The sequence below is a fragment of the Lissotriton helveticus genome, chromosome 8 (assembly GCF_964261635.1).
Source record: "Lissotriton helveticus chromosome 8, aLisHel1.1, whole genome shotgun sequence".
Taxonomy (NCBI): Eukaryota; Metazoa; Chordata; class Amphibia; order Caudata; family Salamandridae; genus Lissotriton; species Lissotriton helveticus.
This window is the reverse complement of record NC_136069.1, coordinates 474134058-474206146: the sequence shown is the minus strand read 5'-3', so window position 1 is coordinate 474206146 and position 72089 is coordinate 474134058.

Genomic DNA, 72089 nt, shown 5'->3' with positions numbered 1-72089 from the left:
GCTAATCGCACCGTTTGCGATCGCAAAAAGCTTTGATGCATGTGCCAGTTAGTTGTTAAACATGGCAAGCGAACTGCAAATCAATTCCTTACCTTTCCTTTCAAAATGTGCACTTTATAGATGTTCTGTTCTCTTACACTTTGAGACACCATACATTGTTTGATCCTGATTTCATCATCCATTGTTCGACAAACCCCCTGGCTATACCCAAACCCATTTCCAACTTTGAAGAATTTACACATATGGTATGACAATATGGGGAGTTCTAAGCATTTAGTTTACAAATCACCATCAATATCACTGAATTGACATGAAGAGCCAAAGTCGAAACCTGTGAAATCTCCTGCTGAGTCAGATGCCTGGGAGAAGCAGGAGAAAATCAGCACCTGGAAGCCAAAGTTCATGACTTGCTGGACTGGGAGAGTCTGACGAACCATAATCCAGTTAGATCCTTTTTTAAGTCACTGAATACTACATAAACATTGTGGCGAACTATGAGTCCATACTGGCCCCTTAATAGCCCTGACCCCCAAGAAGCAGTACGTAAAGGTTATCTGGATTTGCTAGTGTTAAAAAACCTATGGCAATGTTAAACAGGAATTGCACAAAGCCCCTGTGCAGAAGGCCCCTGACAAGAGACAGCATTTCATAGTACAGATTAATGCTTCTTACAAGGGAATTGGAGCTGTCCACTGCATAATTTAAAAAAATGAGTGCCAGGGTCCAAAGCGTTGCTGAGAAGCCTGCTGCTGGCGCTATTGAAGATAAGGGTGCTGAAAGCCAATGCAGTGTGGTTTGATTTTACCTCATGGCCCTTTCATACATTTCCACACACCCCCTTGCCTCATTATATCCCTCTTACAGGTTCTGTTTAATCTTTGCTTTCTCCCATTGTCCGTATTTTTCTGTCTTTCTCTTCCTGCTTCGTTTCCCATTCTTGGTTTCTCTTTTTTGCTCTGGATCAAAGTCTGTTGAGGTGCCCGGTCCCCAAAAAACGATTCTGGTGACCCCAGCTACAAGCACTGGCGCTGTCTTGCTCTGACTCAGCGAGAAAGACAATGACTGTGCAGTTGCATTTATTAGTCACAGGTTAAGATCAAAACTAGGATGAAACTGAAAAAGATGGCATTGCCGTCATGCGGGCGTATAGTTACTCCAGGCCACGCATGTTTGGAACTGAGCTTGTGGTCCATATGGAGCTCAAATGCCTCAGTGGCTGATTTCGATGAACGGTGAAAACGCGAAGCAGCTGCAGTAATCCATTGGAGAATATGGCTTTACTGTCGCGTGCTAAGCAGACATGTTGCATTGGAAGGAAGATGCCTTCTTAGAAAGTTGTTTTGTTGCAAACAGACAGCCGAGTGTCTCCAGACCTGGAATAACCATTGGTGCACAGGAAACTTTCACCTGCAGCTGCGTGTGGCCGGGCTTGGCTCCGCTGTGCGTTGTTGGCCGGGCTTGGCTCCGCCATTCGTCTTCTCCTTGCGGTGGGTGCTCCCGGCCGGGCTTGGCTCCGCCGGGGGCGCTTGTGATTGACTACAACCCCCAGCAGCCCCAGCGCGGCAAGGACGCCGCCGCCCTCACAACCAGGGAGCGCCGGACGGCGCATAAAGGAGAGTGCGCCTTCGAGTTCTGTGGGGGGCACAGGAAACTTTCACCTGCAGCTGCGTGTGGCCGGGCTTGGCTCCGCTGTGCATTGTTGGCCGGGCTTGGCTTCGCCATTCGTCTTCTCCTTGCGGTGGGTGCTCCCGGCCGGGCTTGGCTCCGCCGGGGGCGCTTGTGATTGACTACAACCCCCAGCAGCCCCAGCGCGGCAAGGACGCCGCCGCCCTCACAACCAGGGAGCGCCGGACGGCGCATAAAGGAGAGTGCGCCTTCGAGTTCTGTGGGGGGCACAGGAAACTTTCACCTGCAGCTGCGTGTGGCCGGGCTTGGCTCCGCTGTGCGTTGTTGGCCGGGCTTGGCTCCGCCATTCGTCTTCTCCTTGCGGTGGGTGCTCCCGGCCGGGCTTGGCTCCGCCGGGGGCGCTTGTGATTGACTACAACCCCCAGCAGCCCCAGCGCGGCAAGGACGCCGCCGCCCTCACAACCAGGGAGCGCCGGACGGCGCATAAAGGAGAGTGCGCCTTCGAGTTCTGTGGGGGGCACAGGAAACTTTCACCTGCAGCTGCGTGTGGCCGGGCTTGGCTCCGCTGTGCGTTGTTGGCCGGGCTTGGCTCCGCCATTCGTCTTCTCCTTGCGGTGGGTGCTCCCGGCCGGGCTTGGCTCCGCCGGGGGCGCTTGTGATTGACTACAACCCCCAGCAGCCCCAGCGCGGCAAGGACGCCGCCGCCCTCACAACCAGGGAGCGCTGGGCGGCGCATAAAGGAGAGTACGCCTCCTCGTCCCGCGGGACGCGCGCGGGCTTGCGCCGGGCTAAGCCCGGGCAAAGGGCGGGCCCTCTGTGGCCCTCAGGGGACTGAAGGAGACTGGACTGGGCCTGGACCCTTATATTTCCCCTTTGGACCAATTTCGCGCCTGGGGAGCGTAAGATATTCGATTTACTTTTAATTGTGTGTTGTATAGGTTGTTTTAGTATTAAGTGCTTAGATTGACGGGTATCTGTTTACAAGTATTAGTTCCATTTATATTCACTATGTCAAAAACTAAAAATGATAAGGTACAGGTGGGCCCTGCTACTCTTGATAATTTTCTGGTAAGGAAAGTAAGTCAGATAAATAACAACAGACGTGCATCATTGGGGAAAAGCACTGTGGTAGGGGAAATGTCATTGGAAAATTCCCCTATCAGTTTGTTACAAGGATGTGTAACTAACTCGACTGATGTCATCTCTATTGACCCTCCTGTGTCCATCTTAGTTAACGTGGAGGCTCATTCTGACCCTCAGGTGCTGTCATGTCCTGATACTAGCCCTGATACTAGCCCTGATACTATTGTGTTACCTGAGCCCCAACCAGAAACTAGGGCCATAAGAACTTGTAGAACACTGTCTCAAAATGTAATTGGGAAGCAAGATAAATCAAAAAAGAAAAAGGATGGTAAGGATATTTTTAGCCCTGTAATACCTACCCCTTTTGTTTTTACGGGCACTAACAATGATGGTAATGATAATGGTGTAAGCATAACCCCTGATATTTTAGCTTCACTTATAAAAAATCTAGAAGCTTCTTTGACAACTAAATTGGAGGAGCTTATCAAACCATTAACGAGTAAGATAGATAACCTAGCAAAGGAAGTGACAAGGCTGGGTGGTCTGTTATCAGTAAAGAATGGTGTTTCCTCTAGTGGAAGTGTACACTCTGGGGGGAATGGCAGAGAACCTGCGAAAATTAATGATATATGTAATAAGGCAAGGGGGAATGCTGCTGTTGCAGTGGTTACTGGTTCTGAAACTTCGATTCGCCCAGACACCCCTGCGGCAGCGGCTCCTTTAATATCATCTACAAAGCAAACAAATAGTAGAGCGCCTAGACCCCCGAGGTACAATCGCTATCTTAATCTACCTCCAGATTGTGCTCCGTTTGTTGCTGTATTAACTAATGTGCCTCCTTGCGGGACACACCCGGCATCACCTTTTGATGAATCCCAATCCTCTTTGAAAAATAAGACTGTGTCTTGGCTCAACAAAAATTGTGGGTTCCCTGTGTCTTACTCGGAACAAATTATGACAGTAAGACGTGTAAATTGGGTAGGGCCATCAAAAAAGACTGGGGTAGGGGACTGTATAGTCGTAAATTTTAAACACCCCCAGCACGTGGCAACTATCCTTTTGAGAGCTTCTGCATTGGTATATAACACGAATAGTATTTGTGTACGTCCCTTGGGATATTTTTATGCCCATCTGTGTAAACCTACATCACAACAGAACTTAACCAGGCGGGGGCTTGAACCTTACACTCCTGTGCAGGAGTCTCAGTTCCTTTATAATGTTACTAATGTTACTAATCCCTGTGGATCTGGTGGGCCCATTAGAACTCATAATAGGAGTTCAAGTAACGGCCACTATCATCATGGGTTGAATATAAATACACAGAATAGATTCGAAATGTTATCTGGTCTTGAGCAGTGTGACTGACTGGGGGCACCTGCGGCTCAGATTATTAGGGCTTCAGGTGATCCTACAAATTTTTTGAATCCGGTGGGTAGAACTTCAGGAATCCTTGTTGTCTCCTGGAATATTGCTGGTCTTGCGGCCAAAATGTCTGATGCAAACTGGGTCACTTACATCAAGCAGTTTTCTATCATCTGTCTTCAAGAGACCTGGGAGCTGGGCTGTAATCTGTTTTTAGAAGGGTATAGGGCCTTCTTTGTGCCGGCCCTGCCTTCTGTGCGGGGTAGGCCCAAGGGGGGACTTGTAGTCTTTGTCTCCATACTGATTCCGTGTGCAGTACGGAGATTGGTAGCCCAGCATACAGGGGTCATGGGACTAATTCTTTCTGGTGGCAATGTTCTTGTGGGACTGGTGAATTTTTACAATGCTGCTCTTGATAGTGCAGGTCCGAAGCATATCCATGTTCTTAATTCCTTTGTCTCTAGTTTTATGGAAAAAATGGGCCATAACCTCTTGATTATGGGGGATTTTAATCTGCATCCATGTGTCGATCCATTGCACAAATGTTTACCGGAAATGATCTGTGCGCGCGCAGATTGTCTGCATATGGAGCATACCTTAGAGGGGGAAATGTGTAATGACCTAATGAATGACCTTGACCTCTCTTTGGCTATGTCTCTAAAAGATCCTGCATACTGTTTTGATATCCCTACTTTTAAGGGACATGGTAGGGGCACCTTCATTGACCATATTCTTGTCTCGAGAACTATGCAAACTTTTGTAGACTCTTTTTATATCCTCCCTAGTGAATTTAGTGACCATAATCCTGTCACAATCTGTCTGAACTGTCCATGGGGGAAAAGTGGTCCCAAAAACACTGTTCAAGGAAGTCTGGGCACAACAGATGGGAGGAGGCGGCTAAAATGGTCAATTGACTCAGCGGATGCACTCTATAAAAACATCTCTGAAGGGTGTGCAGAGTACATTGACGTTTGTATTAACGGGGGAGTTGAACCTAATTTGGTTCTAGAGGCTTATCAAAATATAGCGGAGAAGGTGTCAGTGTTCCTATCTGTTCCTAATAAAACTTACACAAAAGTCGGGCCGAGATGGTTTAGCCATGATTGCACTGTAGCTGCTCGCAAGCTGAGGCTTGCTTTGTCAGCTTCCCCGAGGGATCGGGAGGTTGTAAAACTCTGTAGAAAGGAATATAAGGCTATTACCATCTCCCGTAAGGAGCTATTGAAGAAAGAGGCGTGGGAGGAATTGCTTGACCCCTCTACTTTGAATAGCAGTACTAAATTCTGGGCTTTGGTTAAAAAACCTTTCTTGACCGAGGACCCCGGTGACGGAATTACTTGCTGTATAACCAAAGAGGAATGGGAAGGCCATTTTAAAAGTCTGTATTACTCTGAAAACGCTAGATCTATGATAGATGCCCCCTGTGACAGGGTTAGCCCTATTATTTTTTACGAAAGCGAGGTTTTGGCAGCCATAATGGGCCTCACTGCCAATAAAGCGCCAGGGCCTGATGGAATACCCCCTGATCTTTACAGGTCTGATCCAGCTTTCTGGGCTCCCATTCTGGTCGCCGTATTTAATGCAGCGGCCACTGTGGGATGTCCAGATTCTTGGGGACTATCAACTATAGTTCCTGTATTCAAGAAGGGAGATAGGGGAAGTCCACTTTGCTATCGTCCCATATCCCTAATTGATTCATTGGTAAAGATCATGGGGAGAGTTATACTCCAACGCTTAATAAGTTGGTCGAATGAGAATCACATTCTGACAATCTCTCAATATGGCTTTTGTGAGGGACGCTCAACCATAACGCAGTGTCTCAATCTGTTCCTTATTCTGAATAAATATACTGTCGTTCAGAAGGGAGTAATTCATCTTGCCTTCATGGATCTCTCCTCAGCCTTTGACTGTGTCAACAGGGGGAGGCTGTGGAGGACCATGAAGGAGAAGGGAATAGATGGGGGAATTGTGGAGTTCCTTGCGGATCTGCACAATGAAACAAGAGCCAATGTGAGGTATTCTTCGACTGGGGAAACCACGGGTTGTTTTCCAATTAATAAAGGTGTACGTCAGGGGTGCATTATGGCCCCATATCTTTTTAATTTTTATATAAATGACCTGGAGGCTGAACTACAGGAGATAAAATCTGATTGTCCAAGGGCTGGTGCGAGGGGTATTCCTCTGCTTTTATATGCCGATGATGCGGTCTTAATCTCACGAACAGAATTAGGTCTTCAGGCACTTTTGAATGGTTTTAATAAATTTTTTTCTGATAGGGACCTCACGGTCAACAATACAAAATCTTTCATAATGCATGTTGGCCGTCAACCAAAGAAGAAGTTCAATTTTAAATTGAATGATGTTTCGATACCCATCACCCAGTCGTTTTCCTACCTGGGGGTCTTATTTGATACGAAGATGTGTTGGGCCCCACATTTGGCCAAGAAAAAGGGGGATATGTCCAGGGTAAATGCTTCTATCTTCAACTTTGCTTCTAAATTGGGCAAAAAGCCAATTGTGGCCATGATGAAATTATATAACGCTAAATCCATAGCCACTGCAGTATACGGAAGTGAGATATGGGGCTACACAAATTGTGACCAACTTCAAATAGTAGAAAATAAAATTTTAAAGCGTCTGTTGTGTGTCCCTGGGAGCACACCGAATTTAGCTGTTCATGAAGAACTTGGCTGCTTGCATTTATCGGACATAGTTGGACTAAAACCGTTGTTGTGCTGGGTAAAGCTGTGGTTAAGTGATGCAATCCCTCTGACCCACTTGATAGTGGAGGATCTCTTATCGCTTGACCACGCAATGCGAGTGCCCTGGCTTAAATATCTGAAATCTCAATTTTTGAAGCTTGGCCGAGTGAACTTGTTTGATAACCCGGGGGATATAGTTAAGGGTGATGTTGCTGCAATTAAGAGTGCTTTTTTCCTGAACCGTAATGCTGTAAGAGATGAAGTTGAGCTCTTGAAACCTAATGTTAGAACGTACATCATGTTGAGTACTTGTAATTCAATGGAATTGTATCTAACTTGCTCCTTCACCACCCATGAAAATTTTTTGCTGACCCGTTTCAGGTTTAACATCTTTCATCAGCTTTTAATTAGACCCAAGACGGACATTTTTAAGAAACCAGCAGCACCCTGTGGCTGCGACGGGAAGTTTCCACAGGATATGCTGCATTTTATATTTTTATGTACATTTTATGAATATCCCCGAAAGCGGTATTTGGTTACCCTTTTAAAGAAATTAAATTTTAACCAAATTAGACCCGCCCTTATGTATTTACAGTTGTTGCATCCTGATAGTGTTCTTCAGGTGTTAGAATTTTTAAAACTGACCATGAGACTAAGAAATTGTTTGGATGAGTAAATGTGCATTAACTGCAGTTTATGGCACTATCGCACTTTATTTCGTATATTCTGTATTTGGACATTACTTGCACTTTTTATTCTGATTCTGTCAATGCACTTGTTTTTATGATATATTTGAGTTGTATTAATTTAAGATTGACTTTGTGATTATTGTGATGTTTTAATATGTTTTGTCTATTGTGTGTACTTTTATGGATTGCAATATATCCGAAATAAAGTCATTTTGAAATTGAAATTGAAACCATTGGTTGTTCTAAGTCTGGAGGAGTGTTCTTTTAGGTGAAATGCGCCTTCGTGGCTTGAAAAAGCGGTGCAGTCCCGTCAATCTTTATAGCGCTGCGAAATGCGAAATGAGTGTAGCAAGAGCCATAGCAAGGACGAGCTATCAAGAGGTAAGTGATCGGGGTATATCTGTCACCTCAGATACTATAACCGGGGCAGTGCTTGTAATGGAAAAATAGAAGTGCATGTGTACTTGCTTGTTTTTGAGAAGTGCCGGTACTCTCCAATCAAAAGCATTAAGTCACTCTTGAGAAGTACCGGTACTCTCCCTCTCAAAATAAAAAAGAGCCAGTACTACCAACCAGACAGTACCGGCCCATTTAAAGCACCGAGCCGGGGCAATAAAAGTGCGCCACAGCCGATGGTGCTTCAGGGCGCTTCCCCTTGCAGGAGCAGAAAGAGGTGCGAACCCAGGCCGAGCAGACAGCGGCAGCAACTCAGCATCTGTAAGTTCAGCAGAATCGAAAACCGACAAGTGCAAGCAAGGCCGCATCCCTCCCTCCCCCCGGCGAACAAACCGATGCTGGAAAAGCTATAAATGCACGTCAGTGTAGCCGGTTTCAGCTGCCTCAGCTGTTTTAAGAAGCTTATCGTGATTTTCTGAAAGTCTGGCCTCAAGGCTTGGGACACCCTTCCAAATAACATTTAATGCTACCATTGTGTAACTCAATGCGAGCCGTTAGTGAAGTGGGAATATTATGAAACACTAATTCATTTCACTGTCTTCTTGCTTTTAGACCTGTAAGTCCCTGCTGGGAGTGTTATACGTGCATTTTGAAAAGTATCCCTAATCCTTCCAAACACCTCTCTCAGCCAGATATTTTTCCACCAACTGGAATTAACAGTTCCTTTATCACTCTTGTTCTGATATTCCCTAATTTCAAGTGTGGAGGGCCTCGCGCATTTGAAGATTTCAACTCCCCCCTGACAAACACGCAGCTTTTTTTCATAGTCCCACTGTCCCTCCCCCAGAGCCCGGTCTTAACCCGGCATTTATGAAAAGATAATTGCCGTTTGTCATGCATTTTATATTTTTACATCGTTTTCCCATTGCATGAAGGAAATGGCGGGGCGCCAGCGCCTGGCGCCCTGCCAGCAATCTGAATAGTAGCCATGTTATTATTGAAACCACATGTTCATTAGCAGAGCTGGCACGGGGCCAGCAACCACTGTCCGGAGCTAACATTATATTCCATTAAGTTCCAGACAACACGACAGCGTAAGACACAGCTCAGGCACCAGAACAAACAGAGCCGTTTCACAAAATCGGAGCCTTAAACTGCTGGAACAGACACCAGTCCGTATCTGCTGCCTGCGCATGACGCAACACTTTGCTTTCAAGGTTATGTTCAAAGGATGGATGTTTGGGAAGAAAATATAATGACTTAATTGCATCTATTGGCTCACGGTTTGGGGGAGACATCAGCCATTTTTAGTAATAAGTGGGCCTAGGAGTTTTTCTTTACTCAGGATGTCTTTCATTGAAAATAAGGTACTGACTCAAGGCGATTGTTTCCAATTACAGATGTCTCGAGAGAGTGGTGGGAACGTGGTCCTTTCCATGTGAGGCTGGAGGAAAAGAGGGCCCTTGACCGGAGGTCAGGAAGAGGAAGTCTTCTGTACTGAAAGGTTCCCAGGACTGTACACGCTCTCCTTAAGTTTCCTGACCCTCACAAGTCAGTTGCCTCATCAGTAGCACATGTGTGTTACTTTAATTGGAGGTGTTGTGAAGAGAGAATATACAATCCAGAAGATAGTTGTAAAACAAGTTTTGTAAAATCGAACAGGTATTGCTTACATGTGCTTAAATCATGCAAAGTGCAATGCTACTATGTAACCTGCTGCTTGGAGAATAAAAAAAAAGTGCACAGACAGAGGCACAGAAAGTCCGTTGCATATGCCTGTGTTTACAGATATTAGAAAATTGAAACAAGACAGATTGGCATTGTTAATGTTTGTTTTTCTCAGGGACATATCATAAATACAAGGGTGTACACAGACATGGGACCTTTTCTCGTTGAGAATTAGATCCAATCTGCTGTTGTGCATGATGGTGCAGTAGCTCTTGTTGATCTGTGGGCCATTCTGTGCCTGCCTTTGCTGCTGTGGTAAAAGCTGTTGTGACTGCTTTTGTAGTACATGCCACTTAAGATCTTTTGTATCTGCAGAGCTTATAGTTGTGGTCTCTGTTCTTGTATCTGTCATAGTGGCAGCTGCTCGCGTTGCTGCTCTCATTACTCTTTACCCTGCTGGAGTTTTATTAATTTATGTTCTATTTTTATGAATTGCACTAAACCTACATGGTATCACCATCCATTAAAAGGAGCCAGAACATGAAGATAACAATATGGAGCCATTTCATGTGGCCATATTAAATTTGACAACTGAGGTCACTGCCGTTGTCCATGCCTTGCTAGCAGCTGCTGTTGCTGCAGTTGTTGCTGCTGTTGTCCTTTTCACTTTGGCTCTTGTGATCTCTGCTATTGTCCCTGCTGTTACAACAGTGGTTGATGCCATGGACAGTTCTATATTGGCAGTTGTTGTCGATCCCATCATGGGTGCGTTTGTTGCTGAAGTCATGAAAGCTGTTATTTTGATAACCCATTTCTATGGGGGTCGATGTGGTTGCTATTGTAGTTCACTCTCTGGTTAGAGTTGTCGTTGCTGCTGCAATCCCTTCTGTAGTAGTTTCGGTTGTCTTTGCAGTGCTGGCACATGTGCCCTTTGCTGTGGTTGCTAAAGTCTCCATCACCAAGGTGGCAGCTATGGTTTGTATTGTGACCTCTGCTAACTGGGAACAGGGAAGTTGCTATTACTACTTTGACAGTGGCTGTTGTCACAGCAGTTTAACCAAATGTTGATGTTCTATCCGTTGCTGCGGTTGAAACTATTGCTGATACCGCTGTTGCTGCCATTGTGCTGTTCCTATTGCAGCCTTGGCAGCTTTTTTCACAGTTGTGGGTCCTGCGGCAATCTTTGTGTTGCTTTTATCCCTGCTATGTTGACAACTGTGGTCAATGCTGTTGTTCCCGCCTTTCTGGCAACTGTTACTGCTGTTGTACCCGCCATGGTTCTAGCTTTAGTTGCTTCAGAAATTATTGCAGTTGCAGCAACGCTAGTCATTGCTACCATTACAACTATTGTTGCTGCTGAGGTCTGTGCTATGGTAGGTGTAAGAAAACGAAGAATTAATGGAGGGGGCAAGAACCCACCTTGAATAATAATCACAATCCCTGTCAGGGTGAACGACTAAAGTCTCTTCTGTCGTCTCTTCCCGCATCCTCCTCTATTTATGTCTCTCCGTCTCTCCTCTCTCAATGTATTGAGACTGAACTATTTTGTCTGATGCCCGATGGAGCTACCTGGTTTAGCTATAGGGGAGATGGGCCGTAGATTCCCTCCTTGGTCGTCACCTACCCAGTCGGTCTCTAGACACACTTCCTTTCGTCTCTCCTTGTTGTCTCGTCCCTTATCCTCCCTTTCTCACCTCCCTTGCCCCCTCCACTACTTTTCTATCTCCTTTCTCTCCTCTCCTAATGTATTGCCTATTTTTGGATGTATTGTGTAATTGTTGATGTTTTTCTGTTACATTGTTGATTCTCATGTAAAGCACTATGATACCTTCGGGTCTAGCCAGCGCTATATAAAACTCTTTAAATAAAATAAAATAAAATAAACTTGTGGTCACCCTCTGGGAGCGTGGCACAAAGCGATCAGGCTTAACTTTAGAGAAAATGCATAAAGTATTTATGCAGTACTCAAACAGAACACCACACAGGACAATTCCCAAACAAATAGAAAAAAATGGAGAAGATTTTGATAAATAAAATGACATCACAACAACAAAATCCAATAAAAAGGAACTGAAGATGGGAATTTTAAAATCTTGAGGTAAAAATAGTGCCAAAAAGCACAAAGCATTGAACGCAGGTATCATGAGTTGCTAGGCTAGGTCAGAGGAAGGCTAAACACGATGGATCGCAGCTTCGATACAGAGACCTGATTCATCATGATGTAAAGTTACTTTCAGACTTAAATATTTTTTAGAAGTCAAAAGACTTAAATGGAGCCAGGTAGCAGGCTGGATCTTATGAATGGTTTGACGATGATGAGGAGCCACTGTGTAAAGTCTTGGAGTTGATTGGAGGCTACTCGCCATCCACTCCGGTAAAAACCATGGACAGGTTATTAGCATCGCTCAGATGCTGCTCAGGTTTGAGTCAAGTGAAGCAGTTGATCGAGTGCTGCTCGGTGTCAATTCTGATGATGCCATCAACAAAGGGTGTCAGCATCGATGCTCAGCGTCCAGTCCAGAGAAACTTTCATTTAGGCATGGATGAGTACACTCTCACCATAGTCGAGGGACAATGAACTTGGGTCAGTACTTAGAGGTCAGAACTCATTACCACAGAGGCCAGCAGAGGGCACCAGGTCAGATCCTGTTGGAACTGTTCAGCTGGAAAGCAGGAAACGGCCCTGGAAGCTTATTGTAGCCTGTACCTCAAACAGGTGATTCGTCAACTAACTCTTGGAGCCACTTATGGAGTCCTGGGTTCAAGGCAAGCAGGTCCAATGTTTCTTCATGTTCTGTAGGCAGAAGAGTATTCTTTCTTCTGATTCTCCTCATGTGTAGGAGTGCTCTGACGAGAGTTCTTGGGATGACACTGTTACGTCTAGTGCCAGCCTTTTTGTAGGGGACAAGCTTTTGTCCATTCTCTAAACCAGTCCTGGACGGCTCCACCCCGCCCTCTGGATTCAGAGCCAGCATAATTAGAAAGACAAAATGGAGGCAGGCCTAGGTGTAAGCTTCATATTCCAGTGATATGGTAGGCATCCTTTGAAGTTCAGGAAGAGGTGTTTGCCGAGTACCCAGGCCATCCTGCCAAGGAGGAAAACTCTCTTCCCACACCCAGAGTATTTTGTGTCCTGTCTGGGATGCAACACACATCTCACCACAGGGGAGCCATCTGTACTCATGTGTTAGTTGAACACTGGCAGAAAGTGTTTAGGCTTTAGGCAGGAAAAAGACAACTTTCTTAAAGTGTTTTTTCTTCTTGCAGTTCCCAATGTGAATTTAGCACTGATAAGTGCAATAGTGTAAATCAGTGTTAGCCAGAGTGAGCTGGACTTGCCACAGTGAAAATGGTGTTGGGGGTTATTGACCAGCCAGGACATGTAAAACATTAAATATCCAAGTCTTACTTTTAAACACCATGCAGTGTTCCCTATGGGCCTTTAAGGCCTAACTTAGGGGTGACTTATAACTATTAAATAGTAAGAATTAGGTCAGTTAAAAGGTTTAAAACTGCACACCATGACTAAGTTTCAGGACTGGATACAGGTATTTACAGTGATACTTTAGTGGGTGGCACAATGAGTGCTGCAGGCATATTGGTAGTGTTTAATTTACAACCCCTGGGTACATGTAGTACCATATACTATGGATTTAAAAGAAAATTAAATGTGCCAATCAGGTGTATAGCAATTTTATCATGCTTGAAAGGAAGAGCACATGCACTTTACCACAGGTTAGCAGAGGTAAAGTTTGTAGAGTCCTATGGCCAACAAAAAAGGGTTCAGCAAAAGAAGGCAACAATCTGGTGAATACCATTCAATAGATGGCGATTTCCAACAGTAGGGGATGTGGTTGTTGCCCTAGTCTCTGTTGTGGATGTGCACCCTCATCATAGGGAGTGCTGGAGGCTCTACGTTTTACCCCCTCACCAAAGCAGAAACCCAATAAAATTGTATAACTGTTCAAATCAACACTGAAAGCCCCTCTATGATTTCAATTATTTTTTTGCGTATTTCTGCTATCACATGAGCTTAGTAGACAGCTAAAGCTGTCTGTCTCCAGACCTAAAAATAGAGGGTGGAGATATGCTATGCAAAATGCAATAATTGAATTAATTCTAAAATTAAACAAGTCCTTAGCATGACTGGCGTAACCTATTGGTTTTGGGTTCGCAATACCAGAAAAAAGGATCCAAATCTGCAATTGCTTTCTGTATAACACCAAATAAATAAAAGTTGGACTTTTTATGCTTGCCAATTGAAAGTTGTGATGTTGTTTCAGGCAAAATTATTTTCGGCACGACTAGCAAACACATTTAGTGCCACAGAAGTAAAGCTTAGTTGACTTATAACTATTAAATAGTAATAACTAGGTCAGTTAAAAGGTTTAAAACTGCACACCCATACTCAGTTTCAGGACTGGAGACAGGTATTTACAGTGATACTTTAGTGGGTGGCACAATGAGTGCTGAGGGCATATTGGTAGTGTTTAATTTACAACCCCTGGGTACATGTAGTACCATATACTATGGATTTAAAAGAAAATTAAATGTCCCAATCAGGTGTATAGCAATGTTATCATGCTTGAAAGGAAGAGCACATGCACTTTACCACAGGTTAGCAGAGGTAAAGTTTGTAGAGTCCTATGGCCAACAAAAACGGGTTCAGCAAAAGAAGGCAACCATCTGGTGAATATCATTCAAGAGACGGTGATTTCCAACAGTAGGGGATCTGGTTGTTGCCCTAGTCTCTGTTGTGGATGTGCACCTCATCACAGGGAGCGCTGGAGGCACTACATTTTACCCCCTCACCAAAGCAGAAACCCAATAAAAAATGTATAACTGTTCAAATCAACACTGAAAGCCCCTCTATGATTTCAAATTTTTTTTGTTTATTTCTGCTATCACATGAGCTTGGTAGACATCTAAAGCTGTCTGTCTCCAGACCTAAAAATAAAGGGTGGTGATATGCTATGCAAAATGCAATAATTAAATGAATTCTAAAATTAAACAAGTCCATAGCTTAGCCTATTGGTTTTGGGTTCGCGATACCAGAAAAAAGGATCCAAATCTGCAATTGCTTTCTGTATAACACCAAATAAATAAAAGATGCACTTTTTATGCTTGCCAATTGAAAGTTGTGATGTTGTTTTAGGCAAAATTATTTTCGGCACGACTAGCAAACACATTTAGTGACACATAAGTAAAGCTTAGGTGTGCAAATACAGGTATTTATGAAAAACTGTACACCCTGGTTCAAAGAATCAAGAATGCTTCAATTTGTTTCTCACTGAGTCCCGCTTGTGATTGGAGAAATTCTCTATTTAGGCAAAAATGTCATATTCTCAAATTTAGGAGAGAGGGCGTGCATGTGTGCATTTGTGAATGAGAGGGGGCTAACGGGTTTGTTGGAATTCGTACATCTTTAGGAGTTTACTTTCTACCCTGTAAACGAAGCAAAATCCTGCCTTTCTAGGATTTCATTAAATGTGTTTTTCAGGTACAGATGGGCAGAGGAACCTATTTTATTGAATATGTGTTTAAGAAAATGGGTTTCTCCATGGGTAAAGATTGTTCTCATGGAGACACGAAATAAAAAGAGTAAATGTGTAAATGCATCGATGCTTTTGAACTGCACTTCTCTTTTTGCATTGTATTCTATTTTAGCATGCTACTCAAATATACATTACCTATTCATGCTTGCAGATTTGTATGTTTGGAATTCCAAAAGTATCCAGGCTCGTACCTATTGTTCTCAATGTGTTCTTCGAGCCTCTTGACTCCCTTCCCTCTACAAACAATTTAACGTTTCATATCATTTTTATGCTAACTTTACACTGTCACATGGCTCATGGGGACATTGTCGTCTCCACTAAGTTAGCATGCTTCCGGTCCAGGGAAGACATGGCTTGGCAGTTCGGGCTGGACTGTTCCCATGAGGCACAGGGTAAGACTGATTTGCATATGGCCATGTCTGAACTGGGGTGGTGGAGTGAGCTAAAGAATAATTATGGATTAAACCCAGATCAGTTGACTGGATATGAGTGTTTGATTTCCTCAAGCGCTCCGTCCATTATCCCCTTTGGTATCGCTTTGTTCGCCCTAATTTGGCAGGGTGCCCACAGTGGGTCCCATGCTCACTTTGCCACTGGATTCAAGATAGCCTGGCTGATGAGGGTTATGAACCCGAAACCGGTCCCAGGATGCTTGTTTCCGGTCCAGGGAAGACATGGCTTGGCAGTTCGGGCTGGACTGTTCCCATGAGGCACATGGTCAGACTGATTTGCATATGGCCATGTCTGAACTGGGGTGGTGGAGTGAGCTAAAGAATAATGATGGATTAAACCCAGATCAGTTGACTGGGTGTGAGTGTTTGATTTGCTTAAGCGCTGCATCCATCATCCCTTTGGTATAGCTTTGTTCGACCTAAGTTGGCAGGGCATGCCCAGACGTGGTTCCCTTGCTCCCTTTTCCACTGGATTCAATATAGAATGGCTGATGAGGGTTATGAACCCGAAACCGGTCCCAGGATGCTTGTTTCCAGGCCAGGGAAGACATGGCTTGGCAGTTTGGGGTTGACTGTTCCCATGAGGCACATTGTCAGACTGATTTGCATATGGCCATGTCTGAACTGGAGTGGTGGAGTGAGCTAAAGAATAATGATGGATTAAACCCAGATCAGTTGACTGGGGTGAGTGTTTGATTTGTTCAAGCGCTCCGTCCATCATCCCCTTTAGTAAAAGAAAACCTTGGCCGGACAATATTCAAAGAAAAAAACAATGAAGGATTAATCAAAATTGAATCATTACAGAAAGCAAAAAGTAGTAAATTAGTCAGATTTCAAATCGGCATCAATATATTCATACATTAAGGGAGAAATATTTGTATAACATCATATACCAGTCAAATATGAATTGTCCCTATTAAGGATCATCAGCCAGCTATAGAATGGGGAAATGGGTCTTGGGTTTCTTGTGTTTCAGTTCACAGAGGGTATAGCCTGACAGTTTTGGATTGACATTTGCTATTTGAGCTGGGTCAAAACTAATTTGCATTTGGCTGGGTCCAAACTAAGGTGGCATGGTGTGCAAAATAATGGTGGACTGGGATGTGGCTGAGAATAATTCAAGCTTTCCATCCATCAATTCTTTTGTATATTTCAGTGAGACACCCTCAGTGCAGCAGGTATGCCCAGACATTGGTGCTGCACTCACTGTGCCACTGGACCCAATCTGCACCCAACTGACAAGCTCCAATCAGAGCAAAACCGGTTTTAGGTTACTTGTCTTCTAGTTAAAGGAGGACCTGGCCTGGCAGTTAAAACTGGACTGTTCCTATTGGAGTAAGGACAATTTGCATTTGCCTGGGTCCAAACTGAGATGGCATGGTATGCAAAATAATGATGACATAGGATATGGCTCACAGTAATTACCAGAGTGTGATATTAATTCCAGTATCCCAGTAAGGACATCAATGGCACTCCAAGGTAGGAATTCAGAAAAATGTATTTTACATTTTTACATATTTGGAGATATATATAGTTAGGACCTAGTTTCCATAGGAAATCCGCAACATTCTATTGGGAATACCTTTGGCGTCGGTTGAGGAATTTGCGTGTAATTTTCCAAAATTTAGGCCAGCTCCGCTCCGCCCCTTCCCTGGAAGTTTCGGGGGGATTCGTCATGTGGGGGCCGAGAAAAAAGGGGGGTCCCAAAACGTATTTTCCCCATGTTAATTTCCATAGGACGTTCAGACACGGCTACAGCCCGAACCGCTGAATGGAATTACACCAAACTTTGCAAATTTGTAGGGACTGGTACGCAGAAGTTTCTTTTCTATATTTGGTTAAAATCGCTCCAGTGGTTTTTATGAAAAATAACTTCAAAAACACATATATATCTATCGATATTTACAATTCCCGCCCACGAGAACCCGGACCCTCTGCTCCTGGAGACATGGGCAGCACACACCGCCAAATCCTGCGAAGGGATGGTAGAAATCCTGGTACAATTTGCTTGGAGTGACAGGGACATGGTCCTCCAGGAAATTGAAACCTTGGAGACGGAACTAGCACTCAATGAAGACAAAGAACAGCAGGAACAGCTGAGGTCCCAGATGAAGAAACGACTGGAAAAATACGAGGTGAAAATCCGTACACGAAAACAAGAACAATTTGACAGGGACGAAAGAGACTACGCCATGGGGCGAGTCCTTACGGTCGCCAAAAAGTATGATCAAACGCGGAAGGATTTGATTAGCAAGAACAAAGCGGCTGGTGCGGCTGCACCAACAAATGTGGAAACATCTGAGTCTGATGTTACAGAGGGAGAACAATCAGAAGACGAAACCAGACGTACCCCGAAACACACCAAAAGTACCCCTTTTCAACAAGAGTTCCAACTGATCCGAATGAACTGGTTGAGGGGAGGGAAGAACAAACCCCCGGAAAACGAAGGAAAACCAGAAGAGGTGGTCGGAAAAGCAAGGGGAAGAGGGAAAGCGGTGGTTGTGGAGGCTCCAGCACGCAAATCGAGGGGCAAAAGGGGAGCGAGATGGTAGGATCTGAGGGACATACAGATCATCTTACCATCATCAACTTATCTGCAAGAACTCTTTCGTCCGAAGAAGAATCAGTACTCAAACTGGGATTAACCTTCTGCCCTAACAACAATCTCGAGTACACTCAGACCAGAATCGATCTATTTCAGTTCATTAGAAGGCTCCGTCTACACAAGTACTTTAAAACTAAACCAACTTCAGATGAAGCGAAAATGATCCGATCTCGTTTTAAAGACACAGATCTCCTGAAGGTCAGTGATCTGACATCCCTGGAACTTGTGGAAGAACTACGACATGAAAGTGCGGCAGCGGTGATGTCAACACCGACAGAAGCCTTGACTCAGAGATTGAGGGCAGTCGAGATGGAACAGGAGGCTCCGAATAGTGGTCTCAAACTCAAATCAAAGTTTGTACCTCCAACACAAACGGATATGATAGACACTTTATCGGAACTGGTGATCAAGGATCTAAGGAATATGCGCATGCATAAAAAAACATCTGGACGAAGAAACAATCTGACCGAAAAACAACAGACAGCATTGAAAACATTGGCCGCGGATACTTCCATAGTCTGCAAACCCTCAGACAAGGGTGGTAACGTGGTCATATTGTCACGGGAGGAGTACATCCAGGAAGCCATGCGCCAATTGCAAGACGAGACCTGCTATGAACTAACCACCAAACAACGATACCAATCAAGTATTGATGAGTTACACGAATTACTTAAAAAATGGCGTGATAAACAGATGCTTGAGACTGAAGAATACTTTTTCTTAAAACAACACATCCAATTACCCCCACCTTCTATTACTTACCCAAAGTGCATAAGAGGATGGACAAGCCACCGGGGCGCCCTATTATTTCATCTATGGGCAGCCTCACCGAGAATCTCTCTAAATTCTTAGACCATTTTTTGTTTGAAATGGTTTTGGGACTAAAATCATACATTCGTGACACTGCCGATTTCATTGAAAAAATCGAATCTATTGACTGGCACCCAGGGTATTGCCTACTGACACTTGATATCACGAGCCTCTACACGAGCATTGAGCATGCACAAGGGATGAAGGCTATTGATTTCTTTTTGGGGAAGAGATCTTTGAAATACGCCAAACACAATAGCATGCGGATGGAGTTAATTGCATTCTGTCTCCATAATAACATCTTTTTGTTTCAGGATGTCCTATTTAGACAGCTCTCCGGCACAGCCATGGGTTCCTGCTTCGCCCCCAGCTACGCGAATTTATTCGTCGGCTGGTGGGAGGAGCAGGAGGCCTGGGCCCCGGGGAAGGAGAAATGGTCTTACTCTATCGTCTCATGGTATCGTTACATCGACGATCTTTGCATAGTGTGGAATGGCTCGGTTGAAACAGCTCAACAATACATTGCAGTGTTGAATGAGAATGACTGTAACCTGATCTTCACTGGCCAGGTTAGCACGAGTGAGGCAGTGTACCTGGATTTAAAAGTGGAGGTAACAGATAATAAGATCAAAACCTCCCTTTATAGAAAACCTACGGCAGGGAATAGCACGCTACATGCGTCAAGCAATCATCCCCAAAAACGTATCAAAAGCATACCCTATGGCGAGCTATTAAGGCTGAAGCGCAATTGTTCAACCAATGAAGATTTTGAGCTTGCTGCAAAGGAGAGTAATGAGAGATTTGAGGCCAGGGGGTACAGTAAAAAATTGCTACAGAACACTCTAGAAAGGGTTAGGATACCATCGAGAAACACCCTCTTCATTAAAAAGTTCAAACCCACGACTGACACAGGGAAATTCAGAATGATCACCCCCTACTCCCAAGATTGCCAACAACTCAGAGCAATTCTGAAGAGACACTGGCACATTCTGAAAAGTGATAATATCATAGGGAGTGATGTGCCCAACAATCCCCTAATCACTTTTAAAAGGGTGCGGTCATTACGGGACAGTCTGGTACATAGCCAAATGTCTCCCACTCCCACGAAAACAGGAAAGTTGAAAGATGCCAAGAGCTTCTTCCCTTGTGGACGCTGCAAGGCTTGTGCCAGTAGCAAAAGGGTTTACACATATGAGATCACAGGGTGCAGACAGAAAAAGAAAATCAATCAGTTCCTAACCTGCACCAAGCCATACGCAGTCTACTGCCTAAAATGCCCATGTGGGCTCAAGTACATAGGGAGCACCATCAACCCTGTAAAATTGCGTATCCTGGAGCATATGCGGGCAATAGCCAACAGAGACTTTACATATCCTGTCGCGAAACACTTCTCTAATAAACATAACAGCGACAGAAGTCTCTTGAAATATTACTGCTTGGACGCAATTCCCGAAAATATCAGGGGAGGGGACAAGCTACAAAAACTTCGTAGACTGGAATCCCGACATATTATAGATTGTCAGACCAAGGCCCCTGGGGGATTAAACTGTGGAGAGGAGCTAACAGTACACGTAGGCAGTTGAGCGACAATGAATTAGTAATATAGTGTGGCCACCAATCTTGAATAGGTTAACATATATGCATGAATACAGATGAAAACCCAAAATGATTTTGTCATTTGCTATGAACTTCCTACCTCAAATGATGATGCTCTAGCATTGGACAGATTGATTAGATTAATATACCAAATGAATGTAATGATTAATTAAGGAATTTTTTTTTCTTTTTTTTTTGAGATCGGATTTTGCAGGATTTTGTTAACTATATAGTACTATGTAACTTTATTTGTGAAAAGAACAACACAGGGTGTCTTTGGGACATTTTCATTGCATTGGGCTTCGGGGATTGTATAGGCAACCTGGGTGGTTGCCATAGGCCGATCCACGGCGAGATTTTATCCCCTGCCTTTGCTCAATAATATAAGAGAGTTCATATGCCGATCCACGGCGAGATCGTATTGAAAGGAACGTTGTTTTCAATTCACAAATGTTCGTTCCAACCTTAAAACTGCCATGGAAACATTGTGGTGATAACATTAAGTGCTATGTTATTGTTTATTCACATGTACTAGCAACATGGCGCTCACGTGCCTGTCCTCTCTCTATGTCCCATACTAACCGGTGTGTGCATTTGAAATGAAATAAAATGGCGCCTCGGTGCGCGTTGCGAAGTAACAACATTGAGGAAGGAAGCGTGGCTTCCGAAACGCGTCTGTGCGAGTAAAGTTGCTTTTTGAATTGAAGATTCCCGTGTGTGCAGTCTTTATTTCCCACCCGGGACCGGGAGGGATTGAGCTTGAATATAGAGAGCGTGAGGCTCCGACGCGCTTGGACTGCACCCGCCGAAAAGAGTGCCGCGTACTTTGGGGCAGAGAGCGAGGATATATATATATATATTACCTACTGGCGGTCGCCAGTAGGTATATATAGTTAGGATTTTTTCTCTATGGGATTTTTGAAAATTCTATGTCTAATAACTTTGGCGTTTGTGGACGGAATTGGCTGAAATTTTCAGGAAAATGGAACATTTTGTTTCTGAGCAGCCCCTGAAAATTTGGGGGGGTTTGTCAAGGGGGGGCCGAGAAAAAAGGGGGGTCCCAAAACGCGTTTTTCCCATTCATTTTTCCATAGGGCGGTTGGCCTCACTTTTAGCCCGAACGGCTGAATGGATGTGCACGAAACTTGGCAAAATTGTAGGGACTGGTAGCCCGATGTGCCTTTGCTAGGTCTCAATATATGTGCTCCAGTGGATTTTGAGAAATTAACGTTCAAAAAAATATATATATCTGTAAGCGCGCTCCGGGCAGCGCCCCGGTTCGCGTACCTGACGCGTAACGGAACTTCGCGAAGATGATTAGCTCTCTGGTGTCTGTCAACATTCTAAACAGTCCGGAGCGGCCGCCATCTTGTCTCTCGGTAGGATCGAGAGACAAGAGGAGGCCAAAACAAAGGAAGAAATGACCATAAGGGGGCATAGTAGATCCTCCCTGACCCCCTAGGTTTGATGTGGAGGCTTTAAAAGGGCACCGCGGGGCAAAAAAAAATAATATTTTTTTTCTTTTTTTTTGCGTGGGGAGCGCCCGGTACGCGCACCGGGAAGCGGTCCGAGGAGCGTACTATGAGGAAAAAAGAAAGACAGGGTATAAAAATTTTAGCAATTTTGTTATAAATGGAAGGTAGTTCTGAAAAGAACTGTTTTTTTTATTCTTTTTCTTTTTTTTATTAATTTTCTGAACAATTTTTTGATTTTTTTTTTGATTTTTGAAAACTATTTTGTGTTTTTTTAGTGTTTTTTTAGGGGAAATAACAAAAAAGCAGGGTTTGAACATGTCTCAACAGGAGCAAAAATAAATAAAAAGGATTCATTGTTTTCTCATCTTGTTGCATTTATGATTTTCTCCAGCTCGGTTAATCAAAGTAATACTCTTCTCTCCATAACAAATAGTTCCTCCACAATATATACAAACTATTTTGTAGTGTTCAAAAGGAGCTTGAATATTGTGGATTATTTCTTGGCCTTCTGGTCCGGCGAATGAGCTTTGTCCACTGGAGGTGCTGGCCATGACATTTGGGGGCTTGGCAGCAAGATCCCTTACTTGTGCTTGGGAAAGATTATTAGGATGCCATCGCTCCATGTGGTGAATCATTGTATGATTCCCAAAGCTGTATTTCTTGTTAGGGTTGCCACGAGAAAGTATATTTTTACATATCAAACAAGACACCTGGGGTGCATTGACCTTCTTTTGTCCAGGTGGAATTTAAAAAAATTGCCATATGTAGTGCTCTTTAATATGGCTCTGCCTTGGTGTTTCTGGCAGGAACTGCCTTACTTGCTCTTCCTCCTCCTCCTCCTCTTCGTCCTCATTATCTTCCTCTCTACCAAAGTCCAGTGTTGGAGGTGGTCCTTTTGGTGGTGGTGGTGGTGGTGGTGGTGGTTGCTGAGAAGCACCAGCTGCAGCTATTACAGAAGCCATTGTCAAAAATAGGTCTTGCTCCCTGGAAGTAGAAAGTAAGAATGAGGTAAAAACAAGGAGGGGTTTTCATCATTTGGGAAAAAAAATAGTTCTAAACCAATGAAAAGTGTTATTTTTAGGTCACATGACCTAGCTTAACAACATTAGGAAACCAAAAGTGAAATGAACCAATGAAAAGTGTTAATAACAAGTCACATGACCTGTTATGCTTACGTTACGCGCTCCGGGCCGCGCCCCGGATCGCTTCCGGGAAGCTGCGCTTCGCGCCTCGCTTCGCGGACCGGAGCGCTTCCGGGTGCGCTAACGCGGCGCGTCATATGACGCATTACGCGACAACGCGTTACGCGACGCGTCACGATGTTGTTTTCTAACGCGGTAGTTGCGCAAACGGAACGTTTACCGGTTCGCGAACCGAGTCGCGGCACCAAATTGAGCTAACGGGAAGCTCACTGGTTCGCGTACCGGGAGCGAAACAAAAAAATAAATAAAAAAAAATACATTTAAAAATTGTATTAAAAACATATAAAATATATTTTTCGATTTAAAGAAGAATACATTTTAAAGCTTTTGATATTTGCTATTAAAAAACCATTGAAATTCACTGAAAAAACCATAGGTTATAGACCATATATAGTTAGGAATTAGCATTTACAAAACCTTGAAAATTCACTGAAAAAACCATAGGTTATAGACCATATATAGTTAGGAATTAGCATTTACAAAACCTTGAAAATTCACTAAAAAAACCATAGGTTATAGACCATATATAGTTAGGAATTAGCATTTAAAAAACCTTATTTTACTCACACAAAACCATTGAAATTCCATATATAGTTAGTTGCACTAACTATATATCGCGCACCCGCAATCCACTGCTGATGATGTCACATATTACATCATTCATGACATGGTCAGTGACATCACAATTTCTTTTTTTTTTTTTGGGGGGAGCGCCCGGTACGCGCACCGGGAAGCGGTCTGGGGAGCGTACTATAAGGAAAAAAGAATGATAGACTATGATATTTTGAAATATTGTATGTTTATTGATTGTTCTTTTTGTTGTTTTTTTATTTATTTTTTATTTAAGTAGCAGTATTTATGATTATTAAATATAAATTTATTTTTGGGATTGTGCACAGTATACTATAAGTCTGACTTTACATTATAATCAATTTGGTACTAGTTTATGAATTACATATAAAAATGATTAAAGACTCAAACAATTTTTTAATATTAAATATAATTTTATTTTTCTGATTCTTTTTCAAAATTTAATAGAACGTCTAACATTTGACTGTCCGATATGTCTTCTTTTTGACTGAACATAACTTCCCACATTTGACCGTCCTCATATTGAAGTAAGAAATCCACAGATTCTACACATTGTAGAAGTTCATGGTCTCGTGATTCATCGATGAATTCCAAGTCAATGGGTTCAATGATTTCCTCATTGTTCATGTCTAGGACAATTTCAAAGGAAACGTTCTGTTCTCCTTCCATTTTTGTGCTGAAATTTGCATAAAAAATAAATATATTAGTAGAGATAGGGCACTGTTGGGTTTAAGTTCAGACAGGTACTTTTGAGGCGTGAAGTAGTACTATTAAAAAGTGCCTGTGAAAAAGCCTAAGTAAATTCATAATTATACCACAGAAACCTAAATCAATCCATAATTATAATAAACAAGCCTTTCTCAATGTCTACCTCTTACAGAGGGATAGTATATAACTATCTGAAAATGTTTTCAAAATTTATAAAATAACATCTTACCTTTTAAAAACAAGTTTAAGTTGTGAGTGAAAATGATCTTGCAATGTAGTTCAGGAAGTAGTAGTCAAAATGGCTGTGTTTCTCACTCTTTTTTTATATATATTCAGGTACATAACCAATCAAATGTCAGGTAAAAAAAGTAGAAAATGAAAGTAACATTTTAATTGGTTGTCAATTCCAACACTTCAGATGTGTTTTGTGAAGTAATTTACCTCAGGGTATTTAGAGAGGTCTACGGGCTAAATGGCTAAATGGAATTTCAATCAAATTTGTGAAAATGGTAGGGATTGGTATGTAGTATGAGCTAATCTATATTTGGTGAAAGTGTCTCCAGTCGTTTTTCTGTAAATTACTTTCCCACCTTTTTTAATGGAGCGCTTCCCGGTGAGCGCCCCGGTACGCGAACCGGCAGCATTACGGGAGTCCTCCATTTTGTGTTTCGGTAGAATTGAGATACAAGCTGGAGGGCAAATAATGTTCAGAATGGGTAGAAGGGGGCACGGTAGACGTATCCTGCCCCCTAGGTTTTCTGAGGGTGGCTGAGGAGGTCCATATGTGCGAAAAAAAACCATTCTTTTTAAAATTTTCGCGCGGTTAGCGTCCGGTGCGCGTACCGGGTAGCGCTCCGGAAAGCGTAAATTGTGAAAATTTGTAAAAAAAAAGTTACATTTAAAATTTGTTTATGGTGATCATAGTTAGGGTAGCTCTGAGAAGAGCTTTTGGGTTTGTGGTAGATTTAGGTACTTATAAGTAGGTACCAATGCACAGTCTTAAATTCAGGATGAAAATTCTGTTCCCCTCATCTGAGAAGTGAACTCCATCTCCTCTGTAGATATCTTGCATGTAGTAACGCAAGTTATTGTTGTACATGGAGCCCATTCCATGGTCTCTCATGTAAGCTGAAACAGACTTATTTACATGCTTCCTCGATTTCTCAATTTGTGGACAAAATTGGTTCGACCACCTCCATTTCTGTCTTTGGCATATATTTGAATATACCAAGGCAGTTTGAGGAAAAAGTGCCATCAATTGGTCAAAGGTGTCCTTTAAAAGCATTTCCAGACCTACCCCAGTCAAAGTGCCCAAGTCATTTCCTCCACAGTGCACAATTAACAGGTCAGGTTTTGGCAAATGCAAAAAGGTTTTCACCAATGGTATCAATTGGTGACATTTTAATCCTCTGTGGCCAATCCACTTGATTTCCACATTTTGTAAATTGAGGTTAGGTAAATTTCTGTTATCAGCATACCTTTGAGCCCAGTAGATGTAACTATGTCCAACAATCCAGACAGAAAACATGGTGAGAGAAGGTTCTGCTGCAGTCAGATGAAGTGTGGCAATGAAATGGCAGTTGAAAAAATAAGAGTTTATAATGAAAAAAACTGTGGAGTTTCTGTGCTAATGAATCAGTAGCAGTGATTGGTGGATTTTGATTGCTGGAAACAGAAAGTTAGGGTGCATGGATGAGTTCTTTGAAAGATGTAATTTGAATGGTCAAGAAAAAATCATTTTATGAAAGATTGCACTGGATACGCAGGTGTACTGAGAGTTCAGAGTTCAATTGAAACATTGTTGTGTGAAGTTGCAAACATGAGAGGTCTTTCAGGAGGTGGTTGCTATGCCAAAAAGGCAGAGAGGGCAGAGGGGGGAAGGGTGTTGATTTGAAAAAAGTGAGGGAAGAGTTTTGATTGGGTGACATGAGAGATATGTGTGATGAATTACAGCATTTCTGTGCTTTTTATGGCTGCAGCCTCTGGAGTGCATACCCTTTGTTCTGCTGAAGACAAATTGGTGTGTGTCTGAGACTGTTTTGAAACTCATAAAGTATTTGCTAAGGTGAGAAAAGATTCATTTAATTTATATAGAGAATAGTATGCTTTAGGGAGAAAATTATGAAGAAAGTTGTGTATTTAAAATGTTGCTTTGTGTCAAGTGTTTTACAAATAGATTTTGTTTCTTTGAGTTACATAGCCATGTTAAAAGTGACGCAAGAATGGTGCAAGGGTCTTAAAAAAATGCTTTCATGTGTCTTAGGGCATTTTAACTCACTTCCCCATGAATGTGGTTGAATAATTGCTTTACATGATGTGTTTAAAAACGTTTTTTGAAATCAATTAGGTTTCTTGATATGTCCTGCTAGAGTTTCATAGGTTGCTTGGGGCATATTTACAAGGCTTTTGAGTTCCTTTGATGTAATTTTTCCCATTTTAATTAAAGACATTTCCCCGTGGTGGAAGGTCCTTGTAAATACGCCCCCATGTGTGCTTGGCAAATTTAGATTTTCATTCTTTGAGTTACATAGTCATGTTAAAAGTGACGCAAAAATGTTGCAAGGGCCTTAAAAACGCTTTCATGTGTCTTAGAGCATTTTAAGTCACTTCCCCATGAATGTAGGTATATAATTGCTTTACATCATTTGTTTAAAAACGTTTTTTGAAATCAATTAGGTTTCTTGATATGTACTGCTAGAGTTTCATAGGTTGCTTGGGGCATATTTACAAGGCCTTTGAGTCCCTTTGATGTTATTTTTCCCATTTTAATTTAAGACATTTCCCGGTGGTGCAAGGTCCTTGTAAATACGTCCCCATCTGTGCTTGGCAAATTTAGATTTTGATACTTTGAGTTACATAGCCATGTTCCATACAGTGCTCACCTTCTGCGTAGTCTTTGATATGCTAGACTCCATCTGCACAATGAGATATCTAAGCAAAGGAAACACAGGTGATGTGATTGTGAAATGAGCAAAAGAAATTCCACATTTTTTAATTACATCACCTGTGTTTCCTAACTTTACGAATGACATTGTGCAGATGAGGTTTAGGCCTGTCCACAGACACAGAAGAGGTCTGGCCTTTGTTCAAGAGTGAAGTGGACATGACTTACTTCATTGGTAGGCCTGCACATGTATTATCTCCTCTGTACTCTTCAACAAGCCTAAATTTCATCTGCAACCCTGAGTAGGCCTCACCTCAAACAAACCTCTGGATAGGCCACACCTTATCGTCATCCTGAATCAATCATTTAAAACGTTAGGGACAGATTTATGATAGCCGTGTGCCTCTTTTGCGCCACTGTGCGTCACTTTTGTGACGCAGCGGCGGTGCAAAAGATTTGCTATGTGGCGACATATTTACAACTTGATGCATCTAGGCAGATGTGTCATGCTGTAAAGTCCTGTGCCACATGAAAGCGATGCAGCAGTGATGCAAAAGATGCACCATGTTGCAAGATAGGCCTCACTTCATCTCCAACAAGATACCGTCAGTTTAAACTGTAAACATTTAGGACTGTGTAGGGGGCATGGAGAAGCTGAATCTTCTGTAAATGTCAAAATTGTTGTATACAGTGCTCACCTTCTGTGTACTCTTTGATATGCTAGACTGCATCTGCACAATGAGATACCTAAGCAAAGGAAACACAGGTGATGTGATTGTGAAATGAGGAAAAGAAATTCCACATTTTTCAATTACATCACCTGTGTTTCCTAACTTTACGAATCACATTGTGCAGATGAGGTTTAGGCCTGTCCACGGACACAGAAGAGGTCTGGCCTTTGTTCAAGAGTGAAGTGGACATGACTTACTTCATTGGTAGGCCTGCACATGTATTATCTCCTCTGTACTCTTCAACAAGCTTAAATTTCATCTGCAACACTGAGTAGGCCTCACCTCAAACAAACCTCTGAATAGGCCACACCTTATCGTCATCCTGAATCAATCATTTAAAATGTTAGGGACAGATTTATGATAGCCGTGTGCCTCTTTTGCGCCACTGTGCGTCACTTTTGTGACGCAGCGGCGGTGCAAAAGATTTGCTATGTGGCGACATATTTACAACTTGATGCATCTAGGCAGATGTGTCATGCTGTAAAGTCCTGTGCCACATGAAAGCGATGCAGCAGTGATGCAAAAGATGCACCATGTTGCAAGATAGGCCTCACTTCATCTCCAACAAGATACCGTCAGTTTAAACTGTAAACATTTAGGACTGTGTAGGGGGCATGGAGAAGCTGAATCTTCTGTAAATGTCAAAATTGTTGTATACAGTGCTCACCTTCTGTGTACTCTTTGATATGCCAGACTGCATCTGCACAATGAGATACCTAAGCAAAGAAAACACAGGTGATGTGATTGTGAAATGAGGAAAAGAAATTCCACATTTTTAAATTACATCACCTGTGTTTCCTAATTTTACGAATCACATTGTGCAGATGAGGTTTAGGCCTGTTCACGGACACAGAAGAGGTCTGACCTTTGTTCAAGAGTGCAGTGGACATGACTCACTTCATTGGTAGGCCTGCACATGTATTATCTCCTCTGTATTCTTCAACAAGCCTAAATTTCATCTGCAACCCTGAGTAGGCCTCACCTCAAACAAACCTCTGGATAGGCCACACCTCATCGTCATCCTGAATCAATCATTTAAAATGTTAGGGACAGATTTATGATAGCCGTGTGCCTCTTTTGCGCCGCTGTGCGTCACTTTTGTGACACAGCGGCGGCGCAAAAGATGCGCTATGTTGCGACATATTTACAACTTGATGCATCTAGGCAGATGTGTCACTGTGTAAAGTCCTGTGCCACATGAAACCTGCGTCAGGTTTCATATAGGCGTTTTGTTGCAGGGTGGGCATTCATTTACATGAAAGCCCTGTAAAACTAACACAGTGAAATTTAGAAGATTTCACTGAGTCAGCTTTATGGCATTGCTGAATCAAATCCTTACGCCTGTTTGAAAAAGGCATAAGGAGTGATGCACCATGCAATGTGTGGCTTGCCCCTGTGCATTGCAGTAGACATGTCGCGCTTACGACGTGATTCCTGCAATGTGCCGCTTTTGCGGCGCAGATGCATGAGGCATCTGTGCTGTTTTTGCTCAATGGTGCTCCACATTGTAAATGCGGCACACCATGGGTGGCAGAGCAGCGGTGCACGTTAACTGGTGCATCCCTGGGGATGCGCCAGTTAACATAAATCTGCCCCTTTACATTTAAGTATGAGCAGGGGACACAGAGTCGGTGAGGCTTATCCAAGGTTAAGAAGAGATGAGTCCTGTTCACTGAAAACTTGGACATAGGCCTCACCTCCTCAGCATCGCTGGACATGGCTAAATAATAGCTGCAAAATGTTACTCTTGTTAAACAATTTTACTATTATAGTCTCTGAGATTTGTCTCTTACTGTGCAACATCTCATTGTTGTTCTCTTTCTTTAAAGATAACGACAATATCAACCATGAGTGATAATGAGCAATCCGTTGATCTCGATCTTATCATTGAACTTGTCATTGAAACGTCAGTGGAAGTAGATCCCTTGGATGATTTAAATCCTGAGGATGATGAAGAACATGATGAGGATGCCGATTTGTCAGAATTGTATGACATAGGGTGGGTAGCTGACCTTTTTGAGCCTTTGGAACTATAAAATTTATTTTTAAAAGTTACTGGAAATGAAAAGTAAACATGTAAACCGTTTCATTTAAAATTAAACACAACTTCAAAAACAGGTTGTGTGTAGTGTTTTTAATAAAATAGTCAAATATGCTCATAAAATTAGTTCAGATTCACATATAAAACAGCACAGGTCAAATGCAGAAGCATTCCATTTCTTTGCTACTATTTGTGACTACTAAATTTGCCAATGCACTAAAAATTATTCTATGTAAAAATGACAAGTAGTGTGTTAAATTTTTGACGACTGTTATTGATTTACTGTTTGCTAATAGTGGTTAATAACATTTTTAATTATATTTTACCACAGATTCAACTGCAGATCATTTCAAAAGGACATAATGCCATCTAAAGAACGAAACCGAAAGGCTACAAAACGTCAAAGACAGCAGCTTAATAAATTCTTGCAGCAGTCCTCTACAATAAAAACTCGTCAAGTCACCAAGAAAGCTCCGGGTAAGACAACGAAATCATTCATAAGAAACATTTGTAGAAAAAAAAGTAGTACTACAGAAAATGTTTTAGTCCAGAAAAAGAGAACCAATTTAAACGGAAAGGAAAGGCCAATCAAAAATGTTACTGCTAGAGCAGGAGATAACTCTGTGCATGGTAGTAGAAGGAAAAATCAGTTTAGGGACATTCGTAGACGAATGTTCCGCAACAGGATAATTGGCAATTTGTTAAAAAATATTAAGAAAGGTCAACAGAAAGTGGTTTTTTATAAGAGAAAAAAAAAAGTTGAGAAAGTTATTGATCAGGCATTTGAAATTAAGCGAAAGTTATTTATTTTGATAATCAATAGAATTAGGAAGCTAAACAAGGCAATTTATGATTTCAAAAGAAATAGTAGATGGAAGAGAACAGTTAATCGTAGTAATTTTTGTGAAGTTTTTTCAGGAGAATGGATGCATAGTTCAAGTTGTGAGGCATTTTTTAATGAGTAGAGTTATTTCCAGGATAATGATTTGGTGCATGCAGTTGACACCAGTGGTCGAGCTTATGAGGTGAAAGATGGTTGTCCAGTTGAAAAAGAAAAACTTGTGACAACAGAGGCAGAAGAGGTGTTAGGTAATGAGGTTTTAGGAAGACGTCCTAAGGGACCAGTGTATATCTGGAAGTGTAGTAGTATTTGCAGTGTGCGACAGGATTCCATCAATTTGCTTTGTGATTTTGTACGGACATTTAATAAGAAAAGTTTAAAACAGAAAATGAAGTGGTTGCAAGAATTAGATCCTTGCAGAGTGAGAGAAGTGACAGGTTTGCATGGTCATTCACTGGCTTGTCTTTCCAGGAGAGTATGCCAGAGTGTTTTTCATCATTTCAGGATGCTAGCAGTGCATCATAATAAAGTGAGGAAATTAGTTAGAATGTTGTATTATGCTAAGAGTCCAGCAATTATGCTTAAATAATTATGCACTGCTCTTTTGCATGGTTCTGAAATAGATGTGAAGAATTTTTGTGAAGAAATTGAGTTTTGTTACTTTGCAAGTAAAGAGGAGAATGTTGAAATTGACCCAGAAGAAGAGGGTAATGTGGAAGATAGTGTACAGGTTTCCAGTACAGATAATTTTCAGAAGGAAATTGCCACGTTTCAGGTGAAATCAAGTGAGAGGCCTAATTTCACTTGTGTGTGTTGTCGATGCACTTATTATAAGAATCAGACTAAGTTAGTGGATTTATATGCGAAAAGTGAAAGGGAAAATAATAGTGAATGGAAGGATTTCGCAACATACTTGATGGTAGAAAATTGTTTTGATTTGGGATTGGATCAACGTGTGTGTACTTATTGTTGTAACAAATTAAATCAAAACCGGATGCCTGCTAGAGCGGTTCATAATAATCTGGAATTGGTTGAGATTCCTTCTGAATTGAAGGATTTAAATACTTATGAATCTATTTTGATTCAAAGTATCCATCCCTTTCAGGCTATTGTAAGAATGGAGCCAAAGACAGGGAAATTGCCTCCATCAGATTTACAGAGAGGATTAAAGGGAAGAGTTGTTTATTTGCCTCTACATTTGAAGAAAAACATTAATACAATTGGAGTAGAAAAAGTGGAAGAGGAACCTCTGGTTATCTTAGTTAATGGGGTTCCGACAAAGAGTAAGAAAATATGGCAAGATTTAGTGGATGTTAGGAAAGTCAAAAAGGCAACATTATATTTGAAAAAAAACAATAGAATAGAATAGAAGCCATTTATAAAGCGCCTGGTTACTCAGGAACAGAGTGTCCCCGCGCTGAAAACCGCAAAGAAGCTCAGAGGAATAAACACAGGGAAAACCGACAAAGGCAAGGGGGGATGAGGAAATCAGATGCGGGGAAAGAGGAGGGTTTTTAATTTTCCTCGAAATCTCATTTCAGAGGGTTCCATCCGCATCTCAAGAGGGAGTTCATTCCAGCCCTTGGCAGCCAAGTATCTGAAAGAGGAGCCACCCATCTTGGCTCTAGTTATCTTGGGGATGTTAAACAACATCGTACCAGAAGATCTAAGGTTCCTGGTAGGACGATGTATAGTGAGTAAACCTTGCAGATATCCTGGACCGGTGCCGTGGGCTATGCGATGGGCAAAGCATAGGGCCTTGAATTTAATTCGCTCCTTGATGGGGAGCCAATGGAGTCTGGACAAGGCCAGTCTCCCTGAGGCTCTTCGAGGAAGCTTAAGCACAAGGCGCGCTGCGGCATTCTGAGTGCACTGGAGTTGGTGGGTGCCCTTTTTGCTCAGCCCCAATAGCAAGGCGTTCCCATAGTCCAGATGGGGGGTGACTAGGGCATGGACAATGGTCTTTCTTGAGTCCATGTGGAGAAGGTCTAGTGCCTTTCGAAGGACTCTCAGTATGCTGAAGCATCTTGCTGTAACTTTGTTCACGTGAGGTTTATAAGACAAGTTAGAGTCCAATGTTATGCCTAGGTTCCGCACCGAAGCCACAGGGCAGGGCAGGCTGCCCAGCTCCGCAGGCCACCACATGTGGGACCATGCGGAAGGAGATTTACCTACCACCAGCAGCTCAGTTTTGTCGCCATTAAGGCGAAGACAGTTGTTGTTCATCCAAGCTGCCACGGAAGAGAGGCAGTTGGAGAAATTGGTGGCGTCTTCTCTGTGGTCGGGCGTAAGTTTGAACACCAATTGGGTGTCATCAGCGTAGCTGACAATGCCCACCCCATAAGTCTCTACTATGCGAGCCAGGGGTTCCATATAGATATTAAACAAGGTGGGGCTCAGACTAGAGCCCTGAGGAACCCCATGGCTTGCTTTTCTGAGAGAAGACTTAAAGGGGGGGCAATGCAACTGAAAGTTTCTGTTGGCCAGGAAGGACTCCAGCCACGCAAGGGCCGACCCCTTTACTCCCATACCAGATAGCCGAGACAGCAGCGTTGAGTGCAGCACGGTGTCAAAGGCTGCACTTAGATCTAATAGTACCAACGCTGCTGTCTCTCCCCCATCCACTATGCGCCTAAGACTCTCGGTGGAGAAAAGTAGGGCTGACTCAGTAGAGTATCCGGCTCTGAACCCTGATTGAGTGGGATGTAAGAGCGAATGATCTTTTAGGTAACTCATGAGCTGCTTATTCACTACTTTCTCCACAATCTTGGCACAAAAAGGGAGGAGGGATATGGGGCGAAGATTCTGGAGTTGGGAGACGTGGATGTTAGCCTTTTTTTAAGGGGGATTACTTGGGCTGTTTTCCAGGCATCTAATACCTTACATTCCTCAAAGGATAGAGATACAATAAGACTGATATAGTCAATAACTGTGGACTCCATGACTCCTCTGCAGCGAGTCGGTGGGCATACATCACTCGGGGAACCAGATTGTATGCTGTTCACAATGCTGAGAAGCTCTTGTTTCTCAGGAGTGATGAAACACGTGAGACCAGGGGTCCTTGTGTTACTGTTATTGGCTTCAGCCGATTCGCTAGAACTGGACTCATCTTTTGTGAAGGTGGCATGGATTTTGTCAATTTTATTAACAAAAAAATCAGCAATGGAGTCACACAGTTCTTTCGAATACGTGTCCTGGGCTTCTAATCTAGTAGGAATAGTGAGTTCCTTATAGATTGAAAACAGTTCTTTAGTAGGATTGTCCGCTGAGTCAATTCTATTTTTGAGATGGCATCTTTTTTCCGATCTCACTAATTTATGATATTTATGGAGTTCAGTCTTATATAACATTTTATCCTCGAGGTTGTAATGTTTTCTCCAGTTGCGCTCTAGAGTTTTACATCTGGCTTTGGCTAGTTTGAATTTTTCAGAGAACCATGGAGCGGTTTTAGACTGCCTGGCGGGGGGCTTAGATGTCCAGGGGGCTATCTCATCCAGGGCATTAGAGAGCCAATTTTCGTAGTTTTCGTAGGCTTCTTGAAGAGAGTTACTATGCAACGGAGGATTTTTTTGGAGAGCAAGTCTGAAAGCTGCTTGATCGAACTTCTTCCAGTTTCTACGTTTATGGGAAGAGGGTTTAAAAATTATGTTATCTGTAAGTGTATTATCTACCAGAAACGGAATTATAAAATGGTCGGACCAAATTATTTTTACCGAAGGGAAGGTAGTGATGCCTTCCCAGTTGGCAAAGATGGGGTCCAAGAGATGGCCATGTTGGTGTGATGGGGCAGTAGATTGAAGATTCAGTCCCAGTGACGCCAATGCCATGGCCACCTCCTGTGCCTCTTTGCACTCCCTATCCTCAAAATGGAGGTTTAGGTCACCTAAAATTATAAACTTTTTGTAACAGAGAGCTGGTTGCGTGACATAATCAAGAAGATGACTTTCGAATTGTCCAGCTACTCCAGGAGGACGGTATATCAACAGGCCGATAATGATATTTCTCGGTCCAAGTTTGATGGTAAATAAGCCGCTTTCACTATGTAATATATTGGCTTTTATTAGAGTGCATTCTAACTCCGTTTTATGAATGAGGGCGATCCCTCTCCCTCTTTGTTTGTGTCTGTCTAGACGCAGTAGGCTGTAGCCAGGGGGGGTAGCTTCCAACGCTTCTGGGGCAGACTCCTCATCCAACCACGTCTCAGTTAGAAATAGCACTTCGGGATTACTGCTAGTAATTAGATCGTATATTTCCAATTTGTGTTTTTTCATCGACCTACAGTTGAGTAATAGCATATTAGGCTTCGCTAGGGGGAGTCCCTCGCTTTTAGGTGATGAAAAAATGTGGTTACAAAAGTCGCATTTGATAGGGAGACTATCGGCTGGGTAGTTATGATCGCAGCCAATGGCCATTTTGGACCGTATAACAAGAAGCTCCAGTTTCGTGTATTGTACAAGGTGCCTTACCGGTACCGGGACATCAAGTGGAATCAAAGGACTTAGAGGAGTCGCCCCGCGCCCCGGTCTGTCGCGGACGGGCGCAGACGGGCTGGACTCTGGCTTGACTCCGGCGCGAATACGGCGCGTCCGCTGAACGCGTCCGCTGCGCGGAGTCATAGCCGTTTGTTTTTATACTGTTTTCCTCTCGCTTCAAGGGAGGGAACCCTGCCCAAGATGGCGGCCGCACTAGCTCTGCCCAAGCCCCAGGTCGAACAGCCCCAAAATCGGCCGGACCCTCAAGGGGAGGTAGCGCTAGATGGGGGGAGTACACCAGTCAGGGAGTGAAATTAAAATTGTTATTAAATGGGGTCTTTATCCGAAAATCGGCAAAGACGCCAGCGTCGCAAAAATCAGCGCGCTTCGTGCAGGGGGGAAAGGACACAAAGGGCAGTGCACACACGGAAAAAGTATTTTAAAATAACAGGCTTAGAGTAAAAGTAAAAGTATCCGCCCGGCTCAAGCCTCAGGCGTCCAATGCAGATTTCTCGCGATTGTGGTCCTTCTACTGTTTTTATACTGTTTTCCTCTCGCTTCAAGGGAGGGAACCCTGCCCAAGATGGCGGCCGCACTAGCTCTGCCCGAGCCCCAGGTCGAACAGCCCCAAAATCGGCCGGACCCTCAAGGGGAGGTAGCGCTAGATAGGGTGAGTACAACAGTCAGGGAGTGAAATTAAAATTGTTATTAAATGGGGTCTTTACCCAAAAATCGGCAAAGACGCCAGCGTCGCGAAAATCAGCGCGCTTAGTGCAGGGGGGAAAGGACACTAACGGCAGTGCAATAAGTACTATAAGAATGTATATGTTGCAGAAGAGGAAGTAAGTGAAGAAGAGGATAGCGATTTGTGTGCTGGTCAAATTGAGAAAGTAGAACCCTCTAAAAGTGAAGAAATATATGAACATTATAGTGTTCATCCTTTGCATTCCAAGGAAGTCATGGGGAATGCTATTGAGTTGTTTCAAATGAAACAAGCCAAAGGGAGTCCCATTAGTGTTTGGGAGGAAAGTTTGGAAGCTCGGTGTTTCCCACAGCTATTTCCAACAGGTCAAGGAGGAAGATATGATGAGCGACCTCATCAAATTCCTGCTTCTGAATACCGGACTTTACGATTGTATGCAGAAGATCCTAGGTTTCGACAATGCATTCCCTATTTGTTTCATCTCCTGTTTGAAAGCGATCTGTCTGGACTGTCATATGCAGTGAACCACATCTTGAAAAGTGGTGTACAGATGCAAAACATCTCGGCAAGTGACTTTATGGATAAAGTCAATGTGCAAGACAGTATTTTGGATTCTCACCTGATTAATCTCATGGCGTGTCAGCGTGGTACTAATGAGTACTGGTACCGTCGTCATGGTGATTTAAAATGTATGCTGAGGAACTTAGGAACTCACACATGGTTCCTCACTCTCAGCTGTGCCGAGTATGGCTGGGAAGACTTACTTGAATTTCTACGAGAGGCAAATGGAAACATTGAAAATATCGAATTCAAGACACCCGGAGAACTGTGCTCTTTGGATCCAGTGAATGTATGCAGGTACTTCAATCATAGATTTGAAGCTATGATGTCTTTCATCATGAACAAGAAAAATCCACCTCTTGGAGAGGTGTTGGATTTCTTCTGGAAAAAGGAGTACCAAGCAAGAGGTGCTCCTCATATACATATGCTGCTGTGGATCAAGGATGCACCTAAATTTGGAACAGATCCAGAAGACTTAGTGATGAGTTTCATAGAACAGTATTCTACATGTGCTGTTCCAAACGCAAAGGAAGACAAAAGCCTAAGAGAACAAGTTTTACGCTTCCAAAGCCATCGTTGTGGAAAGTACTGTCGTCGTAAATTCAGAAACAAGGACAAGTTCTACACCAAATGTCGTTTCGCCTTTCCACGACCGGTGATTTCTAAAGGAAGAGTGAACAGTTTGATGTCTTCGCTGCGACATAATGTGATGAAGAAATCACCTAAAAACACATACAATTTGAAAAGGAACGAAGAGTCCAAGTACATCAACGACTACAACCCAGTGATTTTGTCCATGTGGAATGCTAACATGGATATACAGTTTCGTGTATTGTACAAGGTGCCTTACCGGTACCGGGACATCAAGTGGAATCAAAGGACTTAGAGGAGTCGCCCCGCGCCCCGGTCTGTCGCGGACGGGCGCAGACGGGCTGGACTCTGGCTTGACTCCGGCGCGAATACGGCGCGTCCGCTGAACGCGTCCGCTGCGCGGAGTCATAGCCGTTTGTTTTTATACTGTTTTCCTCTCGCTTCAAGGGAGGGAACCCTGCCCAAGATGGCGGCCGCACTAGCTCTGCCCAAGCCCCAGGTCGAACAGCCCCAAAATCGGCCGGACCCTCAAGGGGAGGTAGCGCTAGATGGGGGGAGTACACCAGTCAGGGAGTGAAATTAAAATTGTTATTAAATGGGGTCTTTATCCGAAAATCGGCAAAGACGCCAGCGTCGCAAAAATCAGCGCGCTTCGTGCAGGGGGGAAAGGACACAAAGGGCAGTGCACACACGGAAAAAGTATTTTTAAATAACAGGCTTAGAGTAAAAGTAAAAGTATCCGCCCGGCTCAAGCCTCAGGCGTCCAATGCAGATTTCTCGCGATTGTGGTCCTTCTACTGTTTTTATACTGTTTTCCTCTCGCTTCAAGGGAGGGAACCCTGCCCAAGATGGCGGCCGCACTAGCTCTGCCCGAGCCCCAGGTCGAACAGCCCCAAAATCGGCCGGACCCTCAAGGGGAGGTAGCGCTAGATAGGGTGAGTACAACAGTCAGGGAGTGAAATTAAAATTGTTATTAAATGGGGTCTTTACCCAAAAATCGGCAAAGACGCCAGCGTCGCGAAAATCAGCGCGCTTAGTGCAGGGGGGAAAGGACACTAACGGCAGTGCAATAAGTACTATAAGAATGTATATGTTGCAGAAGAGGAAGTAAGTGAAGAAGAGGATAGCGATTTGTGTGCTGGTCAAATTGAGAAAGTAGAACCCTCTAAAAGTGAAGAAATATATGAACATTATAGTGTTCATCCTTTGCATTCCAAGGAAGTCATGGGGAATGCTATTGAGTTGTTTCAAATGAAACAAGCCAAAGGGAGTCCCATTAGTGTTTGGGAGGAAAGTTTGGAAGCTCGGTGTTTCCCACAGCTATTTCCAACAGGTCAAGGAGGAAGATATGATGAGCGACCTCATCAAATTCCTGCTTCTGAATACCGGACTTTACGATTGTATGCAGAAGATCCTAGGTTTCGACAATGCATTCCCTATTTGTTTCATCTCCTGTTTGAAAGCGATCTGTCTGGACTGTCATATGCAGTGAACCACATCTTGAAAAGTGGTGTACAGATGCAAAACATCTCGGCAAGTGACTTTATGGATAAAGTCAATGTGCAAGACAGTATTTTGGATTCTCACCTGATTAATCTCATGGCGTGTCAGCGTGGTACTAATGAGTACTGGTACCGTCGTCATGGTGATTTAAAATGTATGCTGAGGAACTTAGGAACTCACACATGGTTCCTCACTCTCAGCTGTGCCGAGTATGGCTGGGAAGACTTACTTGAATTTCTACGAGAGGCAAATGGAAACATTGAAAATATCGAATTCAAGACACCCGGAGAACTGTGCTCTTTGGATCCAGTGAATGTATGCAGGTACTTCAATCATAGATTTGAAGCTATGATGTCTTTCATCATGAACAAGAAAAATCCACCTCTTGGAGAGGTGTTGGATTTCTTCTGGAGAAAGTAGTACCAAGCAAGAGGTGCTCCTCATATACATATGCTGCTGTGGATCAAGGATGCACCTAAATTTGGAACAGATCCAGAAGACTTAGTGATGAGTTTCATAGAACAGTATTCTACATGTGCTGTTCCAAACGCAAAGGAAGACAAAAGCCTAAGAGAACAAGTTTTACGCTTCCAAAGCCATCGTTGTGGAAAGTACTGTCGTCGTAAATTCAGAAACAAGGACAAGTTCTACACCAAATGTCGTTTCGCCTTTCCACGACCGGTGATTTCTAAAGGAAGAGTGAACAGTTTGATGTCTTCGCTGCGACATAATGTGATGAAGAAATCACCTAAAAACACATACAATTTGAAAAGGAACGAAGAGTCCAAGTACATCAACGACTACAACCCAGTGATTTTGTCCATGTGGAATGCTAACATGGATATACAGTTTGTGGCTGATAACTGTATGGCTGTGGCTCGGTATGTGACATCTTAAATCACCAAAAAAGAAAAGACAGAATTGAAGGATATGTGGGAGGACATTTCCCATGAAAAGAGCCTCAGTAAGAAGTTGTACAGTTTCAGTCTGAAGATGTTGTCACATCGAGAAATCGGAGCTTACGAATGTTCTGACCGGTTGTCTTCAGCAAGTCTCTATGCCAAATCCAGGAGTATCGTTTGGGCGAGTCTTGGTCTTGCTGCAACGCGTAATCGAGTTCTGAAACCTGTGCGGGAAATTGAGTATTTGGCGGAAAAGGAGCCAAACAGTACCGATATTTTGAAGACCAACATGTTGGATACATATTATCCAAATAGAAGCAGTCACCTCGAGCATGTTTGTCCGTATGAGGTTCTACAAAATTACATATTCAAGAGGAACATCAAAGAAGATATTGATAAAGGAGTGTATGCTGTAATTGGAAGTGAGGGATGTCTGGTCAAGCAAAGAAAATGCCACTTGGTAAACCATCGAAAATTGAGTGGCGAATCTCCTGAAAAAAAAGAGTTTTTCTATTTAGCACTTTTGCAACTTTTCAAGCCTTGGCGTGCAGAAGAGGAACTGCTTGGAGATTTCCTCTGTTACGAAGACTCTTTCAATGCCGCCAAGGAGACCATAGAATGTCCTGTTTTTCCCAAATATCTAGAAATGTTGAATGCGGAAATCGAGCAGGAAGCAACGATTGCAGCCGAGATTGCTAGAGACAGTTCTCAGGACAGTCAGAGTTCTGTTTCATTGAGTCAGGATCCACTAGGAGGACCAGTTATCGAAAATGAAGCTGCCACTGCCATATTTTTCAGAAAATTACTGAGAAGAAACCTGGAATATGTTTGATGCCAACTCTTGCAGAATGTGCCATCTTCAAAAACAAAATGTTGCATTTAGAAAACCAAGAGATTGTGAAACTGGAAGCTATTGACAGAGTAGAGCATATGGGATCAACAATTATTTTGTCTGAGAATTTGAAATCAAAATTGGATTCATTAGAGAAGACTATATCTAAAACTGCAGGTTTTGAAAAGACTCTGAATGTGTGCTTAAATTGCCGTATAATTTTAAGAAGGAATTTACATGTTGAAAGAGGTCTGGTAAATGGATCAATGGATAATGTTGTTGATTTTGTGAAATACAGAAATAGAGATGGAATTGAATTTTTAAAAATTAAATTTGATGGCATTGAGGAAGTACAGCTAATTGGTTGTTGCTCTGCTAGGTTTTTGCTTGTAAAAGACTTATATGTTCGCCGTAAGCAGTTTCCTGTTTGCTTGGCATATGCGGTGACAATCCATAAATCGCAAGGTTTAAGTGTAGACAGTGCATTGGTGAATATTGGCAGTTCTGTGTTCAAGGAGGGTATGGCATATGTGGCATTGTCACGAGTCAGAACTTTATCGGGATTGTACTTGATTGAGTGTGATGTCACAAACATTTGTGCGGATCTAGATTGTGTTAAGGAATACAATAGGTTAAGAAGAGAGTATGCGCCACATTTGCCTCAATATCCTTTGTTTGAGAAACGTGTGGTAGGCCGTAAACGAAGAAATGTGACCAATAGTAGGGAGGTTGTAGCAAAAAGACGAAAAGTCGATGAACCTGAAATTATAAGCGGAAAGAAAAAGGATTCTGTTGAAGATGTTGTTGGTTTTCAATTTGAAAATAGTTCTGGTGTCAACTGCTATGCTAATGTAGTGGTTAATGTTGTCTTTTCTCTAGAAACTTTAAAACAACAGATTGTGATCAATTCGGATCAAAGTTTTTGCTGCTTGCTGAATTCTGTGTTAGAGAAATGTAGCACTGATAGAACAAAAATAGAAAGTGTGTCTGAAATTCGAAATCTGTTAGACAAGTGTTCAGGTCAAACGCAATTCTCTCAAAATATTCAGCAAGATTGTCAGGAGTTTTTAATGTATATGTTTGATGTATTGCAAGATGAAGGTGTAGATGTAGATTACCTGTTTGGCCTTTCTTATCAATGGCAGCATGACTTCGAGAACTGTAGGGTATCAAGTACTACTAGTGTAGACTCAGAAAGATTTATATATTTAACTTTGCCAGACAGTAAATCAGTGTCCTTTAACCCCTTCAGTGCTAATGACAAGGTCAACTCGTCATGGGTTTTACCTGCCCTGTGCTTATGACGAGTTGACCTTGTCATGAACAATGGGAAAACGGAGGATTCAGCACCCAGCGGGAAAACCCCCTAGCAGCCAAGGTGTTAATAAGCTAGTAAAATCAGCCAATCACAACATGGAGTGTAGCCAATGTAAGTAAGCAATGCTGTCCACATTATTTATACGAACATATGGCCAGTATGTCATTTTAATGTTCCAACGATGTAGGCCTGATGGAACAAAATTGACAACTTTAATTAAAAATTTTGTGGCTTCGCAGTTGTCAATATCAGGAACGACGTTTTTAACTGCAGCAATTATATATCATGACGGTCCTTCAACAACATCAGGACATTACACAGCTTATTTAAAGTCTAGAAACGGCTGGTCATTCTGCAATGATTCTGTTTTAACTTTTAAAAAAAATTGCCTTTTGACCTTAAAAATTCTTACCTGGTGTTTTTACAACCACAATTTTAGGGAAAGAATCTCGGGATCTGGTCTGAGGAATTTCAAGAGGTTCTAATGGCTCCTACACTATTTGGCCTTGAGGATAAGTGTAGTACAGAGTCAAAAGTTACATGTGGAAATGTGGAACATGAGTGAGCAAGAAGGGTGAGATATTACTAGTACAGGATTGTGCAAGTGATCTTGAACGTTTTCTTTCTGAAAGTTGCGGAAAAAGAAAATGACGGGATTTGCATAGAAGAATTTGAAGAGTTATAAATGGCTCTTACACGATTTGGCCTTGAGGAAATGTGCGGTAGAGAGCGAGAAGTCATTTATTGTATGTAACATATTTGTCAAAACGATGGAGCTTTTCTTTCAGAAAGTGGCGGGCTGAAAATAATAGCAGCACAACAGAGTATAAGCTGTTCATAGGACATCCTTTGACGTCATGGAAAGTAAGTTACTTTTAAGGAGTTCTGATTTCTGATTGGTTATGTTATATGGGTTTTTTAAACACAATCATTTTGATTGTGTTTTTTTTCCCCCGCTGTTATATGATGAATACCTTCAAGTCACTGTTTTTAGTGAAATTTGATACATTCTGAGAACAGCAAAAATAAACCATTTATCATGTATAATTAATTCTGTACTGTTTGTATTTATGATGTACATTTAGAACTGTGTAGGAGGCATGGAGAAGGAGGGGCTTCTGTAAGTGTCAAAGTTGTTGCATACAATGCTCACATTCTACGTAGTCTTTCATATGATAGACTACATTTCCACAATGAGATACCTAAGCAAAGGAAACACAGGTGATGTGATTGTGGAATGAGCAAAAAAAATTGCACGTTTTTCAATTACATTACCTGTGTTTCCTAACATTATGCATCACATTGTGTAGATGAGGTTTAGGCCTGTTCCAGGAGACAGAGGAGGTCTGACATTTGTTTAAGAGTGCAGTGGACATGACTCACTTCGTTGGTAGGCCTGCACATGTATTATCTTCTCTGTACTCTTCAACAAGCCTAAATTTCATCTGCAACCCTGAGTAGGACTCACCTGAAACAAATCTGTGGATAGGCCACACCTTATCAGCATCTAGAAACAATCATTTAAAATGTTAAGGGCAGATTTATGATGGCCGTGCGCCTCTTTTGCGCCGCTGTTCCGTCACTTTTGTGACGCAGCAGCAGTGTAAAAGATGCACCATGTTGCAAGATAGGCCTCACTTCATCTCCAACAAGATACCGTCAGTTTAAAATGTATATAATTAGGACTGTGTAGGGGGCATGCAGAAGCTGAGGCTTCAGTAAGTGTCAAAGTTGTTGCATGCAGTGCTGCACTTCTGCGTACTCTTTCATATGCTGGACTACATCTGCACAATGAGATACCTAAGCAAAGGAAACACAAGTGATGTGATTGTGAAATGAGCAAAAGAAATTGCACTTTTTTCAATTACATCACCTGTGTTTCCTAACATTACGAATCACATTGTGCAGATCAGGTTTAGGCCTGTCCAGGGAGACAGAGGAGGTCTGGCCTTTGTTAAAGAGTGCAGTGGACATGACTCACTTCATTGGTATGCATGGACATGTATTATCTCCTCTGTACTCTTCAACAAGTCTAAATTTCATCTCTAACCCTGTGTAGGCCTCACCTCAAACAAACCCCTGGATAGGCCACACCTTATCGGCATCCTGAATCAATCATTTAAAATGTTAGGGGCAGATTTATGATGGCCATGCGCCTCTTTTGTGCCGCTGTTGCATCACTTATGTGATGCAGCAGTGATGCAAAAGATGCACCATGTTACAAGATAGGCCTCACTTCATCTGCAACAAGATACTGTTAGTTTAAAATGTATATATTTAGGACTGTGTAGGGGGCATGGAGAAGCAGAGGCTTCTGTAAGTGTCAAAGTTGTTGAAAAACTGTTTGTCCTTCAATCTTTTCCCTTGTCTTTTCTAATTTTTAAATACATGTTTTAATATTTTTCAAATTTTTGTTCTTTCTTTCACAGATTGAAAGTATAAAAATAACAAGTGACTAAGTTAACGACAATTATAAGGTAAATGTTTTGTAGTCTTTTCATTACATTTCTATCACATTTAACTTCTATTAGTTCCACTGCTTCATTTCTTTAACCCTCAGTTTCCTGCCTTTGCTACTTCTCTCATTCCTTTCTCTATTACTTACTTACTCTACTCCTTCCACTCCTTTTCTCAGTCCCTCTCTTTTCATAGTTCCTCACTCCTGTTCACTCACTCCGTGTCTATTACTCTCACTGTCTCTGACTGATCACTCTTTCACTAATAGTTCATTATGCTTTCTCCCTGTAGTTCAAGCACACTAAGGGGCATATTATCAACACAGGCAATAAAATTATCGCTGCTTTTATTGGCAGAAAACTGCCGCAAAAGCGGCTTTAGCGGCAGTTTTCTGCCGCAAAAGTGGCTTTAGCGGCAGATTTCTGCCGATAAAAGCAGTCATTATCGGCAGAAAACTGCCGCAAAAGCGGCTTTAGCGGCAGTTTTCTGCCGCAAAAGCGGCTTTAGCGGCAGATTTCTGCCGATAAAAGCAGCGATAATTTTATCACCTATGTTGATAATATGCTACTATGTTATTTAATTTCTTTGCTGTTTCAATCATTCCTTTTCTGTTACTTCTTCTTTTCTGCTTTCTCTTTTTTCTCTCTGTTATTCCACATGTTTTAATCTTATTTTGAACATTCACTCACATTCTCTAAGAAACTCTTGTTTATTATTCTTCTACTCTCCTTTTTTTCTTCCACTTCCTTATCTATTTTGTTTTTCACAATTATACCCTCTTCCATCTTTTCTTCGGTAAATAGATCTATTAAACAGTATCTCTGTGTTACTCCCTATAGCTGTCTTTCTTTTAACATTACTCTCTGTTTCCTTCCCTTATACTTACTCTTCTTTTTAAAAAAAAATTTTTGGGTTCGCTCCCGGTTCGCGTACCGGCGAGCGAACCGGGAAGCGAACCAAAAGAAATAAAGGTTGCCAGAGTGCTAAACATTCTAGCAGTTTTTTTATAAAGGGGAGGTAGTTCTGAAAAGAACTTTTTTTTGTATTATTTTTGTTGTTTTATATTTTTTTTATTATTTTTCTGAACAATTTTTTACTTTTTTTGTATTTTTTGAACGGTTTTATATTTTTTTTGGTTTTTTTGGGGGGGAAACGAAAACGATTCATTGTAAAGGGCTCAACAGGAGCAACAAAAAAAAAAGATAATTTATTTTCTGAATCGTTTTGTACAAACATGATTATCAATTGCTAAGTTGATTAAAGTGATGCTACTTTCTCTGTAGCAAATCAACTGACCGCAACGCACGCACACTTGTTTGACTGCCCCGAACCTCATCTGTATATTTGGGACCATCTCCCTCGCCTCTGGTCCCGTCACTTCCTCTACAACTGATCTTCTGGCCACAGAAGGGGGATTATCTTGCAGGTCACGTACCTGCGCAGCACTGTAGTTGTTAGGATGCCACCTGTCCATATGGCGATGCATTGTATAATTGCCGTAACTATATTTTTTATCTGTCCCTCTGGACAAATCTTTCTTACAGATAAGGCAAGTTACATACCGGGCATTCATCTTTTTTTGGCCCCGGGGATATTTAAAAAATTGCCAAATAAAATTTTCTTTGACATGAGACCTCCTGGGCTCCTCAGGCAAAAAGTGCCTCTCTTCCTGCTCTTCCTCTTCTTCCTCTTCTTCCTCCTCTTGCTGAATGATAACTTCAGCAGGTGGTCCTCTCTTCCTAGGAGGTAGTGGTGGTGGTGGGGATGCACCAGCTGAAGCTACAACACTTGCCATTGCTCAGTGATGTAAAAAGGTCTTCCTCTCACAAAGATGAAAGTCAGAGTGAGGAAACAAGGAGGGTTTTTCATCATTTGGGAAAAACAATAGTTCTAAACCAATGAAAAGTGTTACTTTTAGGTCACATGACCTAGCCTTACATCATTAGGAAACCAAAAGTGAAATGAACCAATGAAAAGTGTTATTAGCAAGTCACATGACCTGTTGTGTTTACGTTACGCGCTTCGCGCCGCGTCCCGGATCGCTTCCGGGAAGCTGCGCTTCGCGCCTCGCTTTGCGCCTCGCTTCGCGTACCGGTTCACTTCCGGGTACACTAACGTGGCGCGTCATATGACGTATCACGCGACAACGCGATACGTCACGCTGACGCGACGCGTCACGATGTTGTTTTCTAACGTGACAGTTGCGGAAACGGAACGTTTACTGGTTCACGGACCGGATCGCGGCATTAAATTGAGCTAACGGAAGCTAACCGGTTCACGGACCGGGAGCGAAACAAAAAAAATTATTTTAAATTTTTTTATTAATAAACATATAAAATATATTTTTTGATTTAAAGAAGAATACATTTTAAAGCTTTTGATATTTGCTATTAAAAAACCATTGAAATTCACTGAAAAAACCATAGGTTATAGACCATATATAGTTAGGAATTAGCATTTACAAAACCTTGAAAATTCACAGAAAAAACCATAGGTTATAGACCATATATAGTTAGGAATTAGCATTTAACAAACCTTTTTGTTACTCACACAAAACCATTCCATGTTCTAACTATATATCGCGCACCCGCAATCCACTGCTGATCATGTCACATATTACATCATTCATGACATGGTCAGTGACATCACTGATGACATCACTGATGACATCTCAAATGACATCACTGATGACATCACTGATGACATCTCAAATGACATCACTGATTACATCACTGATGACATCTCAAATGACATCACTGATGACATCACTGATGACATCACTGATGACATCTCAAATGACATCACTGACATCACTGATGACATCTCATTTGACATTACTGATCACATCACTGATGACATCATTCATATGATAATACGATGAACCTCTTCAGACTCTAATATAACCTTAGATACACTCAGTGTAAACAGACACTCACAGACTGTCACTCATCCATGGAGTTACTCACACACCTAGTCAGTCATGCAAAGAATCAATCACACCTCCATTTCCTCAACTATACAGTTATACACACCTTACTTATTCAAACATATACTAACACATATTTACTCTCTTATACAATCCGTGATACAAGTTCACAATGATCCATACAGCCACTCACACATTCACTGGCTCTTATGCACAGTTATTTACATATGTCAACTGTCACATGTACTGTGTTTTACATATGTACTTACTTTGACATGTAGCACTGAGATATCCATTCACTCACCAATACACTCATGCACACAGTCAACCGCCCATACAGTTGTTTCCATATGCACTTTTGAACCCATACATCTAGTGAATCAACTGCTCACACATGTATGCACAGAGTCATACACCTCCCAGCCACCCACACACACACTCAGTCTCCCATACAAATACTTGGGCAAACAATCAATAATCCATATAGTTACTCATATAGCTAATGATCAAAACATGCAGCAGATTACAGAACAACAGACACAATGATGCACAAATTAAGACAGTTTAGTCACTAACCCATGCACTCAGTAAGACACATTTAATCACTCACTCATATAGTCAATCACGCACCTACTAAAACCTTCATTCAGACACTTATACATCCACTCATTCTTCAATATATAAAACATATTTAAACTTTACAGAAACACACAGTCACTGGATGATGTCATCAGTGATGTCATCAGTGATGTCATTTGAGATGTCATCAGTGATGTCATCAGTGATGTCACTGACCATGTCATGAATGATGTAATATGTGACATGATCAGCAGTGGATTGCGGGTGCGCGATATATAGTTAGTACAACTAACTATATATGGAATTTCAATGGTTTTGTGTGAGTAAAAAAAGGTTTGTTAAATGCTAATTCCTAACTATATATGGTCTATAACCTATGGTTTTTTGTGAGAATTTTCAAGGTTTTGTAAATGCTAATTCCTAACTATATATGGTCTATAACCTATGGTTTTTTCAGTGAATATATATATATATATATATTAGTTAGGACCTAGTTTCCATAGGAAATCCGCAACATTCTATTGGGAATACCTTTGGCATCGGTTGAGGAATTTGCGTGTAATTTTCCAAAATTTAGGCCAGCTCCGCTGCGCCCCTTCCCTGGAAGTTTCGGGAGGATTCGTCATGTGGGGGCCGAGAAAAAAGGGGGGTCCCAAAACGTATTTTCCCCATGTTAATTTACATAGGACGTTCATACACGGCTACAGCCCGAACCGCTGAATGGAATTACACCAAACTTTGCAAATTTGTAGGGACTGGTACGCAGAAGTTTCTTTTCTATATTTGGTTAAAATCGCTCCAGTGGTTTTTATGAAAAGTAACTTCAAAAACACATATATATCTATATGCGCGCTTCGAGCGCTTACAGGTACGCGTACCGGGGAGCGCACCCGGCGTGCCACGGAAGTGTGCAAGCGGAAAGCTGATTGGCTCTCGGGTGTCTGTCAACATCCCAAACAGTCCGGAGAGTCCGCCATCTTGTGTCTCGGTAGAATCGAGACACAAGAGGTGAAAAAACAAAAGGGGAATACTATAAAAGTAGGCAGGTTAGAGACCCCCTGGCCCCCTGGGTTTTTTCAGGGGGGCCTAGGAGGACCCTGAAGGGCAAAAACACAATTATTTTGGGGGGGGAAATTTCACGGAGTAAGCTCAGGGTGAGCTTACACGGGCGTTTACAGGTATGCGTACCCTAAGCGCACCATGGGGAAAAACAGTGAAAAAAATTAGAGTAAAAAAAAGAATTTAGAGTGCTTAGAGGTAGGGTAGCTCTGAAAAGAGCTGTTGTATTATGTGGGTGTTTTTTGTACCTACAAGTAGGTACCGATGCAGAGTCTAAAATTCAAGAGGAAGACTCTATTCCCCTCATCTGTAAAATGTACACCATCTCTCCTATAGATGCCTTGCATGTTGTAACGCAAGTTGTTGTGGTATATAGAACCCATACCATAGTCTCTGAGAAAAGCAGAAACAGATTTATTCACATGTTTCCTTGCTTTCTCAATCTGTTGACAAAATTGGTTGGACCAGTTCCATTTTTGCCTTTGGCATATATTAGAATATACCAAGGCAGTTTTTGGAAAAAGTGACATAAATTGCCCAAAGGTTTCCTTTAAAAGCATTTCCAGACCTACCCCAGTCAAAGTGCCCAGGTCATTGCCACCACAGTGCACAATTATGTGTGGTGGATGCATAAAGGATTTTACCAATGGTATCAATTGGTGACATCTCAATCCTCTCTGGCCAATCCACATAATATGCACATTTGGTAAATCAAGGTTGGGAATACCTCTGTTTGCTGCATACTTTTCACTCCAGTGAACAAAGCTATGACCCACAATCCAGACTTTAGGCATCTTGAAGGTAGATGTGGTTGTATTCAGATGAGTTGTGGAAATGAAATGGCAGTTTGAAAGTAGGAGTTATAAAAAAAAGTGGTTAAGATTCAGTGCACTTGAAAACGAAGAAATGATTGGTGGTTTCTTATAATTCTCCACTGAAAATTAAGGTGCATGCTTGTGTTTTTTGAAAGAAGTAATTCTAATGGTTGAGAAAAAGTCATTGAAAGAAACATTGCACAGGATAAGCTGCTATATTGAGAAGTCAAACACCCTTGCTGGGTTCATTTGCAACATAGTATCATGAACTTTTCACCTGTGTGCTCAGTTAGGTGGGAGTTACCATGGTAACAGGCTGAATGGGCACTGGGGGGATGGGTGAATATTATGTGAGTTTGAAAGTGTTGAAATGTAGAACCAATTAAAATGTTAGCTTGGTTTTGAAATAGTGTGGGAAGAATTTTTATTGGTTAAGTCCAGGGATATGTGTGAAGAATTACAGGGAATCAGGGCCATTTGTGGTTGTAGTGTCTGAGGTGCATTTCAGAGATTCTGCTTAAGAAAATCTGGTGTGTGTGACTGACACTGTTCTAAATCTTCAAAAGCATTTTTTAAGGTGAGTAATGATTCATTTATTATAGATAGAGTGCTGTATGCACTATGGGGAAGATTAAGAAGCATATTGGGATTCTTTATTCTTGCATTGTGTGTCATGTTTTTTTGTAATGCTGGTAAAAAATTTAATGGTGCTTATTGCAAATGTATTTTGGAAATGAGTCAGGTTTCTGCCTTGTAATGTAGTGGTCATTGATATGGGCTGTGCTTTGTGCAAAGAGAGAAATGACACACACAAAGAGAGAGATGGGGCAGACACAGAGTGAGATGAGACACAGGCACAGAGTGAGATGAGACACAGGCACAGAGTGAGATGAGACAGGCACAGAGTGAGATGAGACACAAGGCACAGAGTAAGATGAGACACGCAAAGAGAGAAATGACACACACAAAGAGAGAGATGAGGCAGGCATAGAGTGAGATGAGACACAGGCACAGCGTGAGATGAGACACAGGCACAGAGTGAGATGAGACACAGGCACAGAGTGAGATGAGACACGCAAAGAGAGAAATGACACACACAAAGAGAGAGATGGGGCAGGCACAGAGTGAGATGAGACACAGGTACAGAGTGAGATGAGACAGGCACAGAGTGAGATGAGACACAGGCACAGAGGGAGATGAGACACAGGCACAGAGTGAGATGAGACACAGGCACAGAGTGAGATGAGACACGCAAAGAGAGAAATGACACACACAAAGAGAGAGATGAGGCAGGCATAGAGTGAGATGAGACACAGGCACAGAGTGAGATGAGACACGCAAAGAGAGAAATTACACACACAAAGAGAGAGATGAGGCAGGCATAGAGTGAGATGAGACACAGGCACAGAGTGAGATGAGACACAGGCAGAGAGTGAAATGAGACACAGGCACAGAGTAAGATGAGACACGCAAAGAGACAAATGACACACACAAAGAGAGAGATGGGGCAGGCACAGAGTGAGATGAGACACAGGCACAGAGTGAGATGAGACACAGGCATAGAGTGAGATGAGACAAAGGCACAGATTGAGATGAAACACGCAAAGAGAGAAATGACACTCACAAAGAGAGAGATGGGGCAGGCGCAGAGTGAGATGAGACACAGGGACAGAGTGAGATGAGATACAGACACAGAGGGAGATGAGACACAGGCACAGAGTGAGATGAGACACAGGCACAGAGTGAGATGAGACACGCAAAGAGACAAATGACACACACAAAGAGAGAGATGGGGCAGGCACAGAGTGAGATGAGACACAGGCAATCAATCAATCAATCAATCAAACAATTTATATAGCGCGATACTCACCCGGAAGGGACTCAAGGCACCGGGAGGGGGGGGGGTCCGTTACTGCTCGAAAATCCAGGTCTTGAGTTGCTTCCTGAAGGAGAGATGGTCATGGGTCAGCTGTAGGTGGATGGGGAGGGAGTTCCATGTCTTGGCGGCCAGGTAAGAGAAGGATCTTCCTCCGGCGGTGGCTCTGCGAATGCGTGGTACTGAGGCGAGGGCGAGGCTGTTTGATCGCAGCTGGCGGGTGGGCATGTAGAAAGTGAGGCGGTTGTTGAGGTACTTGGGGCCCAGGTCGTGGAGAGCCTTGTGTGCGTGGGTGAGGAGTCTGAACCTGATCTTCTTTCTGACGGGGAGCCAGTGCAGGTCTCTCAGGTGGATGGAGATGTGGTTGCGGCGGGGGATGTCCAGGATGAGTCGTGCGGAGGTGTCTGTATGCGCTGGAGTCTTTTTTTTCTGTAGTTTGGCAGTGGTTCCCGCGTAGAGGGTGTTCCCGTAGTCCAGTCGGCTGGTGACCGGTGCCTGGGTGACCTTCTTCCTGGTTTCGGTGGGGATCCATCGGAAAATCTTACGGAGCATGCGCAAGGTGTTGAAGCAGGATGACGAGACGGCGTTGACTTGTCTGGTCATAGTGAGGGAGGAGTCCGGGATGAAGCCAAGGTTTCATGCGTGGTCCGTTGGTTTGGGGGTGGTGCCCAGGGCAGGGGGCCACCAGGAGTCGTCCCAGGCGGTGGGGGATGATCCCAGGATGAGGACTTCCGTCTTGTCTGAGTTCAGTTTCAGGCGGCTGTTCTTCATCCACTCAGCGACGTCTTTCATTCCTTCGTGTAGGCTGGCTCTGGCAGTGGCGGGGTCGTTAGTGAGGGAGAGGATCAGCTGGGTGTCGTCGGCGTAGGAGATGATGTTAAGGTTGTGTTGGCGTGCGATGGCTGCGAGGGGGCTTATGTAGACGTTCAAGAGGGTGGGGCTGAGTGAGGATCCTTGTGGTACGCCACAGATGACTTCGGTGGCCTTGGATCTGAACGGGGGGAGGTGGACTCTCTGAGTTCTTCCGGCGAGGAATGAGATGATCCACTCGAGTGCCTTCTCTTGGATTCCGATGTTGCTGAGGCGCTGTATTAGGGTGCGGTGGCATACAGTGTTGAACGCAGCAGAGAGGTCCAGGAGGATGAGGGCAGCTGTTTTCCCATTGTCGATCAGGGATCTGATGTCGTCGGTGGCTGCGATGAGGGCGGTCTCAGTGCTGTGGTTGGCTCGGAAACCGGACTGTGAGGGGTCGAGGGATCCGTTCATCTCGAGGAAGGCGGCGAGGTGTTTGTTGACGGTCTTCTCGATGACTTTGGCAGGAAAAGGGAGGAGCGAGATGGGGTGGAAGTTCTTGAGGTCGGTGGGGTCCGCTGTTGGTTTCTTCAGGAGGGCGCTGAGCTCGGCATGCTTCCAGCTCTCTGGGAAGTTGGCGGTGTTGAAGGGATGTTTATGATGTCCCGGAGTTGGGGTGCGATGATGGAGTCGGCCTTGTTGAAGACGTGGTGGGGGCAGGGGTCGGTTGGGGATCCGGAGTGGATGATGTTCATTGTGCGGGTGGTGTCTTCGGTGCTGACCAGGGTCCTGGCGCAGAGGGTGGTGGTGGGGGGCGTTGGTTTAGTGGTGGGGTGCATGGTTGGTGCCCCGGAGCTGTTGTGTATGTCGGCGATCTTGCTGTGGAAGAAGGTGGCGAGTGAGTCGCAGAGGTCTTGCGAGGGAGTGATGTCTTTGTTTCCGGCGCTGGGGTTGGAGAGCTCTTTGGCGATGCTGAAGACTTCCTTGCTGTTGTGGGTGTTGTTGTCCAGTCGTTCTTTGAATGTTGTCCTTTTTGTGGTGCGGATCAGCTGGTGGTGTGCGCGGGTGGCGTTCTAGAGGGCAGTCATGTTTTCTGTGGTCTGGTCGTGGCGCCAGGCTTTTTCAAGGGTGCGGCAGTTTTTCTTGGATGTTTTGAGTTCGTTGGTGAACCACGAGGCTTTCTTGCTGCCAGGTCTGCTGGGAGGGTTCTTCAGTGGTGCGAGGTCGTGAGGCACAGAGTGAGATGAGACACAGGCACAGAGTGAGATGAGACACGCAAAGAGAGAAATGACACACAAAAAGAGAGAGATGAGGCAGGCATAGAGTGAGATGAGACACAGGCACAGAGTGAGATGAGACACAGGCACAGAGTGAGATGAGACACGCAAAGAGAGAAATGACACACACACAAAGAGAGAGATGGGGCAGGCACAGAGTGAGATGAGACACAGGCACAGAGTGAGATGAGACACAGGTACAGAGTGAGATGAGACACGCAAAGAGAGAAATGACCCACACAAAGAGAGAGATGGGGCAGGCACAGAGTGAGATGAGACACAGGCACAGAGTGAGATGAGACACGGGCACAGAGTGAGATGAGACACAGGTACAGAGTGAGATGAGACACGCAAAGAGAGAAATGACACACACAAAGAGAGAGATGGGGCAGGCACAGAGTGAGATGAGACACAGGCACAGAGTGAGATGAGACACAGGCACAAAGTGAGATGAGACACAGGCACAGAGTGAGATGAGACACGCAAAGAGAGAAATGACACACACAAAGAGAGAGATGGGGCAGGCACAGAGTGAGATGAGACACAGGCACAGAGTGAGATGAGACACAGGCACAGAGTGAGATAAGACACAGGCACAGAGTGAGATGAGACGCAGGCACAGAGTGAGATGAGACACAGGCACAGAGTGAGATGAGACACGCAAAGAGAGAAATGACACACACAAAGAGAGAGATGGGGCAGGCACAGAGTGAGATGAGACACAGGCACAGAGTGAAATGAGACACAGGCACAGAGTGAGTTGAGACACGCAAAGACTGAGATGGTGCAGGCAGAGAGTGAGATTAATAATGAAACTGTACTGCACTGTTGCTGTGACACAGTTGCTGTGCCATAAACTTACTTATGTTGTAAACTAGTGTTTATATGGTTCACTTATTGTAAATGCTATGTAGTATGTTAGTAGTGGTCTATAATATGTTATTTTTTCTTTACCACAGATTGTAATCATCTATAGAAAGATAAAAGAATATGCCGGCGAAGTAAAGAAGAAGAAAAAGTTACAAACATGCTTTATTGGCCAAGAAAACACAATTAGAAGATTCATTCAAAACACAATCTTCAGTATATAAAAGAATGCTCCTGGTAAGCAAACAAAGGAGTTTTTTAGGAAATTAACGCAATGTAAAAAACATCTGGATATTGTTTCAAAGAAAAAAAAATCATCTGTAAATACAAAGAAAAAGCAGAGCGCCCCAAAAAATGTTAGACCTGTAGAAGGAGATGATATTGTCTATAGTAATAGAAGGAGAAATCAATTTATTGACATTCGTAGACAAATGTTTTATAACACAATTGTTTTAAATTTATTAAAAAATGTTAAGATTTATAAAAAGAAGACTCCTTTTTACAAGAAAAAGAAAAGTATAGTGAAGATTGTGGGTCAGGCTTTTGAAGTGAAAAAAAAATTATTCTGTTTAGTAATCAATAGAATTCGTACACTAGATAAGGTAATCAATGTTTTGAAATCAAAATGTAAGTGGAAAAGAGTAATTAATCGGACTAATTTTTGTGATTTTTTTCTGGAGAATGGAAGCATAGTTCAAGTTGTGAGCCATTTTTTAATGAAGAGAGTTACTTTCAGGATAATGATTTGGTGCATGCAGTTGACACCAGTGGTCGAGCATATGAGGTGAAGGACGGTTGTCCGGTTGAAAAAGAAAAATTGTATCTAGAAATGCAGAAGAGGTGTTAGCTGATGAAGTTTTAGGGAGATATCCTAAGGCTCCAGTGTATACTTGGAATTGTAGTAGTATTTGTAGTGTGCGACAGGATTCAATTGATTTGTTTCTCAATTTCTTACGGACATATACTAAGAAATGTCTAAAACAAAAGATGAAGATGTTGCAAGAGTTAGATCCTTGCAGAGTGAGAGAAAAAACAGGTTTGCATGGGCATTCACTGGCTTGTCTTTCAAGAATAGTATGTCAAAATGTTTTTTTACCATTTTAGGATGTTAGCAGTGCATCATAATAAAGTGAGGAAATTAGTGAGAAGGTTGTATTATGCAAAAAGTCCAGCACTTAAGCTAAAATAGTTAAACAGTGCTCTTTTGCATGGATCTGAATTAGATGTGAAGAACATTTGTGAAGAAATTTTGTTTTGTTATTTTGGTGAAAAAGAGGACAGTGCAGAAACTGATACAGTAATAGAAGGTAATGTGGAAGAGAATGTACAGATTTCAAGTACAGAAACATGTGACCATGAAATTACAAAGTTTAAGGTCAATTCAAGTGAAAGGCCTAATTTTTCTTGTGTGTGTTGTAGACGAACTCATTATAAGAATCAGACTAGGTTAGTTGATTTATATGTAAAAAGTGAAATGGAACATAATAATGAGTGGAAGGATTTTGCAACTTATTTGTTGGTAGAAAATTTCTTTTGATTTGGGTTCTGATCAAAGTATTTGTAAATATTGTTATAATATATTAAATGAAAACAGAATGCCTGCTAGAGCTGTTCATAATAATCTGGAGTTGAAGACATTCCTTCTGAATCGATGGATTTAAATACCTATGAGTCTATTCTGATTCAATGTGTGCATCCTTTTCAGGCTATTGTTCGCATGGAGTCTAAGACAGGGAAATTGCTTCCTTCAGATTTTCAGAGAGGATTAAAGGGAAGAGTTGTTTATTTGCCTCTAGATTTTAAGAAAAATATTGATATAATTGGTGTAGAAAAAGTAGAAGAGGAACCTCTGGTTATTCTAGTTAATGATGTTACGACAAAGAGTAAGAAAATCTGGCAAGAATTAGTGGATGTTAGGAAAGTCAAAAAGGCAACGTTGTATTTGGTAAAAAACAATCACTACTACAAAAATGTATATGTTGGAGAAGAGGAAACAACTGTAGAAGAGGACAGTGATTTCTCAGCTGGGCAAATTGAAAAAGTTGATGTCTCTAGAAGTGAAGAAATTTATGAACATTATAGTGTTCATCCTTTGCTTTCCAAAGAAGTAATGGGGAATGCTATTGACTTGTTTCAAATGAAAGAAGCAAAAGGAAGTCCCATTAGTGTATGGGAAGAAAGTTTGGAAGCTCGTTGTTTTCCTCAGTTATTTCCAACAGGTCAAGGTTGACGATATGACGACCGACCTGTTGAAGTTCCTGCATCTGAATACCGGACTTTAAGATTATATGCAGAAGATCCAAGGTTTCGTCAATGCATTCCATATTTGTTTCATCTACTGTTTGAGAGTGACTTGTCTGGACTTTCTTATGCAGTGAACCATATACTGAAAAGTGGAGTCCATCTGCAAAATGTTTCGGCAAGGGACTTTATGGATAAAGTCAAACTGCAAGACAGTATTTTGGAATCTCACCTAATTAATCTCATGGCATGTCAGCGTGGTACTAACGAGTATTGGTACCGTCGTCATGGGGAATTGAAATGTATGCTAAGAAACTTAGGAACTCCTACATGGTTCCTCAGTCTTACCTGTGCTGAGTATGTTTGGGAAGACTTACTTCAATTTCTACGAGAGGCAAATGCAAACATTGAAAATATAGAATACAAGACACCTGAAGAACTTTGCTCTTTGGATCCAGTTAATGTATGCAGGTATTTCAATCATAGGTTTGAAGCTATGATGTCTTTTATCACAAACAAAAAACATCCTCCGCTTGGAGAGGTTTTGGATTTCTTTTGGAGAAAGGAGTATCAAGCAAGAGGTGCTCCTCACATACATATGCTGCTATGGATCAAAGATGCACCCAAATTTGGAACAGATTCTGATGACACAGTGATGAGTTTCATTGAACAGCATTCTACATGTGCTGTTCCGAAAAGTACAGAAGAAAACAATTTAAGACATCAAGTTTTACACTTTCAAACCCATCGTTGTGGAAAATACTGTTGTCGAAGTTCACATCCAAGGACAAGTTCTACACAAAATGTTGTTTTGGATTTCCACGACCAGTAATATCTAAAGGAAGAGTGAACAATTTTATGTCTTCTCTGCGACATACTGTGACAAGAAAATCACCGAAAAATACATACAACTTAAGAAGAAATGAAGAGTCCAAATACATAAATGACTACAACCCAGTCATTTTGTCCATGTGGAATGCTAACATTGATATTCAATATGTTGCTGACAACTCTATTGCTGTGGCTTGATATGTGACGTCTTACATCACAAAATCAGAAAAGACGGAACTGAAGGAAATGTGGGAGGAAATTTCACATGAAAAGAGTCTAAGTAAGAAATTGTACAGTTACAGTCTGAAGATGTTGTCGCATCGAGAAATTGGAGCATATGAATGTTCTGATCGGTTATCATCAGCAAGTCTATATGCCAAATCTAGAACAATCATTTGGGTGAGTCTAGGTCTTGCTGCAACACGAAACCGAGTTTTGAAATCTGTACAAGAAATTGAGTATTTGGTGGAGAAAGAACCAAACAGTACAGATATTTTGAAGACAAACATGTTGGATACATACTATCCAAATAGAAATAGCCATCTTGAGAACGTTTGTCTCTATGAAGTTCTTCAAAGCTATACTTTTAAGAGGAACATCACAGAAGATATCAATAAAGGAGTATATGCTTTAATTGGATGTGAAGGATGTCTGGTAAAACAAAGAAAAGGCCATTTGATTAATCATCGAAAATTGAGTTGCGAATCTCCTGACAAAAGGGAATTTTACTATTTAGCTCTTTTGCAACTCTTTAAACCATGGCGTACAGAAGAGGAAGTACTTGGAGATTTTCTCAGTTATGAAGATTCCTTCAATGCAACCGAGGATACCATAGAATGTCCTGTTTTTTCAAATTATCTGCAAATGTTGAACGAGGAAATACAGCAAGAAGCTACAATTGCAGCAGAGATTGCTAGAGACAGTTCTCAAGACAGTCAGAGTTCTGCTTCATTGAGTCAGGATCCACTAGGAGGACCAATTATCCAAAATGAAGCTGCCACTGCCATGGATGAAGTGGAAAGAGCCATGGAACAAGCTCAGGAGGATGTAGTTAACTTAGAAGATTTGGAGAAAGAACTAAACGTTAAGCAGAAACAAATATATGACAAAGTCACAGAACAGATTGAGCATGGTTTATGTCATGAGAAAAAAGAGTGCTCATGTACATCATTTATGCCTGTCTGACTGTACGTGAGTGGAGAAGAAGGAACTGGAAAAAGTTTTCTGTTTAAAGCAATAGCAACTTATCTGCAGAAAAGAACGGAGTCATCGCTGTCTTGTGTTGTTACCGCTCCAACTGGGTTGGCAGCACATAACATTAAAGGCATTACTTGACATCATTTATTGATGCTGCCAGTAGAGCATGATAATAAATTACAATACCACAAGCTATCTGGAGAAGCTTGTTGTGAAGTTTCCAGAGTCCTGAAGAAAATGAAACTTCTTATCATTGATGAGGTAAGCATGGTATCAAATGTAATGCTTGCTTTTGTGCATTTAAGAATGCAAGAAATTCTTAAAACAGAGTATGATGTGTTATTTGGAGGCAAACACATCATTGTTTTTGGAGATCTACTGCAGCTAACTCCAGTGAAAGGACAACCAGTGTTTAAAATGCTCACGCATGAAGATACCAGGAAGTGCCTAGGAAGCATTAGAAATGTTAAAATATATGGTTAAATTTCAAATATGCAGAACTGCTTCAAAATATGCGACAGGCAAAGGATGAAGATTATAAAAATATTCTACAAGATGTAAGAATTGGAAAAGTAAGTGAGCATGGCAAAGAAGCTTTACATGCACGATTAATTTCAAATTTGTTTCCAAACGAAAATATTCTCCCAGAGAATATTTTTAAGAAAATTGCTGAAAACAAATCTGTGATATGCTTGATGCCAACTCTGGAAGAATGTTCAATCTTCAACAACAAAATGTTAAAGTTAGAAAATCAAGAGATTGTGAAACTGGAAGCTATTGATAAAATAGAGCATGAAGGAGCAACTATTATTTTGTCAGAAAAGTTGAAATCAAAATTGGATTCTTTAGAGAAGACAATATCTAAAACTGCTGGTTTGGAAAAGACTCTGTATGCATGTTTAAATTGTCGTATAATTTTACGACGGAATTTACATGTGGAAAGAGGTTTAGTAAATGGAGCAACAGGTCATGTTGTTGATTTTGTGAATTACCGAAATAGAGATGGAATTGAATTTTTAAAAATTAAATTTGATGGAATTGAAGAAGTATAACAAATCAGTCGTTGTTCTGCTCGATTTTTGCTTGTGAAAGATTTATATGTCCACCGAAAAAAGTTTCCTGTTTCTTTGGCATATGCGGTGACTATTCATAAATCTCAAGGTTTAAGTGTAGATAGTGCTTTGGTGAATATTGGAAGTTCTGTATTCAAGGAGGTTATGGCATATGTTGCTTTATCTCGAGTCAGAACTTTATCTGGATTGTACTTGATTGATTTTGATGAGACAAAGATTAGTGCAGATCTAAATTGTGTAAAAGAATATAATAGGTTAAGAAGAGAGTATGCTCCAAATTTACCTCAATATCCTCTATTTGAAAAGCGTGTGGTAGGCCGAAAAAGAAGAAATGAGAAAAATTGTAGTGAAGTTGTAGCAAAAAGAAAAAAAGTAGATGAACCAGTAATTGTAAACAGAAAGGAAAAGGATTCAGTTAAAGATGTTGTTGGATTTCAGTTTGAAAACAGTTCTGGTGTCAACTGCTATGCTAATGTAGTGGTTAATGTTGTTTTTTTTCTCCAAACTTTACAAGAACAGATTGTTGAAAATCGGGATCAAATATTTTGTTGTTTGTTGAATTCTGTGTTTGAGAAATGTAACAGTGATAGAACAAAAATAGAAAGTGTTTCTGAAATTCGAAACGTTTTAGACATATGTTCTGGTCTAAATCAATTTTCACAGAATATTCAGCAAGATTGTCAGGAATTTCTAATGTATATGCTTGTTGTATTGCAAGATGAAGGTATAGATGTAGAAAATCTTTTTGGCCTTTCTTATAAATGGCAGCATAACTGCGACTATTTTTCCTTTTCAAATACTACTACAATAGACACTGAAAGATTTATACATTTGACTTTACCAGACTGCAAATCAGTGTCTTTTAATAATCTAGTTAGGGAAGCAAATCAAAACATGGTCTGTACTCAATGTAAATCTGCAATGCTATCAACATTATTTATACAAAGATATGGACAGTATGTAATTTTAATGTTCCAACGATGTAGACCTGATGGAACTAAATTGACAACTTTAATTAAAAATTTTGTGACTTCTCAATTATCAATTTCAGGAAGAACCTTTGCAACTGCAGCAATTATTTACCATGATGGTCCTTCGACAACATCAGGACATTACACAGCTTTTTTTAAATGTCAAAAAGGCTGGACTAATCGTAATGATACTCAATTGACTTTCAAACAACGATTGCCTTCTGACTTACAAAATTCTTACCTAGTGTTCTTACAACCAAAATTCTAGGAAAGGTAATTGGCCTATGAAGATTGGAGCAGTTAATAAAACTTAGTCTGCTGTTCAAAATTACTTTGTGAGTGAGAGGGATCAAGATAATAAAAAACTTGTAGTTGTCATAGAGGTAGTGAAAGTGTATCACATAGTGAGTGATATCAGTATTATAGGAAATGTTGATCATGAGTGAGCCAGAGGTGGAAATATAACTATTGTTACATAATGAAAAAGATGTTGGAGCTTTTCTTTCAGAAAGTCGGGTAAATGGAAGTTTAAGAGTACTATTGAGTAATTTCCAAAGAAAAGGACTTTCCATTTACTATTTGGCCTCGTGGAAAAGTAAGTGTATCAAAAATGATTTAAGATATGTTTTTTCTAAGCTTTACATTATTTATTGAAACGTTGTATGGGTTTTTTAAACACAATCTTTTTGATTGTGTTTTTTTTGCCCGCTGTCATATGATGAGTAGTATTGAACTCACTGTTTTAAGTGAAATTCAATATATTCTGAGAACAGCAAAAATAAACCATATAACATGTTGTACAAGTTATTTTGTATTTTGTATTGTGAAATATATATTATACTCTCCTTGTCTCACGCTCACTCACCTTTTTCCACCCTCTATCACCCCTCTTTACTACCCTCACTGCCCTTCTCTCACTCTCCGTCACCCCCGTTCCCTTACTCCACTTCCCTCACTACCCCTCATTCCCCATTCCTTCACTCCCCTTTCCCTCTCTCCCCTCTACCACTTTCCAGCTCTCAGTCACTCTACTACACTCCCCTTCCCCTTCCCCTTCTTTCCTTCCTTTGCTCCCTCAGTAATTCCCCTTCCCTCACTCACCTTACTCCACTTCACTCACTCCTTCTCTCACTCCCTCTGTCCTCTCACATCCTCACTCCCCTTCCCTCACTCTCTCACTCTTACCCTCACTCCCTCCATCCCCTCACTTTGTCACTCCCCCTTCCCTCACACTCACTCCCTTTAACTCACCAACACTCCCTCATTTACCTTTCTATGCTCCCTCACTTAGTCCCCTTCTCTCATTCCTTCCTTCACTACCTCTATGTCATCACTCCCTCACTCCCCTTGTCTTACGATCACTCGCCTTTATCCACCCTCTTTCACTCCTCTTTCCTCAACCTCACTGCCCTTCTCTCACCCTCCCTCACCCCGTTCCCTTACTCCACTTCCCTCACTTATCCTCATTCCCCATCCTGAACTCCCCTTACCCTCACTCTCCTCCCGCAGTCACATTTTCCCAGTTCCTCTGCTTCACTCCCCTTTCCCTTCTTTCCTTCCTTTGCTCCCTCAGTCATTCCCCTTCCCTCACTCACCTTACTCCACTTTACTCACTCCTTCTCTCACTCCCTCTGTCCTATCATTTCCTCACTTCTCTTCCCTCACTCCCTCTCTGTTACCCTCACTCCCTCTGTCCCCTCACTCTCTCATGCCCCTTCACTCACCCTCACTCACCTTTCATCCCTCATTGTCGTGAATGCACCCTCACTCACTCCCCCTTCCCTGTCACTCACTCCCCTTTCCTTACTCTTCTTTCCTCCTTTAGTTTTGATAACTCACATTCCTTTAGTATCTTACTCACCTTCAGTTCATTTCTCTCTCCCTCTCTTCCTCTCTGTCACTGAATCTATCCGCCTCATTATCCTCTTAGTAATTTGCTCTCCCTCTATTTCTTTTTCCCTCTCTCTGTCCTTCACCATTCCTTTGTTTCCCTTTCTGTGTCCTTCACTCCTACTTTATCTCTTAGTACCCTTTTATGACTTTTAATCTCCTGCCTTGTCTCTTGTATTTTGAAATGTAAATTATAAAAATTATAAGTAATTTTTTTTCCTCTGCCACATATATTACATTTATTAAAAATATGTCATTAAGTTTACATTACTTATAAGGTAAGTTTGACAAACAAAATGTACTTTCTCATCACTCTGTTCCTTAACCTCACTACTCTTCTCTCACCCACCCTCACCCCCGTTCCCTTACTCCGCTCCCCTTACTTATTCTCATTCCCCATGTTTACTCCCCTTTCCCTCACTCCCCTCCCACACTCATCTTCTTTCAGACCCCCTGCTTTTCTTCCCTTCCCCTCTCTTCCCTTCCTTTGCTCCTTCACTCATTCCCCTTCCCTTTCGCACCTTACTCCACTTCACTCACTCCTTCTCTCACTCCCTCTGTCCTCTCACTTCCTCACTCCCCTTCCCTCATTCCCTCTCTCTTAGCCTTACTCTCTCTGTCCCTTCACTCTCTCACTCCTCTTCCATCACGCTCACTCCCTATAACTCACCCACACTCCCTCACTTACCTTTCCTTGCTCCCTTACTCAGTCCTTTTCTCTCACTCTTTCCTTCACTACCTCTATGTCCTCACTCCCTCAGTCCCCTTGTCTTACACTCACTTGCCTTTATACACCCTCTATCATCCCTCTTTCCTCAACCTCACTGCCCTTCTCTCACCCTCCCTCACCCCTGTTCCCTTACTCCGGTTCCCTCACTTATCCTCATTCCCCATCCTTAACTCCCCTTCCCCTTTCTCTCCTCACGCACTCACCTTTTCCCAGTCCCTCTGCTTCACTCCCCTTCCCCTTCTTTCCTTCCTTTGCTCCCTCAGTCATTCCCCTTCCCTCACTCCCCTCCCACACTCATCTTCTTTCAGACCCCCTGCTTTACTTCCCTTCCCCTCTCTTCCCTTCCTTCGCTCCTTCACTCATTCCCCTTCCCTTACTCACCTTACTCCACTTCACTCACTCCTTCTCTCACTCCCTCTGTCCTCTCACTTCCTCACTCCCCTTCCCTCACTCCCTCTCTCTTAGCCTTACTCTCTCTGCCCCTTCACTCTCTCACTCCTCTTCCATCACGCTCACTCCCTATTACTCACCCACACTCCCTCACTTACATTTCCTTGCTCCCTTACTCAGTCCTTTTCTCTCACTCTTTCCTTCACTACCTCTATGTCCTCACTCCCTCAGTCCCATTGTCTCACACTCACTTGCCTTTATCCACCCTCTATCATCCCTCTTTCCTCAACCTCACTGCCCTTCTCTCACCCTCCCTCACTCCTGTTCCCTTACTCCGGTTCCCTCACTTATCCTCATTCCCCATCCTTGACTCCCCTTCCCCTTTCTCTCCTCACGCACTCACCTTTTCCCAGTTCCTCTGCTTCACTCCCCTTCCCCTTCTTTCCTTCCTTTGCTCCCTCAGTCATTCCCCTTCCCTCACTCACCTTACTCCACTTTACTCACTCCTTCTCTCACTCCCTCTGTCCTCTCACTTCGTCACTCCTCTTCCCTCACTCCCTCTCTGTTATCCTCACTCCCATTGTTCCCTCACTCTCTTACGTCCCTATACTCACCCTCACTCACCTTCCATCCCTCATTGTCGTGAATCCACCCTCACTCACTCCCCCTACCCTGTCACTCACTCCCCTTTCCTTACTCCTCTTTCCTTTAAGGAATATAGCTCTTTTTGGAGAATTGGAGGTAGTTCTAAAAAGAACTCTTTTTTTTCTTCTTTTTTAGTTTTTATTTTATTTTTTTACTTTTTCCGAACGTTTTAAAACATTTTTTGTATTTTTTTCAGAACAAAAACAAAACTAGGGAATGCAAAACTGCTCAACAGGAGCAAGAAAAAGCGGAAAAATTAGGGCTGAGGGGCGCAGCGGTGTTCTTCCCTGCTTTTAACAATTAGTTGAATGCTCTGCTCCCCATAACAGAGCAGTTGGTCACACTGCTTACAACGAATTGTAATATCTCCAAAAACAGGCTGAATATTTGGGATCATCACTGCTGGTCTTCCTCTCACCGATGATGTTGAAGCTCCGGTGGAAGTGGAGGGGCCATCTTGCGGTGGATTGCAAGCCAGGGCTCTGGTGCTCTCCCGTGCATAATTAATCGGGTGCCTCCGCTCAACATGCCTGATTAAAGTAGCATTCCCAAAACTATACTTCCGGGCGGGATCTCCACGTGATAGGACAGTGTCACAAATCTTACAGGTGACTTTGGGAACATTGCACTTTTTCTCCCCCTCTGGAAAAGAGAAAAACTTCCATATGAAGTGGTCCTTCACTTTTCTCTGTGGGGGGGCCTCAGGCAGGAATACATCTGAAGAGTCAGAGGACTGGTCCTGGGAAGGGTTCTGGGAACCAGACATGGTGGAATAAACAGACAAGAGGTGTTGTCTCAGCAAAAGCAAAGAGGTTGTTAGGGAAATGGGTGGGGTGTTTCCCTACTTGTGAAAAAAAACTGTTATTAACCAATCAAAAGGGTTGTTTTAAGGTCACATGGCTTGACGTGCGCTATCGCTACGCGCTCCGGGGCGCTTACGCGGGACGTACGTAGGCGCTTCCGGGAACGCTTCCGGGGGCGCTTACGTGGCGCGTCAGAATGACGTTTTGCTAGATTTTCTTAAATGCGTTTAAAGGTGAAATACGGTTATTAAAAATGAAAATTAGTACTTTTATGAGTATGCCACTGAATGTCTTGCATTATTATTTACTTTAAATACATTATTATATTTTTTTCCGCCCGCGGGAATAGCGCTCTCGGTACGTGTACGGGTGCGTTTACGGGTGCGCGTACCATGAGCGCTCCGGGGTAAAAAGATAAAATGTTAGAAAAATATACATTATTTAATTAACTTTATAAAAATTATTATAATTAATAGCTATAAAAAATAGCTATTAAAAAAACGTATTAATTCACTTTAAAAACCGTAGGTTACAAACTCGTTATAGTTAGGAATTAGCATTTAAAAAACCTTTGAAATTCACCGAAAAAACCATAGGTTTCACACCAGTTATAGTTAGCTGAACATTTTACTCATACAAAACCATTGAAATTCCCACGTTATAGTTAGTTGGACTCACTATAACTCGCGTGCCCGCAATCCACTGCTGATGATGTCACATATTACATCATTCATGACATTGTCAGTGACATCACTGATGACATCACTGATGACATCACTGATGACATCTCAAATGACATCACTGATGACATCACTGATGACATCATTCATGTGATAATACAATGCACCTCATCACACTCTAATCTAACCTTTGATACACCCAGTGTTAAATACAGACTACCATTCTTGAAACCATTGACACACCAATACCAGTTACTACATACGCACTCACTGATTCCTAAGTCTACACACACATCCACTCATTTACCCATACAAGCACTCATACATACAGTCACTCATCAATACAACACTATCATATGCACTCATACATCTATACAGACACTCACACACGGCCACTCATCCATGGAGTTACTCACACACCTAGTCAGTCATGCAAATAATCAATCACACTCCCATTTCCTCATCTATACAGTTATACACACAAAACCTTACTTATTCAAACATATACTAACACATACTTACTCTCTTTTACAATCACTGATACAAGTACACATTGATCCATACAGCCACTTACGCAATCACAGGCTCTCATGTATAGTCATTTATATATGCCAACTCTCACATGCACTGTGTTTTACATATGTACTTACTTGGACATGTAGCACTGAGATATCCATTCACTCACCAACATACCCATGCACACAGTCAACTGCCCATACAGCTGTTTCCACATGCACTCTTAAACCCATACACCAAGTGAATCAACTGCTCACACATCTATGCACAGAGTCACACACTTTCCAGCCACCCACACAAACACTCATGCTCATATACAAATACTTGGGCAACCAATCAATAACCCATATAGCCACTCATATAGCTACCGATCAACACATGCAGCAGCTTCCACAACAACAGACATAATGATGCACACATTCAGACAGGTTAGTCAGCAACCCATGCATTCAGTAAGACACATTTAATCACTCACTCATACAGTCAGTCACGTACCTACTAAATCCTTCATCCAGACACTTATAAATCCACTCATTCTTCAATATGTAAAGCATATTTAAACTTTACAGAAACACACAGACACTGGATGATGTCATCAGTGATGTCATCAGTGATATCATTTGAGATGTCATCAGTGATGTCATTTGAGATGTCATCAGTGATGTCACTGACCATGTCATGAATGATGTAATATGTGACATCATCAGCAGTGGATTGCGGGCGCGCGAGTTATAGTGAGTCCAACTAACTATAACGTGGGAATTTCAATGGTTTTGTATGAGTAAAATGTTCAACTAACTATAACTGGTGTGAAACCTATGTTTTTTTCAGTGAATATATATATATATACATATATATATATATATATGTATATATATATATATTTTACTAGGTAGGACCTGGTTTCTATTCGAAAAGCGTTTTTTCTTCTCCCAATATCTTTGGCAGAAGACGAATCTTCGTGAAATTTTCCAAACTAATGACCAGCTCACGTCAGCTCCTGTCTTAAAAGTTTGGGGGTGATTCGTCAAGTGGGGGCAGAGACAAAAAGGGGGTCTCAAAACACGTATCCCCCAAGTTAAGTTTCGATAGGAAGTTTGGAGCAGGCTACAGCCCGAACTGCTGAACGGAATTACAGCAAATTTGGCAAAAAGGTAACTCTTGGTTCAGAAAGCGCCCTTTTTTAAAAATGGCGTAAATCCATTAAGTAGTTCCTGAGAAATTCATAAAATGAAAATGTATATATCTGAGCACTGAGGAGGATTCGCGAACCCTCCCGAGCACGAGCTTCCATTTAATTGGCTGACAGTACTCCAAACGAGGAAGTGTTGGCAGCCATCTTGTGACTCAGTAACCCAGTCACAAGAAAACAGTAAAATAAATTATAAAAAACAAGAAAAGGGGGCAGGGTAGAAACACCCTGACCCCCTAGGCCTGCTCAGGGGGTACCACAAGGACCCCCAAGGCCACAAAATGCATAAAAAAAACAGCCGAATTCGCTGTGGGTGCACGAATCCGGCCGAGAAGAAAACAAAGCATGGGCTCTCTCGCTTCTTTTTCGATAAGCCTCCGGGTGGGCCAGGTCCCAGGGGCAATGTGCAATAAAGTAACAAGGGCCCGCAGCCCTAGGGACCGCCACCTTCCTGGGACTTTATTCATTATGTTCGGGGGCACGCAGCCCCCTGCAGCCCCGGGGACTGCCACCTCCCCGGAGCTTGTAAAAAAATGTTTGTGGGGGCTCCTGCCCCCATGCTACCCCGGGGACTGCCACCTCCCCAGGGCATTCATCATTATGGGCGGGGGGGGCTTGTGGGCCCCCAAGCCCCAGGGACTGCCAGCTCCCCAGGGCTTGAATAAAAATTATAATTTGTGAAGCCCCCCCACTGCCCCGGAGACCACCGCCTCCCCAAGCACTCTTTATGCTAATGCAGGGGACCGAGACAGCCCCCTGACCCCGGGGACCACCACCTCCCCGGGGCTTCAATCAGTTGGGAGGGGGGCCACAAGCCCCCCTCCTGGAGCCTTCGATAGTCTTGGGGACCGCCATCCCCCAGGGCCGGCTCCTGCAATGTCCATGGGTGCCCACCCCGGGACATTGCTGTTTACTATGGCAGGACGGGAGCACGGCTCCCGCCTTGCCTTAGCAAAGACTGCTTTGCTTCTTAGAAGGCATGGACACATGAGATGGGGACCTTGGGGCCCTAATTGGTTTCAGGAAGAGGGCCACGCAGCCCCTTTCCCGTTAAAAAAATAAATAAACTTATAAAATGTTCAGGCCGTAGGGAATGGGGTCCCCTGGGCCCAAATATAATTAGGGGAAGGGGGCCACACAGCCCCCTTCCAAAACCAAAAGAAAAAGAAAAGCCTGTGTTGCGGGCGGCCCCTCCTTGCACCATTGTGCAAATGTGCCTCCTGGCGCATTTTGGGTTGGGGGATTAAGTCCCCTTCATTGCTGCGAGTCCCTGGGGGCCAACAAGCCCACTAGGTACCTCCAGTAAGATCCACAGAGTGGGATTCCTGAGACGTGGTCCGAGGACATGCCCTTTTTTACACCACTCTGTAAACGTGCCTCTTGGCACACTGCTGGTGGGGTGATAAGGCCCTCTTGTGTCATGAAGACCTCAGGAGAGAAGTGGAATTTATCCCCCGAGCAGCAGTGCACCAGGAGCCGCATTTTCAGAGCGGTATAAAAAGGGGGCGGCCTTTGAGCACTCTCAGCAAACCAGCTGTATGGGGCTTAGTGGAGCTAACAGGAGGGCTAGTTGGCCCCCAGGAACCCTAAGGAGGAAAGGGGACTTCGTCCCCCACCAAGAGCGCGCCAGGATGTTCGTTAGCAGAGTGGTGGAAAAAGGGGGTGTGGCCTGTGTCCTCGTCTCAGCAATCGCACTGTGTGGGGTTACTGGAGGTAAGAGGTACGCTAGTGGGCCCTAAGGACCCCCAGGAGCGAAGGGGACTTCAATCCCCATTGAAGAGCGTGCCAGAGAGAATGTTAGCAGAGTGGTGGGTAAAGGGGGCATGGCCTGCTATGAGAACTTAGCAATCCTGCTGTGTGGGACTTACTGGAGGTAATAGGAGGGGTAGTTGGCCCCCAAGGATGTCCTTGGGGGCCAGTTACCCTTCTTGTTACCTCCAGTAAGTCCCACACAGTGGGATTACTGACGTCTTCGTAGGCCACGCTCCCTTTCTCCATCACTCTGCAAAAGCCCCTCATGGCCGACTATGGGATGTGGGATGTAGTTCACGTTAGGGACTTTGGGGGCTAAGAAGCTATCCTGGTACCTCCTGTAAGTCGTACGCAGCAGAATCCTGAGCGCTGGTCGGAGGCCCTGTAAGTCGTACGCAGCAGAATCCTGAACGCTGGTCGGAGGCCCCGCACCCTTTCTCCACCAGTCTGCAAAGGTGACTACTAGTTAAATAAGCATTTGCAATGTAATAGGTGTTGCATTTGCGAGAGCTAGAGCTAGAGCTAAATGGTGTTGTAAATGTAAACCTTTTTTACTGGTGTAGAGTGAATGTACGTTGTGTGTAGTGGAATTCTGTGGTATGTTGTGCAGTGAAACTATGTGAATGGAAAGTATGTGGTATTTAGTGTATAGGAATTATGTGGAGTGGGATTATGTGTTTTGGAGAGTAATTATGTGGTATTGTAGTCTGTGTTGTGGAGTGGTAACCTCAGGTTAGCCTTCCTCATTTCCATGGAAGCTAAACTATAAACTCAATGAGACACAATAAAAGAAGGAACTACTGAGGAGCACTTCTGGACCTAGTCGGAGGTATGAGCAGGGCCATTGGAATTATGTGACTGTTCAGCTGCACCAATTTTCACATAATTAAACATTTTCCGTATTTGCCAAATATTCCATCATCTGTTGCCTAATCTGCAAATTTTAACAAAAAACGCCTTGTTTGGGGGGCGTGTCTAAGATGGCGGCGTGATCGGACGCAGGTCTCCGGAGCTCCCTGCCCGATCCCGCCGTTCCGCCGTTTATTGCTGCAGTCTCTCCCATATCTGCACTTGGGGGCGAGGAGAAATTGCCTGCTTTAGAGCCCCCGCCACAACTTTGCGATTCCTAGAAGCGGCAGGGGCGGAATCGCCGAGGACTCCGTTTGGCGCCCAGCAACAGCGGCCGTGACAGCAAGTGTGGGTACCCTTGGCGCCTCCGGGCGGACTGTGGCCCACCCCCGGGGGGGGTGTCTCAACACACCGGCAAACGCCCGGTTGCCTCCCGCAGCTGCCGACACCCCCACGAGGGATCCCGGACACCGCCAGCATCTCCGGCGCTCCGCCCAGAACCGGGACACTCCGGACCGGCTGCACTGCCACGCGAGGCCCCGGCTTCGGGCCTAGACGCGGACCATCGGCGCCCTCTCCAGCAGCCATCCGGCGCACTCGGTGGCAAGTCGGGTCCCCTCCCGCACTGCGGGGCATGCTGCGAGCCCCCCCCTTGCCGCCATACCCTCTGGGGAGAGTAGCAGTCGCCGCCCAAAAGACTCGGTAGCTGCCGGGGGACCTGGACCGGCGGAGAAGAAATCGAGGCCCCGGCTTGGGCCTATCACTCGTCCGGCCCGGGCTCACTTCGGAGGGGCCGGCCCGACCCGCCGGAAAGGTCCTGCATGCGGCGTGCTCCAGCACCTACCCCCCACGTCTGCTGGTGGTCCCCGACAGCCCGGACCTGATCCTGTGGCCCTCCAGCATCACTGGGCAGCTTTCCTGACGCTGGACCGGCCTGGTACACGGTGACTCTCAGACACGCCAGGCTCCACAGGTGAGAAGAGCGAGAGGGGGAGCGGGGAGAACTCGGGGGGCACGATCGAGCCTCCGGTGCGGGGATAACTGTGTGTGCTCCTACTGCCTGTTCTGGACCAACTCGGGGAGAGCCTCCCTAGCATCGGGGTGCAGCAGAAGTCCTTGCGCCTGGGTTCCACACAGAACTGGGTGCCTGCAGACCTAGACGGGCGCCTTCCCTTTGCCCCCTAGTCGAAGGGGGACTGAGCCCTAGCACCAGCCTTTGCCCGCACGCCAGCCGGGGGACTGCCAAGGCGCTCTCACGTTTGCCTCCCCATTCATCAATGCATTGTCCCTATGTGGTATATAAATAAATAATACCGGATCTATTTTTGAATGTATGAATGAATAACAGATAGCTCAATAAAATAAGAGTCAAGATTCGAGGTAGTAGGAGTTTCTGCAGGTTTATTACAGCATAAGGACAGGATCAGGACAACCTGCATAGAAGGGGGGTAACAGGGCCCAGCAGGACAACTGGGGCCCAGCAGCTGCCGGGGCTTGATCTGGGATGAGCGCGCTAACCTTTAATAACAATACATCAACTTATATACATAGCGCAAACACATAGCATTACATTGCAGTAGGCGTAACAGTGGGTGGAGCAGAAGGCGTGACGCGTAGCAGTCGCGAAAGATAACAGTAAAAAGAGGTGTAACTGGGAGTATACTTAGACATGTGATGCAAACGTAACAGAATATGTCATGAATGGGCGAAAACATAGGAGGGGGCTACCTAAGGAGCCGGGACCTCTAACCTGATGGTGCGCGAAAACTGGCAATGACGTGT